This window comes from Pimephales promelas, chromosome 15 (genome assembly GCF_988280905.1).
Source record: "Pimephales promelas chromosome 15, fPimPro1.hap1.1, whole genome shotgun sequence".
NCBI lineage: Eukaryota > Metazoa > Chordata > Actinopteri > Cypriniformes > Leuciscidae > Pimephales > Pimephales promelas.
In genome coordinates this window covers 239,917-312,005 of record NC_142783.1, presented here as the reverse complement: position 1 = coordinate 312,005, position 72,089 = coordinate 239,917, and the positions used below count along the sequence as shown (strand labels likewise).

Genomic DNA, 72,089 nt, shown 5'->3' with positions numbered 1-72,089 from the left:
AAAATAATAATAATCAAGTCAAGTCACATTTATTTATATAGCGCTTTTCACAATACAGATTGTATCAAAGCAGCTTCACAGTGATAACATGAAAGTAGTACAACACAGATCAACAATATTGTTAAATATTAAATATTAAATAACCCCCCCAACTAAGCAAGCCAAAAGCAAGGCGACAGTGGCAAGGAACCAAAACTCCATCAGATTGGATGGAGAACCCAGGCTCAGTCGGGGGCCAGTTCTCCTCTGGCTTACATTCATATTGTTTATAAATAAATATTAAATATAAATATTGTTTACAGTGGCGGCTGGTGAAAAATATCTTAGATGGGGCTGTGTCATATTTGGCATTTTCAATAGTCTGGTAACCATTGTGGCATGCTCTTCCTCAAGACATCCGTCAAGCATCCACCCTTCCCAAAACCTCTTAAAAACACTTACAAATCTGAATATTACTCTTTACCTCACAATCTTTAAAGGTTCCATGACATGCTTACTTTTGTACGCTTTGATGTAGACCTCTGCCTTGTTATGGATATTGTAAGAGATTAATGTAAGTAACCTCTGAATATTACTTTCTGTCATCTTTGATGTTGAGGGTTTTTTTTTTTATTTTTTTATTTTTTTTTATTTCTTAACCTATATTGTAAAGCGACCTGGGGTGTTGGAAAGCCTATATAATGAACAATTCTTATTATAATTCATTTTAATAACCACCCAAATACAATTTAAAGTGTGTATGTCAGGTTACAATTTTTTTTAGATATATTAAATAATGTTTAGATGTCCGAGTGAAAATGTCATTAAAATTATTACTGTAATTGCCCTACATTAAGCTTTATAGCCATTTCTGTCAAGATCATATTTGTAAAACACAGTGGATGTCATAAGAGGGAGATGTGACAAAAACGTTATATTTAAGTATGGAGAGTTTTGAGGAGATCCAAAATCCCCCTCAAACCTCCGATGGGCCACAACCTTACAATTTTGAGCCTCCCAGGCGTGAGACAGATGAGGAACCAAACAGAAATTTAAATAATTCCTATCGAAGAAACATAAATATCTGGTGTGAAGAGAACCAGCGGAGAGTTGGTCAGGTGTCTTGGTAAGTATAGGCATAACTTAGAGGTGGAACGGTACATGTATTCGTATTGAACCGAAACGTACGGCCGTCACGGTTCGGTGCATGAATATACACGGAGAATACAGGGTTAAAATAAATAAAACTCGCGTGCAAATTAATTAATGCGGAACTACTGTTAGAACTACTGTTACTGAGTCGAATGAACGAGAGCTTATGTCCTTTTGATGTCTTACAGGAACACGCTAGCATTCTGCTATTGTGTGACGTCATCACAGTTTTGAACGGGTTTTTAGAACAGATAAGTGAACTTAAAAATGCAATTTTCTGCTGAGTGTATTATCTTAGCCCTCCCCTTTGAATGCAACTTTCAAATTACTTGACAAAAAATTACATCCTGAGAAAAGTGGATTTATGGGGGTGAAACCCCATTGACTCCCATTCATTCTGCACTTGACCGCGAGCGCCCCCGCATGGACAGAGACGCGTTACTGCAGCCAGTCCAGAACCCGGAAGTAACCAGCCAGTGCCAATGGTCTATATGCACGCATAAGTTCCGCATTTGACGTAAGGATGTTCGTCCATTTCCGGTTGTGTAGATTAAAGCGGAGGAAAACCGGAGAAAACGGGATTATGGCAGAGTCTTCAATATTTACTGTCCTCCCGTCTTTGAAACGAAACGTACATACGTTTAGATGTAATTTTATATATAGTTATGTTTATTTAATATAATTTTAAAAAGAAGCATAAACACAACGAGGGGTGCCTGTTTTATCTGTTTTTGTGACTAACGTTTCATTATTATAACCATGGAGTATAAAATTCAATATAAATTCTCGGTATTGCATTGGACTCTACGATCGGCGGAAGTTATCGAGCATCCCTAATCCTTCACCGGAAATACCGCCGTGCATAGAGCCCATTCTCTTCAATTAGACATTCTCTGGCGGTAGCCTATCAGAATCAAGCGTGCTGCACAAGCCCTCAAAAGTAAAGCCAAAACGTCTCGATCGCCCCCCTGTGGTCAGTCCTAGTATAGGTCATAACCCCCGCCTCCCCGTGTTATTCAATGGGACGCGAGAAAAACTAAACTATTAAATTACACTTCACATATCCTTTTTCCAAAGATAGTTTCCATCATTTACTGTAGTTTCTATCACGTTGATGTAATTTTTAGTTAGTTATGTGATGATAAAATAACGGTGCTCTGACATCATGATTGACAGCTGTGATTGACAGGTTCTCTGTGTGAGGTAGTCACTGAAAGCACCAGCGGACTTTTTTTCATAATGTTGATTATGTGGTTATTTTAACGAGGTTCTGCAATCAGCGGACATTATTAGAGAAGAGCGAAGCAGACAGAGGACACTTAATGAAAGTGCGGGGCGTGTGCTTGCGTTTGATTCAGCGCGAAGGAGGGCGCGGCCTTGATTTCGCGGCTTTACTTCCTGCTCACGACTGGTCCCGAAACACGAAGTGCATTTAATTTATTTATTTTTGTCCCTGCGTGCCGATCGGAGACGGAGTTCACTGCTGAGATATTCTGAGAGCTTTCTAGTCTCGTGGCTGTCATCAAAAAGTGGACCCTGTGATCGGTTTTAACGGTGTTTTTGCACCCAGTACAAACACAGTAATTCACCATCGTGATAATATGCCTGCATACATTTCTTCATTTTCTTCTTCTTCTTCTTCAGGGTTCAATTGCGGTTGGCAAACCTGTTTCCTGCGTATACCTAACTAACTACCTAACTTAAATAACTAAATAAATAAATGTCCTAATCAAATAATTCTCTCGCTCTATCATTCGTACAATTATCCACACTGACTCACTCTCAGCGACCTGGGGAGACGTCTCCCTCTTATGACGTCAAGTGATTCGATTGGGGGGAGGAGCAGTTTTAAGTGAGTACTGAAAATAACAAACTTTTTCATCTTATATTCTGCCTTTAGGTATCGAAACACATACAAAACAATACACCAACTTGACAAACGTGTTTTCCCCCTAACTATTTTGTGTTAATCATAATTACAAATTTAACATGACATACACACTTTAAGGATATATCGGGACCGTATCGGGAAGGCCATTCCAGAGTTTTGGATCTAAATGCGAGAACGCCCTCCCTCCTTTACTGGACTTCGATATCCTAGGAATGACCAGAAGCCTTGAATTTAGTGATCTTAAGGAACGCGGTGGATTGTAGGGCGAAAGAAGGTCCGTTAAGTACATAGGTGCTAAACCATTTAGGGCTTTATAGGTCAGTAGTAGTATTTTGTAGTTGATGCGGAACTTAATAGGTAACCAGTGTAGAGATGATAAAATCGGTGTTATATGATCATATTTTCTTGACCTAGTAAGAACTCTAGCAGCTGCATTTTGTACTAACTGTAGCTTGTTTATTGAGGATGCAGGACAGCCGGCTAATAAAGCATTACAGTAATCTAGTCTCGAGGTCATGAATGCGTGAACTAATTTTTCAGCATCAGAAACAGATAGCATGTTACGCAGCTTAGCAATGTTTCTAAGGTGGAAAAAGGCTGTTCTTGTAACATATGAAATATGATCTTCGAAAGACAAGTTGCGGTCTAGTATAACACCCAGGTCTTTTACTGTAGTGGATAAAGTAACAGGACATCCGTCTATATTAAAGTTGTATTGTAAGAGGTTTTGTGAGTAGTTTTTTGGACCAATAAGTAATACCTCCGTTTTATCTGAATTTAATAGCAGGAAATTACACATCATCCAGCATTTTATATCTTTGAGACACTCTGTCATTTTAGATGAGTTAGTGTTTTCATCTGGTCGTGATGAAATATATAATTGAGTGTCGTCAGCGTAACAGTGGAAATTAATTCCATGTTTTCTTATAATATTACCAAGTGGCAGCATATATATTGAGAATAGCAGAGGGCCTAAAACCGATCCTTGCGGTACTCCATAGTCTACTGACGTTATCTTTGATTTTTTCCCATTTAAACAGACAAAATGAGAACGGTCCGATAAGTACGATCTAAACCAGCTTAATGCCTGTCCCTGGACACCGGTGAAGTTTTGTAGTCGATCCAAGAGTATTTTATGATCTATAGTGTCGAACGCAGCGCTAAGATCAAGTAGGACTAGTATTGAAATACAGCCTTGGTCAGAAGCTAAAAGTAAATCATTTGTAATTTTAACTAGCGCAGTTTCTGTACTATGATGCGGTCTGAATCCTGACTGGAATTTTTCATAGATATCATTTTCTCGCAAAAAAGAGCACAATTGAGCGGACACTACTTTTTCAAGTATTTTGGACATAAATGGAAGATTTGAAATGGGTCTGTAATTTGCCAAGTTATTTGGATCTAATTGCGGTTTCTTAATGAGCGGTTTTATTACTGCCAGCTTGAATATTTTTGGGACATGACCTAAAGATAAAGACGAGTTAATAATATTGATGTCACGCTGTGGTGCAAGCAGAAGAACAGGAGGAGTCCAGGTTCAAAACAAATATAGCTTTTACTCATATAATAACGGGCACAGATACAAACAGACGGGAGCAAACACAGGTAGCATAAACATTGACCGACAAAGACTGACTGAATGAGGGAGAACTAAATACAAGCAGGAATCAAACATAATGAGGTGAGAACAGGTGACACAGATGATCAAGACGAGGAACAGGTGGCTGATGAGGGAGTGAGTTCAGGAGTGGAGACAAGAGGATCCTGGGAAGTGTAGTGCTGATGACAAGACAGACTGGTGCAGACGAGGACTGTGACAATTGAGGAGAGGCTCTTCCACTGCAGGTAATAGTTCTTTCAGTAGTTTAGTGGGTATTGGATCTAATAAACATGTTGTTGGTTTAGATGCAATGATAAGTTTATTTAGCTCCTCCTGTCCTATCGTTGTAAAGCGGTTTAGTTGTTCTAGAGGGGCCATAATTGAAGCTGAATCATAAGACACCATGGAGGATTGTACATTTATAATTGTGTTTCGGATGCTTTCTATTTTCGCATTGAAGTAATTCATAAAATCATTACTACTAAACTGTAACGTATATTTTGCTCTGGTGATGTCTGTTTATTTGTTAGTTTAGCCACGGTGTTAAATAAAAACCTTGGATTATTTTGGTTATTTTCGATTAGTTTGCGGAGATGCTCAGCCCTGGCTGTTTTTAGGGCCTTTTTATAACGTGACAAACTGTCGTTCCACGCGATTCTAAAGACCTCTAAATTAGTTTGTTTCCATTTACGCTCTAAGTTGCGAGTTTCTCTCTTGATAGCATGCGTAGCACTGTTGTACCATGGTGCTTTAATTTTCTCTCTAACCTTTTTTAATCTAATTGGTGCAACAATATCTAATGTACTAGTAAGAATGGTGCTTAAACTGCTAGTCATTTCCTCTAATTCATCTGTTTGTTTAATCAAAGAAAGCTGATGATCTTCTCAGTCAGTCATTGTTATTGATAGATAATATACATCATTACTAATTGTGGCAGCCTTATTTTCTTCAGTTCTGCAACTATCTCAGTATTAACAACAATTACATTTTATAATTTTTTTTTACAACATAAAATGTAAAAACAACATATATGATTCTTAAAGCTGAAACACAATTTAAAACATGTCCTTCTAAAAAAGTATCAGGTATAAAAAAAAGATATATAATGTTGGTTGAAATATCTTAAAACTGCAGTATGGGAGATTAGGCTCTCTAGCTGTTTAGGTGTAAAACTGGCTTAAAAAATGTTCAAAATTTAATTTCAGTTCACGTTTATTTGCATATAACTTTTCACAATACACATCATTTCAAAGCAGCTTTACAGAAAGTCCATGAGTCTATATTACAATTTAGAGTGTTCTGTTATCAAACATAACTGTCTAAGTTGAGGGGATACTTCACCCCAAAATTACAATTCTGTCAGTAAAATGTCTGTCAGCATCATTAAAATAGTCCAAGTGATTATAGCTCAAACATATGTTTATCAAGCGATGAGTATTCTTTTTGTGTGCAAAAAACAAACAAAAATTAAAGCTGCAAGCAGCAATGGGCGGGCTCTCGCACCTGTAGCGCGTCGGGGTGTGAGGCGGCTGTGTTGCATATTCTGGAGCTCAGCCGGTGCGGCTGTCAATTTGCTACGCACTTCATTTACGACATGATCCATGTGCCACAGAAATTCTGTACATGTAGGTCTTTGTAGAAAAAAGAAAAATCTAATGACAATAATCCTAACAGTTTCAATAGGGGCCTCGCACCGTTAGTGCTCGGGCCCTAATTACAACTTTATTCAACTATTCATTTACTTCTGCATAGGCCTAAGTGAGTTCACATAGTGTAATGGCGCAGCAGTTCTGTGTTGTACATCACCACGCAGGCTCAAGCATCACACACATGACCAGAGTCGGCCAATAGTGAGCTGGTAGCGGATGTTCGGAAAGTTGGATTCAAATAGCCATATCAAAGCAATCCCATTGTTTTCGATATAGAATATTATCTGGGATATGTTCACCCGCTGTAAAAGCAGAAAACCCGGAAAGTACTGCGTAATTAAAGCTATCTAACCGTGTAACTTTCTTTAATTATAATGTACCTAATATGTAAAGATTGTGTCACACTAAAGAATGACGTTAACAGGTTTTATTTAGACACTGTATGCAGCTCCAGAATACAGGAAGAGCTTCACAAAGAAGAATACTGAGAGAAGATTGAATTTGATGGCGAACTGAGGATACTGGGATTGGATTATACCATAGGAGTATGCACAGAGTCGGTTTGGAGAATCCTGGAGAACCACCGCACACAGAGGCTGCTTGAAATACACACAGAGAGGTAAGTGCAGTAGAACAATCCTTGCTTAGAGAATACAGAGAATACTGGAACCAGACAGAAGTGCTATGAACCGGGGAGTTCCTATCGCGGGCGTCAAAAGACGAGACCTGACAGTGAGCCGTAGACTGACTGGGGAAGAATGTTTTAATCAAACAGATCTCATTCCCCATTGATTACCATAATAGGAAAAAATACATACTATGGTAGTCAATGGGGATTGAGATCTGTTTGATTAAAACATTCTTCTAAATATCTTCCTTTGTGTTCAGCAGAACAAATAAACACATAGAGGTTTGAACAACATGAGGGTTAGTAAATACTGACAGAATCTTCATTTTTAGGTAAACTAACCCTTTAAGGATATTTTGATACATTTATTTTAAAACAAGACAAGACTACTGAATGATTTTAGCAATGTAATGGGATGGCACAAATGATTTTATATGATTTTGTGCACAGTAAAACTAGGCATTGTAAGATCCATACATGGCTATTTCAGGGAAGGAGATGGGATGGAGACACATGTACAGTATGCTCAATCGTTTGCTGACTGGTCTTTATAGAGGGACTTTTGTGCAGTTCTGGGATACACGCATGGTTTTGAAACTTAAATATCTTGAATCTCTTGAGCATAAGCTAAATCAAGCTTTCGTACACAAACTTTTAGGATGAGTTCTACGGATTCGAGTTTTATACACGAGGGCCTATCTAGGTCTGTGCTCCTTAAAACTAGGAAGGCTGAAGCATTCAGGGTTGTCATGTTTTGTGTAGCCGCTTTGGTGCTACTAGTTGGTTGTGATGTAAGGCACTATGAAGAATGATGTCATTGTGTCATTCAATGTGAATATGAATGAACTCAAAAATGTATGGGCCATCACTGAAAACTCATATTTCAGTAGATAAACGGTCAAAGTGATTCTTAGGCCCCATCATGCACCCGACGCAAGGCAGCGCCATGTGCGACGCAAGTGTTTTTTGCTAGTTTCAGCCCGACGCAGTTATCATTTTCACGTCCTGCGCCACGTTGTCTTAATAGCAAATGCATCTGCACCTATTTATGTGCCCATGGGCGTGCTGGTCTCCTAAAAGAGGTGTGTTCAGGCGCATTGTTGGCGCAATGCTATTTTGAGGCAGCTGAAAAATGAAAATCGATTTACTCACCCTCAGGCCATTTAAGTCTCAAGCAAACGAAAGTCTGGAGGACACGTTTTTTTGTCGCATGATTACAAATGCATGGCATCAAAACCACATTTCAACTCATGCCAATGTACACATGTCATCGTGTGTGCGACAGAAAGCTCGAGCCCTGTAATGTTGAGATCACATACAGGACTGCCTAAGGCTATGAATTACAGGTAAAAATAAAATAATGTTAATAATGTTACTTTTCTTGCACATAATGGTCATTTTGATTCATAAGACCTCAATGCATCGTCATTGCCGGCGCTATGGGGGGGGGGGGGCATTAGGGGGCAATGCCCCCCCAAATGTATTTTGTGCCCCCCCAAACTGAATTATGATATAATTTACAAAATAATATCAGTTTAATTTAATTCACATTTCAGTGAGAAATAGTACAAATATATGTCTACAAACGGCTCATTAGCTGAAAATACAATAAAGCCAACATAAAAACCAGTGTGACGCTGTGAGGAAACCCCCCTGCCGCCCCCCCAATCACGCACGTTAATACTTGAATGAAATGATTTTCAGTTGGCGCGACCGCGCGAGCTTCCTGCATTCAAAACAAAGCAAACAGATGAAAACTCTCCAAAAATGGAAATTAGAAAATGGTTCAATACCACAGTTTCTCCTTACACATCGATTACCCCATACAGCAAGACAACGACAGCCCGGCTTTGGTATTTGGTGCTTCTACCGTGCAGTGTTGTAGTCGAGACCGAGACGTAAGTGTATTTATCTAACTGGCATGTACTGTAATGTTCACTATGTGTTGTCACGTGATGAAACTAATAGTTTAGTTGGCCTAGTTTTTGCGCTGCCCATTGTCCTGAAATGTCACTCACTCCCGCCGTGGAGAAACAGGTGTTTAAGCCTATATTTTCTTGTAAATGGAAATTGTAGAATAATATCTGTGTATGTTGTGGGTGTTTTTTATTTGTTAAAGGTGTTAAAGGTTTTATTTGATAAAGGTAACTACATGATGCTTTTTTAAGGCCACGAATGTAAATGCTTATGTTAGAACATAGCAGAATAAAGATGAGTAACTTAGCTTTTTTTTTCTCACTTCCGCCATTGAGATAGCATAAAAACGGCTATTTTGTCAGTGAGAGACTGTGTACATGTTTGTTAGCTTTGCTATAAAGCTGTGGTCAGAGTCGGTCTTGAATTTTTTTTTTTTGTATAGGCCTATTTAACCCTTGATCAAATTTCTTAAGAGTCGCTCGTCTTGCAACAATGTGTAATGTTTTATGTGTTTATTGTGTGGGTTGCATTACTTCATGTTAATAGCTAACAGAAAAGGCAGTAGCAATAATAAATATAGGATATCTAATATCGGAAAAAAAGTCCCCATACCTACCTAGTGCCCACCCATTGAAAATAAATGCCCCCCTGCTAAAAGCGGTCTGAAGCCGGCTCTTGCCACTGGTATTCATTTTGTGATAAGCGGCACGAATTGACTTAAATTACGTGAATCACCAAGGACCGTGGGTGCAGCCAACAATTATCTTTATTGTTCTACTGAAGAAAGAAAGTCACCAACGGTACATCTTGGATGGTCTGTGTGTGAAATTAACAACACATTTTCTTTTTGGGTGAACTATTTATTTAACTACAATGAGGGAACAAATCAAACGTATCAAAAACATGGGAACCAGCAAAGCAAATCCTTCTGTCTTATTTGAAACCTACATGTATGTGTGTTAGAGCAGGGTTGGAACTAAACTCTGTAAGACCTTGGCCCTCCAGGAGCTGTTTGTTTGTGAGGTTCCCTGTGTCTTTTGACTCAGTACAGCAATATCTTATAAGATCCCTGCAGTTCTCACTTTAACAGTGGATTTTGACCATGCAACTATATGAAAAATTTACAAAGCTTTTTCAGATTTTCTACACATTTCTTGCACATGTCGTTATAAGTAAAAACAAATTTTTAATTAATGATTACAAAGAAACTTTTAAAAACTTGGACCTCTCACAAAGTTCACATGTTTTTTTTCCATACAAGCTGAGACAAATGTGTTATTTATTTTAAATAAAAACTCTTCTGAGAAATAATTAACATTAAACTCTAAAGATCAATCACAAGTGGTATAGTTTGTTATTGAGTAAATGTATACCTGAGGGTGCTATCAACACCTGTGCTGAATGTAGAGATCAAGCATTCATTACAGGTGTGAACACAAACACAGGTAAACACACACAGAGAGAATACACTGATGCTCATTACTCAGGGGTCAGTTAAATGGTGTTTTGTTTTAATGTATTTTAGAAGTTGGAACTTTAATTCATCAAGTAGCTACACAAACTAGCATGTGATACTTTTTCAAATACATACGTAAAAATGAATGAATATTTCAAATAAATATTTACTTACGTTTTTGTCATCAACAATTTATATCTATGGACTCATCATTTGAATGAAGCAGATTATTTACACTAAAATGAGTTTACTATACAAGCACAAACCTTCTGTAATATCCTGCGAGCCCCGGAACTGTCTAACCTCCTTTTCGGTCTTAGGTCTTGGACAGGTTGCAACCGCTGCTGTCTTATAAATTTGGGGACGCACCTGTCCTGTCCATGACCCAAGTGAAAGCCCAGATACCTGACTTCCACGTGCCCAATTGCACACTTCTTTGGCAACATGACATCATGACTTTGGCGTAAACATACACGCCACTTTCGAGTCAAGTGGCGTGTTATCTCTACGGATTTTGAGCTATCCGCGTGTATCCGCGTGTATGTCTGCGCCATTAACGTCCGAGTGATTCTGCGTGTCTGTACACGCCGTCAAATGTCCAGTCATAAATGCCTTTAACCCCAGTGACGGTTAGGTTTAGGGACGGGGTTGAGGTAAGTCATATATTTATATATACAGTAATAATGTTAAGTCAACAGCGTTCATAAACACGCTGAAAAGTGATTATGCGTCTTGATCGCACGCCAAAAATGGAAATATGAATTGGCGTGTCATACACACACTACTTCATGAGATCAGTCTGTCTTTGGGTTGGCCGTGAGCCTCGCTGCTCGCAGCTACTTCCAAGTACGCCGCGGCATATGCAGCATGCAGCCGGAGGATTCTGTCCATCCAGCGCTGAAAGGTGGTGGGTGCCCCGAAAAAAACGAAAGGAAGGGTGACAAATTGGTGTAATCCAAACGGCGTCGTGAAAGCAGTTTTTTCTTTAGACATTGGAGATAAGGGGATCTGCCAATAGCCCTTTTGTCAAATCCAGTGTCGAATAAAAACGAGCAGTACCGAGCCGATCAAGCAATTTGTCAACCCTTGGCATTGGATATGCATCGAACTTCGATACTGCGTTCACCCGGCAGTAATCCACACAGAACAGTCCGGTTTTTGGCACTAAAACTATAGGGCCCGCTCAGTCACTGTTGGATTCCTCTATTACTCCCATATCCAGCATAGCTTCTAATTCATCCTGAACTATTTTCTTTTTATGCTCAGGCAACCTACCCCAGACAGCAAACTGACATTGAATCAACGTGGAAACGACGTCTCTCATGACATTGAAACAACGTTGATTTTGCTCATCGAATTAACGTTGAACCAACGTCAGACGCGGCATTCTTCAAAGGTAAATGAAAATCGAAAATTGGTTTGCTTTCATAACGTTGAAACAACGCGTTGATTTCAAGTTGATTTTCCGTTAGTTTTGAAAGAATGACGCGTCTGACGTTGGTTCAACGTTAATTCGATGAGCAAAACAATGTCAGATCAACGTTGTTTCGATGTCATATTTCCACGTTGATTCAATGTCTTTTTGCTATCTGGGACATGGCCGGCTGCATGCTACCACGCCCGGCTCGGTCTCAATGTGGTGCTGGATGAGGTTTGTTCGACCTGGTAGGGGCAAGAACACATCAGCAATCTCTGTTTGTAAACTCCGAATGTCAGCGATCTTGGCACGGTGAGAGGTGGTCTCCGCAAATGGCCAGAGCAGAAGATTGAGACTTTAAGTTCGGTCACTAACGTCACCAGCATCGCTGACTCCGCCTCATTCCACTGTTTTAGTAAGTTGAGGTGGTAAATCTGATGTGTTCCGTCCCTGTCTGATCGAAGAACCTCATAGTTGAGATCCCCTATTCGCCGTGTGACCACAAAAGGTCCTTGACACTTGACGAGTAATTTGGAGCTGGATGTGGGAAGCAATACAAGCGCTTTATCTCCCGGTGAAAATTTGCGTAGTCTAGCCTCCCTGTTGTACAGCCGACTTTGTTTGTCCTGAGCCTGTAACAAATTCTCCATAGAGAGCAGCCCCAAAGTGTGGAGATTTGTTCTCAGGTCCAGGATGTATTGAATTTCGTTTTTGCTATTCGAAAGTCCGTCCTCCCAAGCCTCTCTAAGAACATCCAGGACCCTGCGGGGCTGACATCCATAGAGCAGCTCGAAAGGGGAAAACCCTGTGGAGGCTTGGGGGACCTCGTGTACAGTGAACAAGAGGGGTTCTAACCACTTATCCCAATTTCTGGCGTCTTCCCGCACGAAATTCCGAATCATGGATTTCAACGTGCGCTTAAATTGTTCCACCAAGCCATCTGTTTGTGTGTGATAGACGCTGGTACGAGTAAGGGTTAATGCCCGACGAGGTGTCCATTGTCAGGTTTTAATGGACGACGGCGAGGCGTGAACCGGCCGACGCGCAGCGGAGGACGGTTGCCTCCGCCAAAGTCCGTTAAAACCTGACAATGGACACCTCGGAGGGCATTAACCCGCTTATACCATGGTCACTTGCCAAATAAAACATTTTTAAAATGTTAGTTTATTTTTTATATCTTTAGTTTATATTTTAATTAGGCTAAATCTAGATTTACAAATAATAACTTGCCTGACAGTTTATTTAGCAACCAGAGATATTTATAGTCCGCTCAGCTTGTAGAACCCTTCAGTTTCAAAAATGCATTTTTTTTCATGAAACACAAAGGTAGGCATAGTTATTTTTTTTTATTACACATAAAACAATTAATCAAACAAAAATAAAAAAAACACCAAAAAAAACCAATTAGTTCTGAGCACCAGTGATTTGTGCTTGTAGAGGGCAATAAATTAATCAGATCAAAGAGAGGGTCATTTGCCTGCTAGCTTTTTTATTTACAATTAATTTCAACGTTTCCATTTATAGTGCAATTTGAAAAAGTCGACCAGTCAGGAGGATCCACAAAAGCTGGGTAACGTTACTGCTCCAGCCTGAACAACCGCTCCCCTCTCCAGCCTCTTCTCTAACCCAGAAGCACCCATACATAAATGAGCCAATTGGTTCCCAAAATTAACGGGTGCTGGAGGTGCGGGTTAACTGCTACCTCCACACTGTGTTTTTGCCCCCGAAATTGGATAATGACTGGCACTACCTAACCCTAACCCACCACCTCTCCATGCACACACCGAACCTTAACCGTGCGGCTCTTATCCAATGCCACCGGATGAATCAAACTTTGATGGATGGAGGTCTGGTTACAACCTGAATCCACCAAAGCTTGGTATACCCCCCTTAAGACTTACTGGAATTTGGCACAGCTCAGTTTGATTGGGGGCGGTCTGTGGCGCGTCGGGGACCCTGACTAATGTTCCCACTTCCATCATTGGGCACCGGTCCACAAAGTGCCCAGGGTCCCCGCAACACCAACAGGCCGGCCCAGGCCTCCCCGCCACCCCAGTGGCAGGAAGTGGGTCAAGCGTTTGGCGTGAGGAGAGCGCAGGGGCCAGTGTTGGAAGGCTGATGCCGGATGACGAGGGTCCCTTGGGTGGTGTGCGCCGGGCGCGGTGGAAAGCCGCCTCTGGACCTGGGAGCAGGGATAGGACGAGAGGAAAGAGAAGGGGGAGTGAGAGAGAGAGAGAGGATGTTGGGAGGGGTTCGCCGACCCCAGGGCACGCCACCCACTGGTCCTCTGCCAACTGGTATGTGTACAAGTATGGCGCACTTGAGGTCTGTGTAGACCAGGAGGTTCTGGACTGGCAGCTGTTGGGTGGAGATCTGGGCTTCACCCGACAACAGTGGGATCAGCCGCATGGGCCAGTCCGAGGATGGCCAGTCCAAGGCCACGGCCGACCTCTCAAAGCGGTCCAGGAAGGCCTCCGGGTCATCCTGGGGTCCCATCTTGTGAAGGGGTAGGGCTGCGGCCACGGCCAGGACCGATGATGACGACGCCCGAACCTCCCGGTCCATCAGCTCCGAAACTGCTCGCGGTCCTCCTGTTGTCCCTGGAGCAGTCTTTCTGCTTCTCCATCTTCAACAGGGCCTCCTGATGTTGCTGATGGAGTCCCGCGAGCGTGTGGATGATGTCCGCAAATGGTGATGACATGGATGTTCTGGTGGCGGCCTCTCCTTTCATCCGGGTCACGGCACCAGTGTGATAAGTTCGAGGTTCGTGGATGGGTGAAGAAAGGAGATACAGGGTCGGCTAATACTGGGGCTCGTGCACTTTATTGACAATGTTCTCTCCCCACAGCGCGTCTGCGCTCTCACACAATAAACTCAGGTAGTTAAAAAATAATTCAGATCAAAGAGTACTCTTTCCGCTGGGTACAGCTTCCCTGTCACAGATTCGGTAACACTCTTCTCGCTGAACACAGCTTTCTCAGGACACCGAACAGCAACAACACTCTTTCCACTGAACACAGCTTTTCACAGGACGGCAAATCCTCAGACCGGCGTGCACGAGCTCCCAGTTCCTCTCTCGATCCTCTGTCCGCATGGCCCGCTTATATGCGGTCTCCTTACGCCAATTACCGGAATTACAAATAGGTGTTCCTCATTTGCACTTGACCCACTTACTCCCCCCTCGGCTATGTCCTCGCTCTCCCGCTACAGACTTCGCTGAACCACGCCCCCCTCGCCACAGCATCAGTGACACCACAGTTAAAATTAGGGGTGCGTCGATCCGATATTCAGTATAGGTATTAGTCGGATACTGGCCAAAATCACTGGATATTGTATGAATCGCGGGAGTGTAATCCGATGCGATCCGATCACGGACCTTAGTCCTAAACTGTCATACACATGCTTAACGACACCTGAGAAACCAGCCAATTGCTTCTTAAAAAATAGCAACGCGTTTAGGGGTGGGAGAGGGACCGTGGACTTGGCAACCCTGGCGTCACGTGAACGGAAGCTAGAACGTGACTGGCTGAGGTGAGACCTGTCAGCAATTATCATGTCAGCTGTGTGGAGTTATTTTTTATCTCCGCAATGGCGATAGATTAAAGAGGATGTTACTGGCCCCTCTTGGGTTTGTTCATATTATAAGTTCTTTTGTATTAGTCAGGTTAATTTCCAGTTTAACATTCTGACACCAGTCCTGCAGTAAAGTGACTAAAGTAAGCTTCCTCATGTGCTGCATGTTATTTTCTGTGAGAAGTCCTACCAAGGCCAGGTCAATACTAGTTGTCTGACAATATGTCCGGCTCTTGTGCGTTCCGGGCGTCACGCCCTCTTTTCCACATCTTGAGGAGGCTCGATTGGAGCAGGTTTTGAAACAGTCATTGTCAAATATACTTCTTATGTCTGCACATTTAAAATGGCTTGATCATCAGTGGAAGATAGTCTGTCCAGCGAGGACTGTAAAGTAAATATCTGTAAGTCGGCAGGTACAGTAGCACACAGAGATTTACCTATAACTAACAGTTATACTGTAGGTAACGAACAGTCTATAATTATTGTAGCTTGTATGAATTGCTCAAGCAACCTGGATAGTATTCAAACCAAACTGACTGTGTGGTGTAAATTTAAAGAAAAATGTGAATTCATAATTTTTGTTAGGCCATGACCTATAGACTTAACATCCCCATGCTTATGAATATTTAACTTATGGGTGTGTGTAAAACCAAAGCATCAACCCTCCTGTGTATGACGTGGCCAGTTGCATTTAATATAAATGAATCCACAAAACTGACACCAAACCAACAAGCGTGAAAATCCTCCCACAGCTATAAAATGTCTTATTTTTGAAACTTGCGGTACTCCTAATACATTTTTAAAATGCTAAACAGGGTAATGACAGATGCAGATAATCAAGAAACTGACTACTGCTTTTTAAACAACAATCTGTCATGCATCAAAGAAATCAAACCTCAAGTGGAGTACTTTGTTTTGTACGTTTTCATATCTTTAGCGACTTTTTTCACTGTGTTTCTGAACCTGCTGGTGATCATCTCCATCTCTCACTTCAAGCAGCTTCACACTCCAACTAACCTGCTCATCCTTTCTCTGGCTGTGGCCGACCTGCTTGTGGGACTGATTGTTATACCACTGATGGGCATCAGATATATTGAGACATGTTGGTACTTTGGAGAGACATTTTGTTCTTTGTTTCCATTTATTCTTTATACTGTTGTTTCGGCATCTCTTGGTAATTTAGTTTGTATATCTATAGATCGTTACATTGCTGTGAAAGATCCTCTGCAATATTCAACAAGGGTCACCACCAACAAAGCTGTTTTTTGTATCATTTTAATCTGGCTGTGTTCAAGCATATATTCGGTTATCATGTTACACAATGCTATTTTTCATACAGAGAACCCAATGAGATGTTACGGGGACTGTATTGTTACGGTCAAGTTTGAGTATGTTCTCACAGACCTCGTCGTTTCATTAGTAGCCCCTTGTTCAGTAATAATATCTTTATATGGGCAGATCTTCTGTGTAGCAAAATATCAAGCTCGGCTCATAAACTCTGTCACTAATGCCAGCAGGTCGGAAAAAAAGGCAGCAAAAACACTGGGGATTGTTATAGCAATTTATCTTCTCTGTTGGATACCATATTACATAGCCTCTCTTTTTCCAGGATATGATTCAAATGAATCAACTGTAATGAACATTATGTGTTGGATTATGTATATGAATTCTTGTATGAACCCCCTCATCTATGCACTATTTTATAGATGGTTTAGAATATCAATTAAACACATTCTGTCCCTGAAAATATTCGAACCATCATCAGAATACTTAACTCTGTTCCCTGAGGTAAATGATCAGTGATAATCTATTATGTCAATGGCATTAAAATCAAAAACTAATGGATTTTTATGATGACTTTTTCCATTTTTTTGTGACTTTGTTTTCAACATCTATGCTGTTTAATAACACTTTTAAAACAATACACTGTAAACCTGCAGCAGATACAATTGTATGTCCAAAAATAAATAACTAGGAGAAAACAATATATGTTTATATATGAAGAGTTCAGATGCAAAAGCCTCTAAATGCCATTTGAAATTTTCTTCTTTAATGATGATTTTTATCAAACTTGTATATTTAAGTTCAGTAATTTCACTTAAATAACAATTAGTGAAATTACTGAACTTAAATATACAAGTTTGATAAAAATCATCATTAAAGAAGAAAATTTCAAATGGCATTTAGAGGCTTTTGCATCTGAACTCTTCATATATATATATATATTACTTGTGTCTCCTTTCCCCCCAATGATATTTATTCCTCTGAATCACAAAAAAGCACAAAGGTTCAACATTTAGACCTTTCAACATCTTTACTATGACAAAATGTATATTACGAAAAAGAAAATTCAGCAATGCACAATTGAATCCAAGGAACAGAATACTGAGGAAATATTTATAGAAAACATAACATTTATATTAGAGTCTATATCGTGTTCTGCCTGAACCTTTTGTACTATTTTTTTTTAATGATTATCTATATATAATCATCAAAATTTAGAAAATTGCTTTACTCTATCAAAATAATATAATACTGCAAGTTTATTTATATAGCACATTTCATACACAGTGGCAATTCAAAGTGCTTTACATAGAGGAAATTAAAATAGGAAATCAGAATAATTAAAACAGTTTAGAATAAAAAAGTCATAATAATACAAATAAAATACAGTAAATAATTAAAACAATTTAGAATCAAAAGTGCAGTAACAGTCGGACAAACAGTGGCACAGTGCTCATTCAGTAAATGCACAGCTAAACAGAAGTGTTTTGAGTCTGGATTTGAATGTGACTACTGTAGGAGCACACCTGATCTCTTCTGGAAGCTGATCCAGCATAATAGCTAAAAGCAGACTCTCCATGCTTAGAGTGAACCCTTAGTATTTCTAGCTGATGTGATCCTAATGATCTGAGTGATCTGTTGGGTTTATATTCAGTGAGCATATCTGCAATATATTGAGGTCCTAACCCATTAAATGATTTATATACCAGTAATAATACTTTAAAATCAATCCTAAATGTAACTGGCAGCCAGTGTAAAGACCTGAGGACTGGTGTGATGTGTTCATATGTTCTGGTTCTGTATGAGCTGCAACTGTCTTATGGTGTGTTTAGGAAGGCCAGTGAGGAGGCCATTACAGTAATCCACTGCTGGTGATGAAAGCATGCACAAGTTTCTCTAAGTCTTGACTGGAAACAAAGCATCTAATTCTTGAAATATTTTTCAGATGATAGTATGCTGATTTAGTTATTGCTTTGACATGACTATTGAAACTAAGGTCTGACTCTAGAGACACACCAAGATTCCTGACTTGATTTTTAGTTGTTAGACCCCTAGTGTCGAGGTATGCATTCACCTTAAGAACTTCATCTTTGTTTCCAAACGCAATAACTTCAGTTTTGTCTTTGTTTAACTGCAGAAAGTTTTGACACATCCAACCGTTTACTTCATCAATGCATTGGCACAGGGAGTTAATGGGGCTGTAGTCGTTAGGCGATAGGGCTAAGTAGAGCTGTGTGTCGTCTGCGTAGCTGTGGTATGCGATTTGGTTCTTTTTCATTATTTGGCTCATTGGGAGCATAAGCATATACAGGTTGAACAGGAGTGGTGCAAGAATCGAGCCTTGAGGGACTCCGCAAGTCATGGATGTCCACTCAGACTTATGTTCTCCCATACTCACAAAATAACCTCTCCCTTCTAAGTATGACCTGAACCATTTTAGGACTATCCCAGAAAGCCCCACCCAGTTCTCCAGCCTGTCAAGAAGTATGTTGTGATCGACAGTGTCAAATGCAGCACTGAGGTCGAGTAGTACCAACACGGATAATTTGCCTGTATCAGTATTTAAGCGAATGTCGTTTATTATCTTTATGAGCGCTGTCTCCGTGCTGTGATGCGATCGGAAACCAGATTAAAAATTGTCAAAGTATCCATTTGAGCTTAAGAATTTAAGTCAAGTCAAGTCACATTTATTTATATAGCACTTTTCACAAGTATCAAAGCAGCTTCACAGTGATAACATGAAAGTAGTACAACACAGATCAATAATATTGTTAATATTAAATAATAAATAAATAACCCCGACTAAGCAAGGCGACAGTGGCAAGGAACCAAAACTCCATCTGATTGGATGGAGAAAAAACCTTGGGAGAACCCAGGCTCAGTCGGGGGCCAGTTCTCCTCTGGCTTACATTCATATTGTTTATATATAAATATTAAATATAAATATTGTTTATGTATAAAACGGGGCCATAACATATCGCAGGCGTTGAGTCGTCTCTTCACAGGCGTTGGGGCATCCGAAATCCCCGTGAGAGGCTGGACACAAAACTGGACCTGACGAACGCCATTTTTCGAGATAACAGCAGAAAGGCAGATGGGAAATAATTAGCATAGCTGATGTTCATAATGATTTCTGTTATATGGGAGTCGGTGTTAGAAAACCACTATCTCACAAACTCTCCGCAACCTGAACTCTCCGCAACCCAACCATACGCGCCGACCCGTTTGTCTAAAAGGCTGTCGAGCCCCACTGGTGCGTTAAGCAGTTTCAGTGGCAAACGGTTCCGTATGGCATAACAGAGGACTAGAAGGTAAGCTTTATGTGAATGCTTGACTAAAGAGATGCGTCTTTAATCTAGTTTTAAACTGTGTCAGCGAGTCAGAGCCTCGGACCGTATCGGGAAGGCCAGGGGCGTAATTTGCGGGTGGGACATGTCCCCACCACTTTTTGCCAGGTCGATATTGTCCCCACCACTTTTTAAAAGCTCTCGCGGCACGGATAGCTAACAGTAGAAATAAATAAAACATCTCCAACTGGCAGACCATTCGTTTCATTCGTTTGTAAAATAAAAGAAGCGATCTAGCCCTGAAATATGTTGTTTTTTAAATCAAGTGATCAAAGTGCTCCTTGCCGCCTGCGATCGGTGGCGCGGTTAAGGCGGGCATACACTGTGCGATTTTCGTCCGATTTTGAGCCGAATTCTGACTCGTGCGACTCATTTTCGTGTCGGACCGATTTTCAGCTTTGCCGTGCGTCGTTTGTCGTGCAGTGTTCGTGCAGTGTACAGGGAGAAACGAGAGGTGATTAACCTCTCACGATCGACAATCGGATGAATTTCTGGCATGTCAGAAATTTTGGTCGCTCCTCGTGACTATATCGCACAGTTGAAGCAAAGCTACGAACCGATTGCCCTAAACTCAGTGTTTTTTCCCTCACTGCACCTGCGCGAAAACAGAAGTTTAACCATTTCATCTGCAGCAAAAATAAAATTAAAATAAAAACGAGCTACAAATTACTGTTGCTTAACCTCCAGTTCGTGTTGCAAAATGGATAATTTTACCCACCGTCTTCAAGCCACCTGATATGTAACACCTCTTTTATTATTTTCTCAAACAATGTTTTTGAAATAAACCTGTTTTTAATTTTCATTGATGATTAATAATGGCAATGTTCGGACATATTATAGACGGTTAATAGTTATTTTATATGCCTATAATTCATTGTAATCGACCTAAATATTTTAGACAATTTTTAATGAGGAGTAAGATTATGTAATATTTTATTACAGCACGTTGGTTATGTGCTGTGAAAATATTGCGTGGCAAATTAATTATAATAGCAGATCAATTTAATAATAAAATTAGCCTATAGGCCTCCCCTAATAATGATAATATAATACTAATAATAATTAAATGCATAAATTGAAAATACTAAATCATCTTGATAGCAGATGCTTGTTTTGACAATATCTCTGGATACATACACGTCTATAGGCGCAATCCAGGGGGTTATGGCAGATATTACACGTATAGTGTGAGCAGTGAAGTCGCAGCTCGACGATCGGACCGTACAGTGTGAGCACATAAATCCTGAACTTTGGCTTTGCATCGCATGCGATTTACTCGTTCAGTGTGAGTCGGTACCTTGCTGAAATCGCACAGACATCGCACAGTGTGTGCCCGCCGTTAAGTACATAGGTGCTAAACCATTTAGGGCGTTATAGGTCAGTAGTAGTATTTTGTAGTTGATGCGGAACTTAATAGGTAACCAGTGTAGAGATGATAAAATCGGTGTTATATGATCATATTTTCTTGACCTAGTAAGAACTTTAGCAGCTGCATTTTGTACTAACTGTAGCTTGTTTATTGAGGATGCAGGACAGCCGGCTAATAAAGCATTACAGTAATCTAGTCTCGAGGTCATGAATGCATGAACTAATTTTTCTGCATCAGAAACAGATAGCATGTTACGTAGCTTAGCAATGTTTCTAAGGTGGAAAAAGGCTGTTCTTGTAACATATGAAATATGATTTTTGAAAGACAAGTTGCGGTCTAGTATAACACCCAGGTCTTTTACTGTAGTGGATAAAGTAACAGGACATCCGTCTATATTAAAGTTGTATTGTCAGAGGTTTTGTGAGTAGTTTTTTGGACCAATAAGTAATACCTCCGTTTTATCTGAATTTAATAGCAGGAAATTACGCGTCATCCAGCATTTTATATCTTTGAGACACTCTGTCATTTTAGATGAGTTAGTGTTTTCATCTGGTCGTGATGAAATATATAATTGAGTGTCGTCAGCGTAACAGTGGAAATTAATTCCATGTTTTCTTATAATATTACCAAGTGGCAGCATATATATTGAGAATAGCAGAGGGCCTAAAACCGATCCTTGCGGTACTCCATAGTCTACTGACGTTATCTTTGATTTTTTCAAATGAAGGTATTATTGCGCCAAGTTGAAGCGCTCTAAAGCACTTTTTTATGGTATTCCGCCATACAATATAGTCATCAATTTTAAACGCTTAGAAAAACACAACGTTTTATTTTGTGTCACCAGCCTAGGTCGAGTTACACTAATCGAGTAACTGTGTTTAAATAGGGAAAACGAGGAAGTGTTTGGTCGCTTCTCTTTCTGGCCCATATTTAATGCACTGGGCTAAGCTAAGTGCTAACATAGTTTTGCGGCAATACAGAGCGATATAGTGCACGCACTGAGACGAGAGAGGTATGCATCAGCTCGTCTTAATTAAGGGAATAACATAGTTTAATATGAAAACCCGGTGGAGTATCCCTTTAACTTTTGAGTTAAAAGAATCAAGGAGAAAATCAACAGAGTCGGCAGATATGCTTGGTTTTAAAGATATAGCCTTCATAAATGGCACACCAGTGTTTTCATTTAAGCATCTCTTCTTGACAGACACAGCTCTAGCTTCAACGGCAGGAGAGATCAATATATCAAAGAAAATACAGAAATGATCAGACAGTGCTACATCCTTAATAACAGTCGATGAGATGTTTAAACCCGTACTGATAAATGTAGAGTGTGTCCACGATTGTGTGTGGGACCGTGTACATGCTGAGTCAGATCAAAAGTTTTTAAAACAGTATTGATTTCTTTTGCCATATTGTTTTCTGCATTATCTAAAATCTCCAGCAATGGCAAAACAGTCAAACTCAGAGGCAATTGTTGATAGCAGTTCTGTAAAGTCCTCAGCAAAGGCTGGAGAGTATTTTGGAGGCCTGTAAACAATGATAAGTAAAATACGTGGAGCACCTTTTAACACAATACCCAGATATTCGAAAGAGGGGTAAATCCCAAATGATATTTGCTTACATTGATAAACATCTTTAAAAAGAACAGCTAAACCCCGCCTCTCTTACCCGCTCTGCAGACGCTCATATAAGTAAAGTTAGGAGGGGATGTTTCGTTTAGGACCGTTGCACTACAGCTGTCTTCTAGCCAAGTTTCAGTTAGAAACATGAAGTCCAGGTTGTATGTGGTTATTAAATCACTAGAAGTGATTTATTTTTAAGTGAGCGGATGTTTAAAAGTGCTAACTTAATAGTCTTACTTTTTGTCCCCACAGCAGTCTCAGTTTGGCGTGTAATAGGCACCAGATTAGATAGGTTTGCTGTACGGCTGTTGAAGACCTTAGATTTCATGTAAATGAACAGCAATAGAGGAAGTGTTACATTGGAGGCTCCCGCTCCGTCTCCTCTCCGCCACCAGAGGGAGCCTTCCCCGGAATATTGATCATTGGCCTTAAACTCAAATTCCCATCATGCCTCATACCTGGGACTGATTGCGCCTCACACCTGCACTGCATCTACACACACCCATAAAAGCCACCTTCACACACCACACCAGGGCGAAGTCTTGATTTGCCTCGGTGGTCATTTCTGAGTGTTTATACCCTGATTCTGGTTTTCTGGTTTTGGACTTTCGACTGTTTGACTCTTCTTCGATTGATATCTGCCTCACTCGGACTGTTTACGGATTACGATTATTGCTGCCTGCCCTGGGGCCTCATTTATAAACGTTGCGTACGCACAAAAGAAGGCGTACGCCGCTCTCTACGCAATAGTTGGTATTTATAAAAAACAAACTTGACGGTAAAATGTGCGGTCCTTCACGCCAGCTCTGACCCAGGCGTACGCACAAAAACGGGTGAAATGAGAAATGGCGACACTGTCGGCAGTTGGAAAAAACACGTGAAAGCGTGTGAAACTGTAGACGGTTGTGTAAAATAAATTGCAATACTGCCTCTCATAAATAACACGAATACTTCACAAAGCAAGTCTTAACAGCTTACAATTAACAGCCTACACGAACACCCGTTTGATCGATCTGTAACAGAAATGCAAATTAACACATATTTCCAAAAAGAAAGTGAAATATTTTCTGCTATAATATTGGTATGCAATTCATCCTCATAAATAAGATGGTAAACAGAACGAAATAATGTAAACTAATATTCTCGCCAATATGTCCATCTAACGGAGCAGATATAGCAATTAGATAGTCAGTCAGATAGATAGATAATTAGGGAGATATAGAGATAGATCGATAAACATTATTTGTCCACTGGGAAAAGTTGTTTTCATAGAAAAAATGTCTTGGTATATGCATTTAGTTTGTTTTATTTTTGATACAATAACGTATGACGTGTCTCAACCATTCAGAAAGCTGCAAGAAATTACATTTGCGTTGAACTATTTCCCATTTCCAAGTAGATTATAACCGACATCCATGTCAGATGCAGAATTAAATGGATGTAAATAAAATGCCCCATCACAATGCGTATAATGACGCACAGTGGCTGATCTTGAGCTCTTAGAAGATGTGGCGATTAAATGGAAGGATTCGGAGTGAACGCATCATCTTCACAACAAAAGGTGTGGAAAAATATATTATTTATTCAAGAATTATGCAGTTTATTATGCAGTTTATTTCAGTTAGGACAGTCTTGACTCCTTGGCCACCTCTTGAATTAATGACTAGACGCTTTTTTTGCCTCGACTTTGATGTCCGACCATTTCTTGTTTATTTCGGCCACAGTCCGAGGTTGTGAGGCTGCAGCATTTACGGCGTCTGCAACCTTTTGCCACTCAAGTGCCTTTTTGGCATAGTAATGCCCACACTGTGCCCTCCAAACAACATTTCTCTCCTCTTTTCCACCTCACCAACGATAACTTCTACTTCACATTGAGTGAAGTTACGTTTTTTTATTTCCTCTCTGTGTTTAACATGATTTTGCAATTGATGAATATTAACTTTTGGGCATTTCACAGACTATTTATGGGCAACTATGGGCCTGACATGAAGCCGCAAAAGCTGCGCAACATTTAGAACTGATTGTGATTTATTAAGGGAAAAATGCGTAGGATGTGCGTGCGCACGGTTTTATAAATCCGAATATTTCTGTGCGTACGCACGTCCTATGTTTCATCCGTACGCCACTTCTGACGCAAATCTTACGCAAAGTTTTATAAATGAGGCCCCTGATCTCTGCCTGTCTCCTGGATTATCCTGTTGTCTTATCTGCAGTGCTCTGTCTGCCTCGTCTTGACCCTGCCTGTACGGCTCTGTTTAATAAAGCTGCATATGGATTCCTCTGTTCCCTGTGGTTCGTTACAGGAAGATTCAGGCACACTGGGTTCAACGCTTGTTCTGTAAACATTTGATTAAGATATTGTTTTCATAGCGAGGACCTGAAGTATTTCACTTAGAGCTGGTATCAGTTGATTTTGGTTCACCTCGAGCCGATGGGGGAGGCTGTGAGCGCTGGTGCTGTCTCTCGGAGGAGGAGGGCGAGCTGGCCCCGCAGGCTTTGGTGGTTTTGGGGCCTGCCGTTTTTTGGTTGGTATCTGGGGGCTTGCAGCAAAAGAGTGTGATAGTTTGGTTCCAGCAGACACCAGTGGTTCCATTTTCTCTGAGAAGAACAGAAGTGGAGATACTGGAGAGACGGATAACGAGTCAGTGTTATCGGAGTTTAAAAAAAATGCGCCACACATTAAGCCTTTCACATGATTTATTTTATTTTCACCAACAAGCGTGACTCGCTTAGATTTATTTTTGCTTTGGAGTTCATTTTTATTGACATAGCTATGAATAGAAATAAAATGCATTAAGAGGGACTACTGTATCCTTTCAAATGGCCACACTGTTGTCCACATTTCTGGGGCTCAGATAGGTGTAGGGAAGCTCCAACTTCTTGTTCCGCTCCTCGATGAGATCGGCCAACTTCCCCAGATCCTTTTGGAAATCTTCAATGAGCTTGCAGGGGACCTCTTCATCATACAGATGTTCTGGGAAATTTCCCAGAGGGTACTACGGACAGGGCATCAAGATTGCAATCGTAAATAACGTTGATAAGAAACAAGTTCATAACAATGTTTAACACACTTCTAATGACAGCACTAATATTCTGCAAGAGCCCACTATGCTTACAGTTTGCTAAATCTCCTTTGTATTGTAACAGTCAGGTAATGCAAACTTGAGGAATGAAAGCAGTGTAAGCAAGCCAATGTCATCCAGAGTCAGGGGCGCAACTACCCAGTTTCGGAGGGGTATGCAGCAACAATTTTAGCGCCCCCCCCAAAAAAAATAATAAAATAAAATAAAAATAAAATAAATGTAATGTAAGTGTGCTGTGTAATAAGTGAGTAGGAAGAAATGAGAGCTAACAGAAAAAAATAAGTGCAAAATTGTCGTTTATTAACACAATTAAACTATAGCTACTCCACCTTGATGAACCCCCCCTAAGAAAACTATAAGCTCCATTGGAACAGCAATACCAGTGTTTCTCACAGGATTTTAGGTAAAACTGTGGTAGGTGGACCTCTGTTTCTCTAGGGGGGTTCGGGGGCATGCTCCCCCGTAAGAAAATTTTGTGTTCTGTAATGTTAAATTCAGCAGACTGGTGCACTTTGAGAGTTCAAAATAAAAAGCTCCAACCCATATTCAGGGTGCAAATTAAACAGAGAAAATTTTGATCCTCTTTTAGTTAGTGTCTGTATAAATTACACTACTACAAAATAATAGTTATAATATTAATCCCATGATAGTAATTGCCATAAAGGCTATTGTAAAACAAATGCACAGAAAAATAAAGGAAACTTTCATAATTAGTTTTGCACTAATTTCTATACTTGAAAGATATAAGCGCATAATGACATATTTCATGGGCCAGTGTGTCAGAAAAAAAAACTAAAGCTGACTTTTTTTGACCAATGCATTACACCAGCACAGCGCCGCCAATTAAGCAAAAAACAAAACAAAAACAAACAACAAACAAACAAATGGGCCGCCAATGTATGAGTTTTGTGGGCCGTTAAGACAAATAAATTAAAAAAGGATGAAATGTATTGTCTGAAAAGCACGTCGTCGGCCCAGCGGGAATCTCCCGGTAGTCCCGATGGCCACCGAGATACAGATAGCCTATGCCTGGACGTCACATTTTAAATCCTACCTGTTGGCTTTCAGCAATGCATGCAGTTATTTAGCTGCTGTCGCATCAATTGACATGCCATCTCCTTTTCTCTCTTTCTTTTTCTATTTTTAGCCCCACAGCATTTTGTTTTATCCATCTTTTTCGACGACAACTCACTACTCGTACCTGCTCGCTCAGCGCTCACGGCGCCCCCGCCCGCTCGCGATATTACCCGCTCCCCTTCTCCATGAGGGTGCCTACTCTAGTCTGGCTGTTAGTCCTCTAAAATTTTATATAACATTGAAGGAATGCAGAAATGATTTAGATACGCACAACAGCAGCTACATATAGAAATAGCTGCCGTTGTAGCCTATATATAATTTTTAATTTTATTTTTTACCATCGCTTTGGCGCCCCCCATTGTGCTGCGCCCCTATGCGCCGCATATAGCGCATACCCACTTTTTGCGCCACTGTCCAGAGTAATATGATGGCATACGCAAGAACAATATTCCCATTTTTCACAGCAAAATTGAATTTCAGTCTTTCAACATGCCCTGATGGTGTGAAAACTCACATGGTCTGTAGAGTCCTTGCTCAGCAGTGCCAGCACAGCCATCCCGTTCACCGTCGTGCCCACATCAGGTAGGGTCTCCATGATGGTGCGCTCAGTGGTCTGGCCTTTCTCTTTGGGAGGGGGCTGTCTGAGGGCAGCGGGGTAGTTAGGCATCCAGCCGCCGAAGTCAAACTGGGGGGAACGAATGGGTGAGAATTGTGATATATACGCCAAACAGGGCTCATAATTAACATTACTTAGGCCATAGAACGTGTTTTTCTTGTCGTCATGGGCTACTTGCTCTATGGCAGTGGTTCTCAAACTTTTTTTAGTCAAGCCCCCCTTAAACACTTGACAAGTCAACGGTCTTAAGGAGAACGATTCAGTGGAATTGACGATCGTGGCTGATAAATCAAGGTTTATGGAGATGGAGCTAGGAATCCAGAGACAGAAGCAACAGGATTGGGGTGCTGATACCAGATAAAGGAACAGGAATCAATAGCAGAACATCTAATAAATTAGGGGTTTATACAGTGGAATTGCTGGCAATATTAATTGCATTACAATGGGTAGAAAGGACGGGACAGAACAAAGTATTGCTATGCTCAGATTCATCATCAGTTTTAACAAGCCTAAGGTCATTCAAATCCAAAAGTCGTCAAGATATTCTGTTTGAAGAACACCAGTCAGTAACAAGAATAGTTAACCAAGGTAAAGTTTACATGGGTGACAGGACATGTAGGGATAAGGGGGAATGAAATGGCAGATCAATTAAAAAAAAGACATTAACAAAAGGAAATATAAAAATGCAAGTTAGTATTAGCAAAGCAGAAGTGTGATATGGGAGAAATCAAATCAAAAGTGGCAAGAAAGGTGGGATAGAGAGGGGAAAGGGAGACAATTATTTCAAATTCAGATGAAAGTTAAAGAGACGAGGGTTGGAAGTGGAAATAGGAGAGAAGAAGTTGTGATATCTAGGTTAAGATTGGGACATTGTTTATGAGATAAAACACTTAAAGAGCATATTGCAGGTTAAAAAAAATCTGAATTAATAGATAACCTTGTATGAAAATACCATATGAAAAGTTCATGCAGGATTTAAAATGTTTTAAAATAACTTAAGGGCACTAATTTAGTAGATAAAGTGAGTGTTTCTAGGACTGCTCGTAAAAAAGGCTTTTTTTTCAACATCACGTCATTTTACGTCACGCTAGGGAGCCTCAGCTTCGGCTCAGCGCGGAGTCGTCTGGTGTTCATTCAGAGCGGTCGTCAGTTGGCTAAAACACACGTAAGCAGGCCTTAATACTGTATGTAGCGAATTAACACCCAATCTGGCAACTCCAGCGAGCAGCGAGCGAGGAGGCTTGAGGCGTCGTATGATCTTTAAATGGATTTTATGACGAGGTCGGTGAGGATCTTACATTTCTGTGCAAACTGCCCGTCGATAAAATAATTGTTGTCTGTGATTGTATAGCTATGGGCTGCGGCAATAATAATAAAAAAAGCCATATGGAAAAAAAGAACTGTAAATGAACTAGTTCATTTTTTGAAGTATGAACTGAACTAGTTCATTTTAAAATGTGTGAACTGAACTTTGAACTAGTTCATGTAGAAAGTGAACTTTCCCAACATTGGCTTTCAGCAGTTTTTGTATTGTAATTTATCATCGTCATGGTAAATGATTGTGTTTGTGGAGGTTGCAAAAACTCTGGGCTGTCAGGACTTCAAGATCCAGTCCACGAGTTTCCATTACAAGAAAAGGGACGGTGCTGTAGCCTATCTTTCGTTCCTGGTGCGGTTTGTGCAGGTGAAGAGACGGGATTTCTCTTCCGCATCGGTCGTGTGTAGCGTTCACTTCAGATCAAATGATTATCGTCCCGGCGATATGATGGAGTTCAACATGGGATGCCCATGCAAGAATATTGGTGTTCATATACTGTACCAATGGCATCAAATATTGTGATATACTGTAGGTAACTTAGTCATGCCCTAAATAAAGGCAACTTGTAATTGAAAAGCAAAACTGGTTGTTTAAATACTCAAATGTTTTCTTTTCAATTTTCTGTTTATGTCAAAACCCGGATGTAAAATATGTAGTAAAAATGTACCCGAGTATGTTTTTAGTACAATAGAAATATACTCAAGTATAGTTTTTATACATTTAATAGTATAAATCTACCCTTAACATAGTAATGTCTGCTGGCCTGTTATAGGATCATAATAATCTGTACAATATTGTGAGTGTGACCGGTCTTCGTTTAGCTCTGCGTTGTGTTGATGGATGAACGAGACCAGGTAACAGGAATAACTCTGGACAGATTCTATTCTGCATCAATAAAATAGGCTTAAAAGTATAATCATATAATGTTGTTAAAACAATAATAATAATAATTATTATTATTATTTTGTAGAATGAATGGGATGAGGTGTGTGTGTATGAGAGAGTGAGGGAGGAGGATTTAGTCTGTAAACCTATTTTCTGATCCACACTCCAGAGCAGAAGGCGGCAGAAATGCACTAATAATTTGGATGCCAACCACCGTAAAATAGCAAGAAGAAGAAGAAGTTCCTTGTCAGGTGTTGTGAATGTCAATCATCAGGGCAATCCTAGTGTCTGGCCGCATGTGCGCTCGTTCATGCCCGAGCATCACGTGTCCTTTGACGACTCTCACCCAGACAAAGGCGGAAGGGCATGAGCAGGTTAGCGACTGGGACAGGATGGCCGGCTCGTGGTTCGAGGATGAGGAAAAGAGAGCGGGGGAGAGGAAGACGGCACAAAGACTGTACAACAGTCGAGACGTGTTAAAACGGACAAATGCCAGAAAATTCGTACATCATCAATCAGTGACACGTTCTGTGCCCGTGATCTGCATTACACCCAGGATTGAAATGGTGGCTACAAAGAAATATCTAATGTTGATTTTGGTCAATCTGACGGTCGTCGTTGACGTCATACTGCAGGACTGAGAGTCAAGTCTCGTGACGCCGCCAGAATTTCAAAGGAGGTAAACTGCGATCGCAGCGGTCATTAATCGGCTGTCGGTGAACATGTCAAACTAACGATCAAAGACTTCACAATTTGGCCAAAGATCAGAAGAATGTTTTAGGATTTGCTAAATTTGTCCCAGACGTCCGAATCGTGGCCAGAATCCCACAGTGTGCGGTCGGTTTAACACACAGGCTGCAAAACACTGGAACAAAACTAGAACTAGAACAAAACGTACAGCTATGCGTGGAGCAATTCGCTGGATTTGAGGAAAAGTGTATGAGATTAGGACTGAGGCTTTAATGGCTCTGTGTGATTGGAATTGAATTGATTTAACTGACCTGTCCATTGTTCACAGCGGCATGTTGGGCTGATACAGTGAAGATCACCATGGTGACGAACTTGATCAGCTCTTTCAATGTCTGAAAAGATGATGGTATTCCTGGGAAGAAGAGTGTAAGGCGGTTTCTCAGTGAGAAACTCAGTTCGGGATGTTTCTACACACACACGCACACACACACACACACACACACACGCACGGAAAATGGAGTCATAAACTAAACTAATTTTGACTATTGACCGGGTTCAATTATTTTGCATAAAACAGTGAATTACAGTGGGGTTTATAAAAGAGGTTGTTCTTCAAAGCAAATATGTCTATCTTATGCTGTGCAAATACTGAGTTGAACACACACACACACACACACACAAAGAAAATAAACCTTTGTTGGATTATATGTCCTAATATGGCGACAATTCTGTTGGAAATGCATTCTCATTGGTCTAGACACATTTGTATTCCACCAGAAATCACTCGTGCAGCATTTCCACCTGCAACAGCCCCGACAACGGATTGATAACAGACCTGAGGAATCTCTTCCCAGGAAGCCTTTGGTGAATATCTCACTGATCCAGCTCTGCAGCTCTGTGTCCTTCTGCACGTTTACATCATGTTGATAGTAGTGGGACAAGAGCGCTGCAACAAACCTGTAGGCAACCTCACCGTCAGATGTTTCCCAGGTTCACATATTAACAGCTTTAAGGCCTGTTCACACCGGGACGAATTTCGCCCGCGTTATTCGTCGACGTTTAACGCCTCTTGACTAAACAATGGGCGCCAATGTGAGTGTTCACACCGACGCGAAAAACACCACGCGTAAAAGCGTCATTTTGAAAAAAACGCCTCGGGTTCGTTTTTTTGGTTTGACACGCCGCGTCAAAACCTATCCGACCAACAAGATCGCCGGGTTTGCTCACATGTCTGGTACTTCTGAAGTTACAGTAAAACACAACTTGGGGGCGCTCAAACACAAAACGGTCTGGCCGAGCACACATACGGCGAAGAAGAGATAAGATACCTATGGGCAAGATGATGAGCTGCTGGTCTCGGAGCACAAAGAGCTGTATGATAATATTTATATTTGTATTTCTGTAATAATAGTATAGTATGGGGTGACCAACAGTCCTGTTTTTCCCGGGACATGTGTAAAACGGTCACTTTGTGCTTTACAGAAATCTGAGTTGAGATGAGAACTGCGCATATAGTGTACGTGTGTCAGTTAGATTTTGACAAGTGAGGATAGAAGAACCGCTCTGCCGACTCTTTGTATTCTTTCTTTTATTTTATTTTTCTATTGTGACCATATGTTTGTTTGTGTGTTTTTTCTCGCTCGATCCCCATGTATGATGAGGAGGACGAGTGTGACGTTTGAGTGGTTTTATTAAACGCGGGGAAATACGACAACTCTCGTCTCTCGTGCATCTGTTCATCCGACAGCTAGTGCTATGTTTTTATCTCTGGCCAACATCTCAACTTTGCGTTACACATGTCCTGTTTCCACGCCCTGTCCTGACTGTTTTTAAGTGATGAAAATGTCCTGGTTTTCAAACAAAAACTGCTGGGAAAGATCAGTTCTACAGCAAAATATAGATGGGCAAACAAGGTGGACGAGGAAGAAAAACAGGATAAAGAGGATGAAAACTAAAGATATAAATAGATTTTGTTAGTTCGTTTTTGTAAGTTTGTAAGAGCTATTTTTTGTTACATTTGGAGGCATTTCTTTTAGTTATTTATTATTTATATATTTATTTTTCGAATACAGAAGACATTATTTCTATCATTATTTCATTCGTTTTTTTCTATCTGTCATAATAAAACATTGAGACATGAATATGATCACCCTAGTATAGTATTCTGTTATTATTTCTGTTTTACATTAAGCGCCATCTAATGTCAGGGAATGAATTTGCATGTTCACTCGGCTCATCGTCAGCGAAAAACGCTTGGGTGTGAACACAAAAAAACGCGCTGAAAAACGCTGACGAAAAACGCGTGCTGATATTCGTCCCGGTGTGTATGGGCCTTTACTTGTTTGCTTTTATTTCTTAAGCCGGAATTCATTCAAAGCAACACAGTACATGTACAGCATGTGCTTACTGACCCATGAACCTGTATAATTGACTCTGTATTTGTTGAAATATGAATCAGAAATTGCACCAGGATGTATTAATTCAGCCCTAAAAACTAGATGTATTGTGTAATACACACACACACACACACACACAGAGAGAGAGAGAGAGAGAGAGAGAGAGAGAGAGAGTAGAAAGCACACACTCACCTGAAGGATTTTAGTTACACCTGTTCAATTTCTCATTAGTGCAATTATCTAATCACCCAATCACATGGCAGTTGCTTCAGTGCATTTAGGGGTGTGGTTCTGGTCAAGACGATCTCCTGAACTCCAAACTGAATGTCAGAATGGGAAAGAAAGGTGATTTAAGCAGTTTTGAGCGTGGCATGGCTGTTGGTGTCTGAGTATTTCACAATCTGCCCAGTTACTGGGATTTTCACACACAACCATTTCTAGGGTTTACAAAGAATGGAGTGAAAAGGGAAACACCCAGTATGGGTCAGTCCTGTGGGCCAAAATGCCTTGTTGATGCGAGAGGTCAGAGGAGAACGGGCCGACTGATTCAAGCTGATAGAAGAGCAACTTTGACTGAAATAACCACTCGTTACAACCGAGGTATGCAGCAAAGCATTTGTGAAGAAGACACAACACACACAACCTTGAGGCGGATGGGCTACAACAGCAGAAGACCCCACCGGGTACCACTCATCTCCACTACACATAGGAGAAAGAGGCCACAATTTGCAAGAGCTCACCAAAACTGGACAGTTGAAGACTGGAAAAATGTTGCCTGGTCTGATGAGTCTGGATTTCTGTTGTTCATTCAGATGGTAGAGGCAGAATTTGGCGTAAACAGAATGAGAACATGGATCATCATGCCTTGTTCCCACTGTTGGGCTGGTGGTGGTGGTGTAATGGTGTGGGGATGTTTTCTTGGCACACTTTAGGTCCCTAATGGCTCTGAGTTTCCCCTAATTTCCACTGAGTGGTACGGTACGGTACAGTTCGGTTCGGTCCACAACTATTTGCTTTTCCACTATCAAAAGTTGTGAATGGTACCAAAAGGCCGAACCGTACCGTACCACTTTTTGGGTACCCTTCCGTTGGGGTTCCTAGCGCAGTGAAAGGGTACTAAAAGGTGGAGCTAGACTCACTGCAGAACGCTGATTGGTGGACGGAGTATCGTCACTCGCGCGCGCTACATTAGAAGCATACAGTTGAAATATAATACTACTGTTATTGTGTCACGAAATGTGGTTTTAATAGTTTTTCAGGCGAGAAAGTAGTTTTTTAAAGCTCAAATCTGTGGTTTATTTATAGATTTATGATAATTTGACTGAGATCCATTCCAAGCGATCACCGGACGCTCGCGCTCGTGTCCCCCGCCGGGAACAGCCTTTCCTCGGCTAGTCGTTCTGATGTTTGCCGCTGACTCGGATGTCTCTGTAGTGGTTAAATATGAGATATTCGTCTTGTATAAACCTAACAGGTGATCTTTGGTCTCGTGAATCTATAATTAGTAGCCTTGCCAATAGTTTTGGCAGAAGGATAAGTGAAGTTTCATATATTTGAGCGCTGAATTTGTATATTTGACTGAATTGTTTGCTTTATGTTATTAAAGCTTTACTGTATATCTTTATTACTGTATATATTTTTTACCAGATCATCTGTAATGTTTAATGCAAGGCAGGGTTGTTTTATATTTAGTTTTGTTATAAATATAACGTTACATCCATCATTGAATAATCAATAGGTTATGCGTTGCCTGAACCACATTTGTGTGATTATAATCTTTAAAATGTACTGAAATGAAATTTGAAAAGAAGCAGAGTGGTGTTTTATAACATATTAAGTTTATTGTTGCCTCAAATGTACATACAGAGATAAGCGGAGTAGCAGCGCGAGCTGAGAAGTGCATTCAAGAACTCGCAGTTCCATTAGCAGAATTAACGTTACTGGACTCGCATCCTCGGGAGTCATTCTCCTGAGTCGGGCTTAGCGTAGGCTACTTGGTATTGAGAAACGCCTAATGCCAGCGCTTGTTTCCTGTGACAAGCATGCTGAGAAGCAAGAACAAGATCAGCTGTCTGTCATCCATTGTTGTTTGCTATGTTGCTTTCTTCACGCGAGAATAACGTCGATCGCTTCTTTCCAGCAAACACCACGCCTATCAAGTAATGGTACTGTTGGCGGTGGAAACGCAAGCCTGAGGACACACATTACACCAATTTTGTCCTCCTTACACTGGCTCCCCATCAAATTACGTATTGATTTTAAAATATTAGTCTTAACTTTTAGAGCTTTACACGGTCAGGCCCCTCATTACATTGCTGATATGTTATGCACATACTCCCCAGGCCGTGCACTTCGTTCCTCAGACCTCAGGTCTGTTAATGGTCCCAAAGACTCGCTATAAAACCCGGGGAGACCTGTCCTTTCAGGTTGTAGCCCCCAGTTTGTGGAACGCCTTGCCTTTGCCCCTCCGTGTGACCGACTCGATCGATTATTTTAAAAGGCATCTTAAGACACTTTTATTTAGACAAGCATTTAGTTGACTGGGTTTTACTTTGGGCTTTTTAAATGTTTGAAATGTTGAAATTTTACTGATTATATACTGTTTTATTTTTGTGGCTGCACTTTGTAAAGCACTTTGTGATTTTTATCTGTGAAAAGTGCTCTATAAATTAACTTTACTTACTTACTTACTTACTGATCATGGTGTACCGACCCGACCCGAACTGTACTGTACCGTACCGTACCCCTCAGTGGAAATGAGCCATTAGTGCCAACTGGGCATCGTTTAAATGCCACGGCCTACCTGAGCATTGTTTCTGACCATGTCCATCCCTTTATGGCCACCATGTCCCCATCCTCTGATGGCTACTTCCAGCAGGATAATGCACCATGTCACAAAGCTGGAATCATTTCAAATTGGTTTCTTGAACATGTCAATGAGTTGACCGTACTAAAATGGCCGCCACAGTCACCAGATCTCAACCCAATAGAGCATCTTTGGGATGTGGTGGAACGGGAGCTTCATGCCCTGGATGTGCATCCCACAAATCTCCATCAACTGCGAGATGCTATCTTATCAATATGGGCCAACATTTCTAAAGAATGCTTTCAGCACCTTGTTGAATCAATGCCACGGAGAATTAAGGCAGTTCTGAAGGCCAAAGGGGGTCAAACACAGGATTAGTCTGGTGTTCCTAATAATCCTTCAGGTGAGTGTAATGCCTATCAATAAAACACTAGACTAAACTCCACTGGTAGTCATACTTGTTGATGATATCCCACAGTTTCATCCCATCATCTCTGTAGTAGTAGTTTGGCACAGTCTCCAGGCCTCTCTCGGAGATGTTATCAGGAAGACAGAGGGCGCTGTAGGTCAGGGAGGCAGTGGCACGCTTCAGCAACTTCTCCAATGACTCTCCACCTACTCCTGCATACTACGAGTGGTAGAACGGAGAGAAGACATGACATAAAGTTAGGTTAAAGGCTACTGTATAAGCAAAGTTCTCTAATCACAAATCCCATTATAATTTCTTCAACATTTAAATAAAAAATATTAGTAAAAGCAATCTAGCAATGCATTGTTCAAGACGTCAGTCATCACAGAAGACATTAAAGAGCCATTCATGTATTTTTTTTTTTTACCAATCTTACAAGATATTTTTGCAGGTACATAGGATAGTGAACTGAATTCAACAAAAAGTGTATTGGATTATAATTGAAGACTGATCCTTTAGTGCCTCTTTAACCATTGAATATGCATACTGTTGTAATGGCCCCATCCTTGGATATCAGCTGATTCCGGGCCATGATGTTGATCTGGAGCGTGTATCGGATATGGGGAAAGAGGAGCTGCAGAAGGAAAAGTAAGAAAGAGATTTGTATTCACTGCCTTCACATTCTTTGAAGATAAAAAATATATTCATAAAGAATGAATTTTAATTTCTTGTCTGTGAGTGCGTGCGCTATTGCACCTGTGTGTATTTGTAACTGAACCCGCAAGCCTTCTTTTGTATGCGACTCCCTGAATTCCACTCCAGTTATTTTTACACAAATTACAGAACGATTACATTTTTGGAGAGAATTGTTAGAGGGAGGTGACTGGGTTTGAGTGAGACATTACTTGTGTGCCTAATGTCTGTGTAGTCTGTGTCCACAGGCTATAGATGAGTAGGTCCCTCTCTCCAAAAGGCCAATAATGAAGGACGGGCTTTTTCACTTGGTAACAATAGATACAAAAGGTCAAATAGACACAGCTGTGACCACACACTACACCTGAAAACTCCCCTGCCGTCAAATAGTATAGAAGTGCCATACATTATTGAACTCGCTATCATTCTCTCTCACTCTGTGGATGTGGATGTGGATGTGGCATCTCTGGAGCACGCCACTGTTGATCTATGAGCCCTCATCCTTCACACACGTCAAACCGCCTCATGCGCGGCAGATTCAATACCTTGTGGAGAGGGTGTGGCGAGGGGAGATTGCGCAGCGTGGCCATGGTGAACACCTCCGCCAGCAGGTGAGTCCTCAGCAGGTGAAAGTCCACCTCGTGAACGCCAAACTCTGCGTTTCGGACGAAGATCTTGGCCAGTTTCCAGTCAGCCTTTGAATCCGTCGGGAGGAAGATGGGATTGTCTTCGCCGGGCTTCTGCCGTAACTGTGGAGATTACATTTGAACATCCGTGAAAATGGTACAAATGGTTTCTGAGGGAATCTCTGCAATTATTTTTCTCCCTTTTTATGAAATGAGAAAGGATTTCCACGACATCTGTCGTAATTACTCTATAAAGACATTGACATCTTAAAAGGTTTGTTTACGTTTGCCTACTCTTCAGTTGTACATTATACAGTATATCACATTTAATTCTTTGTAATAATTTGGTTATTTACCTCATCTTTCGAGATTTATTCATCTGTGTTTAATTTAATAAAGACTGAGCAGGTAGTTGTGTTTCAGTCTGGGATATATCGCTTCTTGAGCATTTCCCAGCTGAAGCCAATTCGAATCTCTCTACAAGCTCAAGGAGCGACGTCCCATACAGCGTGATGTCTTGTGTTCTCCCTCAAAGAGCCGAGGTTTTATTTGTAATGTATTTCTGATTGTAGATCCGCACCTGAATGGCGATGGGCAGCATCAAGCCTTGAGGGTTGCAGTACAGCAGGACCAGGGGAGCCGTGAGATACTGCTGTCTGCCACTGACCACATTGCCCACCAGCTCATCCAGCATCTTATAGTCAGACAGGAAGATGTTCCCTTTCTGGGTGTGGGTGCAGATCACACCAAATATGAAGACACACACGAAATTAGACAAAACCAAAGCAAACCAGACCCAGTCTTTCCAAATCATTGCCAGTAGCAAGAAAGCGTACCTCCATCTCCTGCTCCAAGCTGCTGCCTCCTAGGGAGCCTTTGACCATGTCGTCTGTGACGGGGAAGTTCTCGGGCAGAGTTGAGCAGAGCTGGATCATCATGGGATTGAGGCCATTCAGAAACTGGTAGCCAAAGAACTCGTCCTCATCCCAGTGCTCCTGACAGTATTCTGCAAAGCATGCCGTGTCAGAACATATCCCTTACAGAACCGAAATATATTTCCCATATGTGAATGGTTTAACAGTATATTTGAAAAAATTCAGAAAAATATATTGTGTTTATATGTTACAATGAATTGAATTATACATAAGGTGTCACAGACTAGAAGGACACAGATGGATGAGTATAAACCAGGTTTATTGAGACAGGTGATATGGTCAGACAGCTGGTGAGTATATATAGAGAGAGTTCGGTAATGGAGCGGGAAACAGTCTGATAATATATCTCTTATCTTGAGCAGGACTGGAAGACAGAGAGCTGGGGCAGCGGACGGATGACCAGAGGAAGACCGGGGACCAGGAGCGGATGAGGAGCAGACAGGACTGAAGCAAGCGGGTAAGTATTCCTTGTAGCAAGTGGTATTGTAGCGGGAGTCTGTAGCCGATGTGTCGACGAGACCAGACGGTGAGTGACTGTGAGGAGTGAGTTTATAAAGGGAGGATGATTGGGACGGTGATTGAAGCGGACAGGTGACAGTGATTAGAATGCTGGGGAGCTGGAACGAGTGGGCGGAGTGAAGGTGTCTGGTGCTGACGCAGATGGATCCGTGACAGTACCCCCCCCCCACGGCCAGCTCCAGCTGGCGGACGGGACCGACGACGGGGACGACCACGGCTCCGGGGCGCTGGACGATCTGGATGGGTGGTGTGAAAGTCCTGGAGTAATGAGGGGTCCAGAATGTCCTCCCGGTTGACCCAGCATCTCTCCTCAGCACCGAATCCCTCCCAGTCCACGAGATATTCCAAGCGGCCGCCCCGTCGTCGGGAGTCGAGGATTTCATGGACTCGGTAGATGTTGTCATCTTCTGGATCCGCACCAGACCCTGGGGAAGAAGGAGTGAGAGGGTTAGTGTACGGCTTGAGCAAGGAGACATGGAAGGTGGGTGCGATGCGGTAGTGAGCGGGGAGTGCCAGCCGGTAGGTGACGGGATTGATCTGCCTCTGTATCGCGAAAGAACCGATATATCTGGGACTCAGCTTCCGACAGGGCTGTCGGAGACGGATGTCCCGGGTGGAGAGCCAGACCAGTTGTCCGGGAAGGTAGTGAGGGGCGTCGGTACGGCGAAGGTTGGCCTGGTTCTGGTGTCTCCGAACAGCCCGCTGGAGGTGAGTATGAGCTGAGTCCCAGACTCTCTCGCTCGTCTGGAACCAATGGTGGACTGCTGGGACGTCAGATGGTTCTCCTGACCAGGGGAATATTGGAGGCTGGTAGCCGAGTATGCACTGGAATGGGGTGAGTCCGGTGGTGGTTTGTCGGAGGGAGTTCTGTGCATACTCGGCCCAGGGCAGGTAACGGCTCCAGCAGTCCTGGTGGTCGTGGCAGTATGACCGTAGATATCTCCCAATCTCCTGGATCTTCCGCTCAGTCTGGCCGTTTGACTGGGGATGGTATCCTGAAGTGAGGCTGACGGTCACTCCCAGAAGGTTGAAGAACGCCTTCCACACTCGGGAGATGAATTGGGGCCCTCGATCGGAGACGACGTCCTCGGAGATTCCAAAGTTACGGAATATGTGTTGGAACAGCGCCTCTGCTGTTTCAAGGGCTGTTGGCAAACCTGGAAGGGGAAATAATTTGCACGCCTTGGAGAAGCGGTCCACTACTACCAGAATGCAGGTGTGGTTGTTAGACACGGGCAGGTCGGTGACGAAGTCCACCCCGAGATGAGACCAAGGTCGAGTGGGTATAGGGAGAGGGACCAGCTTGCCTTCTGGGAGATGACGGGGAACCTTGGCCATGGCACAGACTGAGCATCCTTTGACGAACCGGGAGACATCCCGGGCCATACCCGGCCACCAATAGCGCTGTTGGACGAGCGAGAGAGTGGATTGGCTGCCTGGGTGTCCAGAGCCCGGAGAGGTGTGTACTGAGTCCATGAGGGACAGGCGTAGACGGGTTGGGACATAGACCCGTCCCTCTGGACCTCCCGGCGGAGCTGGTTCGTGTTGTGTGGCTTCGGCGATGTGGTCATCTAGACTCTATTGGATGGGGCTGACAACCACGGCTGGAGGGAGAATGGATTCAGGCTCGGAAGGAGGCGTCTCGGGTTGGAACTGACGGGAGAGAGCATCCGCTTTTATGTTCTTTTCTCCGGGGCGATAGGTGACTGAGAAATTGAAGTGAGTGAAGAACAGGGCCCAACGGGCTTGACGGGGATTGAGTCTCTTAGCATCTCGGAGATACTCGAGGTTGCGGTGGTCAGTGATCACAGTGAGCGGGTGTTGGGCTCCCTCCAGCCAGTGCCTCCATTCCTCCAACGCCAGTTTAATGGCCAGTAACTCCCGGTTGCCGATGTCATAATTCTGCTCCGCCGGGGACAGTTTCTTGGAGTAGAAGGCGCATGGATGGAGTTGAGGTGGATTCCCCTGCCGCTGAGAGAGCACCGCTCCTTCCCCCGAGATGGAGGCATCCACCTCGACGAGGAAGGGTACGGCGGGGTCTGGAAGGGCGAGGGTAGGAGCTGAGCTAAAGGCTGACTTCTGGTCTTGGAAGGCTTGGGTGGCTCGGGTGTTCCAGGATAGAGACTTGGCCCCGCTCTTGAGAAGGTCGGTGAGTGGGGAACTGATGGGACTGAAGTTCTGGATGAAACGGCGGTAGAAGTTTGCAAATCCCAGAAAACGCTGAAGTTCCTTACGGGTGGTGGGTTGTGGCCAGTGGAGTACCGATTCCAACTTCCTCTGGTCCATGGTGATTCCGTGTGGGGTGATGACGTAACCGAGGAAGTGGATGGTGCTTTGGTGGAATTCGCACTTCTCCAGTTTGAGATAAAGATGGTAATCTCGAAGACGTTGGAGCACTGTCTGAACGTGGTGGATATGGGAGGTCAGATCGGGAGAGTAGATGAGGATATCGTCAATGTATATGACGACGAACTGATTGAGGAGATCGCGGAATATTTCATTCATGAAGCCTTGAAAGATGGCGGGTGAGTTGGACAATCCGAAGGGCATCACGAGATATTCGTAGTGCCCTGCGGGGGTGATAAAGGCGGTCTTCCACTCATCACCTTCCCGGATTCGGATGAGGTTGTAGGCACTACGAAGATCTAGCTTGGTGTAAACGGATGCCCCTCGGAGTTGTTCCAGGGCTGCTGGGACCAGAGGAAGAGGATAGCGGAATTTAACTGTAGCTTGGTTGAGCATACGGTAGTCGATGCAAGGGCGCAAGCCTACATCCTTTTTGCCCACGAAGAAAAAACTCGAAGCGGCAGGGGACACTGATGGTCGAATGAATCCGTGATCGAGAGCCTCTTGGATGTACTCCTCCATGGCCTTCTGTTTCGGGATGGACAGAGGGTAGATCTTACCTCGCGGTAGGACCGCCCCAGGCAGCAGGTCGATCGCGCAGTCCCATGGCCGATGTGGAGGTAGGATGGTAGCGTGACGTTTATCGAAGACATCCTGGAACGCCCGGTAGGGAGAGGGGATCTCGGGAGAAGGTTCCACTGGTGGGCTCTCCACGGAGGTGGTGGAGAGCGGAACTGGCGGAGTGGTGGAAGGAACCGGGGTTTTCGTCACGGATGACAGACAACGCTGGAAACAGTCCTGACCCCACCGTAGAACCGCCGGTGGACCATTGGATATGCGGCGAATGGGTCTCCAACCAGGGGCGTCCCAGGATGATCTCAGCCGTCGAGCCCTCCAGCACCAGAAAGGATATCTCTTCCCTGTGGAGCCAGCCGATCTCCAACCCCAGGTCGGGGCTACGATGTCCAACCCGGCCGCGTCCTAGTGGTTGTCCCAGAATGGTTTGGACTTGAAGTTTATGAGGGATGGTTCGTTGCTTGGTTTGTAGCCGGTTTAACGTGGACAGAGCGATGAAGTTGGCCGCTGATCCGGAGTCGATCAGCGCCTGGACTGAAATGGAACGGTTCAGATAAGTGATAGTGGCCGCAGTGAATTTCAAGGAGGAGATGGGCAATGGTAATTGGACCGTACTCACAGCGGGTCGGGGAGGGCGGACGGGACAGGAGGCGAGCAGATGGCCGGAGGCTCCACAGTACAGACACAGCCCGTTGGTGATGCGACGATTTCTCTTGGACACTGGCAGGTGAGTGGTACTGACTTCCATAGGCTCTGGTGCTGGAGGACTGTGGTGGCGGGGCACTGGACGAGGAGTTGGAGGTGCAGGGCTGTCGAGCTGGCATGCAGTGCGTCGCTGATCGATGCGAATGGATCGCTGGATGATGCTCTCAATACCGACGTTGTCGTCATAAATCGCGAGCTGGAGGCGGATATCAGGATTTAGACCATGACGGTAGGCGGTGATGAGTGCAGACTCATTCCAACCGAGAGTAGCGGCGAGGGTGCGGAATTGCAGCGCATATGAGGCGACGGACGATCTCCCTTGCCTCAGACGGTACAGCTGATCCTGGACCGAGATGGAATGTGCAGACTGCGAGAACACCTCGGTGAAGTGGCCGGAGAAAGCGGTGAATGTCCGGGTAACTGGACCGCGATCTTTCCAAAGGGCATGAGCCCAATTGAGCGCTCGGCCTCGCAGGAGTGAGATGAAGAAGGCTACTTTCGATCGTTCAGTGGGGAAGGATAACGGGTTCATCTCCATGTAGAGCTCGCACTGCAAGAGTAAGCCGCTGCACTCCTCCTCCTCGCCAGAGAAGGGCGCTGGTTGGGCCATGGGACTGGCAGAGGCAGATGAGGAAGAAGTGGTTACGGTGGATGTGGCGAGTGCTGGAGCGCTGGTCCGGGGAATGGTAGGAGAAGGTGGGTCCGGTGTAGCGCTGGTGCTCGGGGTAGATTCCTGCATATTGTTGGTCTGGTCTTCTGTCACAGACTAGAAGGACACAGATGGATGAGTATAAACCAGGTTTATTGAGACAGGTGATATGGTCAGACAGCTGGTGAGTATATATAGAGAGAGTTCGGTAATGGAGCGGGAAACAGTCTGATAATGTATCTCTTGTCTTGAGCAGGACTGGAAGACGGAGAGCTGGGGCAGCGGACGGATGACCAGAGGAAGACCGGGGACCAGGAGCGGATGAGGAGCAGACAGGACTGAAGCAAGCGGGTAAGTATTCCTTGTAGCAAGTGGTATTGTAGCGGGAGTCTGTAGCCGATGTGTCGACGAGACCAGACGGTGAGTGACTGTGAGGAGTGAGTTTATAAAGGGAGGATGATTGGGACGGTGATTGAAGCGGACAGGTGACAGTGATTAGAATGCTGGGGAGCTGGAACGAGTGGGCGGAGTGAAGGTGTCTGGTGCTGACGCAGATGGAGCCGTGACATGAGGTATTTGCCACTTTTCATGTATTGAAAAATATGTGGTAGTATATTTACCAATATATCATAATGTCTGTAACTTTATATTCAGTAATACACTTCATAATATATAGAAGTATACATGATTAGCCATGGCACTGCTGAGATTTTTTTTAATTACTCAACATATATAGAGATACCCAGATATACCAGAAAACCTTTTAAATTAAAAAAAGGAAACACTAGCATATCTCGGCCCTATATTAACAATGAGCAAAATCGATTTAAATAACACTAAATTTTAACATTTGCTCTCTGTTAACAGTCAGAAGCAAAGCATGCTGGGAACTAGAAATCTGATGTAACTCATTCCGTGACTGTGTGTGTGTGTGTGTGTGTGCGCCATTCACATTGAACATCCATTCACATTTTATTGGGAACATGTATGTGCAGCACATGTACACATAAAGGCTAAAACTTTGTGAATGTCATTGTTGTTTTTGTCTCTATTTATAAATATTTTATATTCATTAATAGCCGTAAATGGTCAATGTATATATTGCAGTATATTGGAAAAGATGAGCACTAGTTTCCCATATATGGAAATGTGTTATGTAATTTATCGCATTAAATTGTGCAGTATATTCCCATATATTTTTGCTCTAAGGGATTATAAGGTATAGACTACTTTATTTGCCATACAGTAATTTTGAGCAGTTTTTTCATTTAAGAGGAGTACCAATGGTTTCCGATCTTTTGTCACAAAGGATTGGTTCCAGTTGGCTGATGCTTTCCCATGAATCTCTGCAGTCAGCTAATCCAGTTAGCTTCAGATATGCTAACCTGCACACACAGAATACACATGTACACAGTGCAAACATTCATAGTGTAACAGCCTTGACATACAACTATAGTTGTGAGCATCTTTGTAGTTACTATTAGAAATTATACATTACTGCCATCCACTTCCATTATACCAGCGGTCGGGAAGCTATGGCTCTTTTCAGGATTTTATATGCTCTCCCAATTTTCAAATGTTGACTGAAAAAGTCGCTTAAAAATTAAAATATTAAGAGACAGTTGAGATGCACCATGCAGCACTTGTTAATCACTTGTTTATGATGCCCGTTTCCCAATTTGTGTGGGGTCATAAGGGTGCCGCGTCTAGGACAGAGGTATCGCACACCGGAGTGTGCGGAGCCCGATCTCATGAAGATGCGTATCTATACCAAAATGTTTTTTGGCGTATAAATGCCACGAGAAATGACATTCGTGCTATAGATACGAGCTTTCATGAGATCGGGCTCCGCACACCGGACGCGCACTTTCTCAGTTTACAGTGGTGGAATGTAACGAAGTACAAATACTTCGTTACTTTACTTAAGTACATTTTTCACGTATCTTTACTTTACTTAAGTACAATAAATAGTGCCTACTTTTTACTTTTACTTCGTTACATTTTGCAGCAATTATTATACTTTCTACTCCACTACATTTCTACAACTTCTGTTACATTTTCGTTACATTTTCTGATCAGTTTTTCCCCTGCCAAAACGTAATCTGACCGTCCGTTCGTTGCACGTTTGTCTCACCAGTGACGTTTGGTTGCCATAGATACAGTATATTAACCCGGTCACACATGCGTCTCACACGCAGTGTGTTTATCATGCAACTCATACGCGAAAATTTGTTTTTACGTGCATAGGAAACACACCGTGTGTAATATATGTTTGGTTTGGTTAGGATTATGGCAAGCCAAGAGGTTCAGAATTACACCATAAATGAATCGCGTTTACTGCCAAACATAGTTATTAACATATAGTAAGGATAAGCATGATATTGCCTAATTGCAAGCTTGTTTCAGAAATGGTGACATTTTTTTTTCCATCATTATTGAACATCATTATAGGAGTAGGCTATTAGGTTGAATGAGTTAGAATTAAATGTTTTATTAATCATTAGAAAATAGACATTAAGATAATAAATTGTTATGCAAGTACTTTTACTTTTAATACTTAAAGTACATTTAAAATAAAGTACTTTTTACTTAAGTATGGTTGTCATTGTGTTACTTCTACTTTTACTAAAGTAAATATTTATCTGGGTATTTGTACTTTTACTTAAGTACTGAGATTCAGTACTTCCTCCACCACTGTCAGTTTATGGCCAGCAATATTGTTATTGTTGTTTAAGGACATTATGGAATTAAAATCATGTCAGTACTATGTAATAATTGTACTGTACAATTAAATACAATCCTTGCTAAGTCTGCAGAACCCTTTACCTCAGAGTGTCCGTCAACAGAATGAATTGCGAATATCATCTGAAAATCTGATAACATCAGCAATTTTCATTTAGACAGCTGATTTCTGAAAATGAATGTCAAAGTAAATATAAATAGCTGCTAGGGATGGGACGATACTGGTTTCACGATAAACCACGATAAAATATACTGATGGTTAGTATTAACATGTAATGATCATTAAAACCGTGTTTGATTATAGAGATTTTAATAACTCACTGTAAATCCTGTCGGGCAGTCTGACGCAGGCTCGCTGCACGCAATGGGTTTCTTAAATTACTATTGGAGAAGGAATGGCGGAAGGCAGAGACCGCGCTCGGGAGATTTTTCAGCCTTTTAAGAGGACCAAATCTGGTGTGGTGTGGTAGAGGTCTTCACAGTGCACCCGAGACCTGTCGGCCCGGGACCTGTACGGGTTCGGGTCTATATTTTAAATGATCAGCCAGGTCCGAGTCGGGTCCGAATCTATTACTTCGGGTCTCGGGTCTGTTTAATATTGTGTGATATCCGTGCAATCAGAGTGCAATCTCAAACGTGTGTCATGTTTCTATGGCGAACAGACTGTAGCAAATGCAACATATAATAATATACATAAAATGTATTAAAGGGGGCCGAAGGCCAATTTAGCTCAAAGGGAAATGATTCATTGATTTGCAATGAATCTATGGAACCGAATCACTGAACCGAGCAAATGACTCGTTTGGAGTTCATTTGAACGGGCCGTAATTTGCAAGGATATAAATACCAAATCTATAGTGAAACACTATGTCTTAGCAAGGTAACTTTAGATCGAACAGTACAAAACATTAAATGTGCAAACACGACACAAGGCAATTATCTAATTTCTAAACATAATCACGCACACACACACACACATTCATACAGTCGCGAAAGGGAAAGAGTGAGTGGGAAAGAGTGAGAGAAAGTTTCAACTTTCAATATGCACGTAAGACATGACCTGAAAGGACCACCAAGCGTTAATTTAAACCTTCGTTTCTTAGAGAGGTTATTCAATTTACATTAAAGCACCAGTTCAGTTAGAGTCTGAAGGGTTACTTGCAAGTTCATGTGTGGCTTTGGGAGTTCCCTTTGTCTGCTGTCTCTTGTCTTTGAAGTGCAGGGACGGAAGTTTCCTGAGTTTGCCGGTCACGTGTGACTAGCAGCCGAATGAAAAGTCTTTACGATTTCGCAGCGCGTTGCGGAGAGCCGTTTAAAAAGAAGCTTTGCAGCAAACTTAACTTTGAAACGAGACTTTTACGAAAAAGGAAGTAAAGGAAAGAAATGAAAGGAAGACGAGTCGGATGGCTTGACTGAGCTGAATTGTAACCCTGATCTTGATGGGTTATTCGTCTGCTGGTTGAATTTGGTCTAGTCGATGTAGAAGCATGTGGACATGTTCTTTGTTTCAGAGATAAGCACGAACAGAACACTCTCTTGCTGGTTTTAGAGAGAGGCACTTAACAGTTACAGAACTGTAAAACACGAACAAAAATCAAACAGGCACGGAACATTGAACGGAACATGAGGACTTGTTCCTTTGTTTGGATCTTTAACTTAAACTCTAGTCCAACCTCCTAGAAACTTCTGGCCAATGAGGTAATGGCATGACTTTAGGAGGTGGATCTACTTCTTGCTTATCATAATTTATGCATGGTCTGTGAGCTGGTCTCCAGCACTTAGCCGAGAGACAAAAGACCATAGTTTAAACCTTATGATTATTATAATCATAAAACAAAATCTTTTACGCAGATTTCAATCAAGCCATCTTTTGAATTACGAGAATACGATTCGTTTAAGAGTAAACGAGGCATTCACACTTCTAATGGTTGTATAACAATTACAAGAGTTAATAGTTAACAACAATTACATGATTAATATGTGATCTAAGCATAATAACACATGAAGTGTAGGAACAACAAGAATTATGATTGGTTATAAGTCCAAGAATTGTTCTGTGGTGAGTTTATATGATTTTATGTGTGAGATCTCAGAGAAATCTCAACAGTGAGGTCGTGGTATGTTCAAGGAGTAGGGGTCTGTGTTACGTCTCTGTCCCGCTTAACAGAGATGATGTTGAGGGAGGTCAAAGGTGGTCAGGCCTCTTGTTCCACCATTTCTGAGCCGATTTGTCTTGGTAAAACATTAACATATTGACACGTTTCTTCCTGTGGCATTCTGTTGCTATCTGCAGGACCATAAAAAGTCTTCGGAGGGGGGAAGATTGGCCATCCTGTTTTCAATGGAATGTGTTTTAAGATAAATGCCTTTTATTCGCGATGTCTTGGATAATACTTCATTACCCACAATCCTAAACAATCCCACAGTGATGCATCTGATTGGTGGAAGTCGTGTAACGTGTTGAAACCCCGCGAAGGCACGCGAAGACTGAAGATCGCGTAATGACGTAGGGCTAAGTTCATTGGTCGCACCTCTGAGACGCCCCCACGCCATTGGATCCGCTGCACAGCCAATGAGGAGCGAGATGCTCAATGTTTTAGCATGTGCAGCTGCAAATGCGTTTGCTTCAGTAAATCGAGGAAAAGGAGTTTCCCTGCACATTCACTATATAAGATTTGGAAGTCACTCAAAAGACTCTTTCACGGTGGCTTCAGTGGACTTCAGTGAGGCGCAGTGGTTTATGGGAGGAGTAGTTCCTTTGCTCGGAAATGAACATATGTACATAGGCTTGTACCCTCGACTTTATTTGGATTTTCTCTTAGTTTTTTCACTCGAAATGATGTGTTGTATACTTATGAGTTCAGCCGTAGCTGGTTATCCTCAGACATGCTCTAATACTCTTTAGATATGGATTTTACAGAATGTCAGTGGGAGAAACGAATGGGAAATGTACTTCCGGCACCAGCGCTCTCTCGGGCTGTGGGCGGGACTGTGATGCTCTATAGACGACGAGCATTATAAAGAAGGAAATGCCATAGATTACAATCTTTCTCAAAAGACTGCATATTTTATTTGTTGTTTATTGATTTTCAATTATTAAACTTGTTGAAATGTGTTCAATGTGAGCATCATTTCTTTTTGAACACTTTCATCTAATTTTAACTAATTTTAATCTAATTTTAACGTGATTATATTGATAATCCCAATAATTTTGGACTCTATAATCATGATATGAAATTTTCATATCGTCCCATCCCTAATAACAGCACACGGTGAAGTCAGTATGTACATTAACGCAATTTTGAGACAAATAGATGTACATTTTATATAAAACTGTATAAATGGCAGGATCACCGGTGTCCACTCCTAGAGAATAAAGTGTTCGAATTTGAAATACTGTACGTGGCGCTGAGCTTCTCGTCCGGTGTGCTAGAAACCAGCATGTCAGTGAATAAAAAGTAAAATATAATAAAAAGTCGCCAATACTTCTAATGCACGAGTGTAAACTTTGGCTCTTTTGAAAAAGTTGAAAAAGCACCAGAATCTGTCAAGAAGCTGAGTGAAACTACACTGCTGGAAGAGGAAGCCAATATGGCAAAACCATGAATAGGCCTACTGACTATATTGCTTGTAATTCAAATAAGAATAGAGTTGAGATCAGTTTAGTTGTTTCCCTAAATTCTTAAGGTTGTGTTGTTGTAAAAACCCAATATTGGGTCCAGCAGACCCGTGAACTCTGAACAGTGTGTAACAAAGAGATGAACACTACAGGAGGGAGTAAAAATGACTTGGTCACTTACGGCTTTCCTGCGGAGAAGTAAAACTCTAATTGCTTTGTGAAAGAGAATCGGACTTCAGGCGGCAGAGAGCAGGCACTGTCGCAATCGATAACTTGAGGCGTGCCCTCAGCATACACGCGCCACCTAGGAGTAAAGTATTTCAACACAAGGAATTTCATTTCTCTTTATCTTAATATAACGCAGACACTTGGCTGTCACGCTCGACTTGTATAGGCGTGCTGTCCACCAACCTAAATAACTTCTGTTGCTCGTCTAACTCCCCCATCCTTAGTTTTTGGGCTGTTGGGTTGGTGTCCTGGAACACAAGTGAAGCTGAAATACAAATGCCAACATTAATTCACAATAAAAAAATAAACAAAACAAACAAAAAAAAACACATAAAAAATGTAGTCTATATCGTGTCTTGACCCAGGATGACTTCTTAAATGTACTTTATTGGTAGCATAATAAGTAATAGTAGCATTAGCCTATAGCTAATGTAGCACAGTCTTCTGAGATACATAAAAAATTAAAGCTGCAAGCAGCGATGGGCGGGCCCTCGCACCTGTAGCACGTCGAAGTCTGAGGCGTCCGCGTTGCACATTCTGGAGCTCAGCTGTGTACATGCGGCCGGGCTGCTTTTTTAAAGGTCACTTCCTGTTGCCAGCAGGTGGCGCTATGACTGTGGGCTAATATCGGCATGTACGTGTGTTCAGGGAGGGACTGTTGTATAACGTATAAAATTTCTGCGCAGGTCTGAGGATGTACACTGAAGTTACAACAACTTCCTGTTTCATGGACGAAGCATCGACGCCACAGACATGCCCATCGACGAAATCGCGCAGATAGCACAACTTTACATCATCAATGCCTTTAGAAGGCACAGCAGAAATTTGAAGTCGATCCGACTAAATCCCCAGGAGGAGTTAGTTAAAGTACATAATGAGTAAATCATCCAAAAATGGCGGTAAAATTAGAAATGGCCGATTTCCTGTTGAGTTTAAAGCATCGCTCCAAGAGACTTTTCTGTGCGCCTGGACATGGTAGTTGTACCACAGAAATTTCGTACATGTCGGTCAAACATGCGACGGGGGCTGCTTCGTTAAAAGTCACTTCCTGTTGCTACTAGGTGGCGCTATGACTGAGGGTGAATGTCGGCATGTAGATTTGTTCAGGGTGGGACTCTTGTCAAATGTGTCAAATTTCGTGCAGATCTGGGCATTTACAGCCAAGTTACTACAACTTCCTGTTTCATGGCGAATCTTCGACGCCACGGGCACGCCCATTGACGAAAACGTGCAGATAGCACAACTTTACATTGTCAATGCCTTTAGAAGGCACAGACGAAATTTGAAGTCGATCCGACTAAATCCCTAGGAGGAGTTCGTTAAAGTACGGAGTGTGTAAATCGTCCCAAAATGGGGGCCAAATTCAAAATGGCGGACTTCCTGTCGAGTTTAGGGTATGGGTTCTTGAGGCTTTTTTGTACGTCTGGACATGGTAGATGTACCACAGAAATTTCGTACATGTCGGTCAAACAAGCGGCGGGGGCTGCTTCGTTAAAGGTCACTTCCTGTTGCCAGCAGGTGGCGCTATGACTGTGGGTGAATGTCGGCATTTAGATTTGTTCAGGGCGGGACTCTTGTCAAATGTGTCAAATTTCGTGCAGATCTGGGCATTTAAAGCCAAGTTACTACAACTTCCTGTTTCATGGCGAATCATCGACGCCACGGACACGCCCATCGACGAAAACGCGCAGATAGCACAACTTTACATCGTCAATGCCTTTAGAAGGTACAGCAGAAATTTGAAGTTGATCCGACTAAATCCCTAGGAGGAGTTCGTTAAAGTACGGAGTGTGTAAATCGTCCCAAATCGGTCGCCGAATTCAAAATGGCGGACTTCCTGTCGAGTTTAGGGTATGGGTTCTTGAGGCTTTTTTGTGCGTCTGGTCATGGTAGATGTACCACAGAAATTTCGTACATGTCGGTCAAACAAGCGGCGGGGGCTGCTTCGTTAAAGGTCACTTCCTGTTGTCAGCAGGTGGCGCTATGACTGTGGGTGAATTTCGGCATGAATATTTGTTCAGGGTGGGACTCTTGTCAAATGTGTAAAATTTCGTGCAGATCTGGGCATTTACAGCCAAGTTACTACAACTTCCTGTTTCATGGCGAATCTTTGACGCCACGGACACGCCCATCCACGAAAACGCGCAGATAGCACAACTTTACATCGTCAATGCCTTTAGAAGGCACAGCAGAAATTTTAAGTCGATCCGACTAAATCCCTAGGAGGAGTTCGTTAAAGTACGGAGTCTGTAAATCGTCCAAAAATGGCCGCCAAATTCAAAATGGCGGACCTCCTGTCAAGTTTAGGGTATGGGTTCTTGAGGCTTTTTTGTGCGTCTTGATATGTTACACGTCCCCACCAAATTTCGTGCATGTAGGTTGAACGTGGACGAGGGGCTAATTTTTTCCAATTTTCTAGGTGGCGCTAGCGTGCCATTTTGCCCCGCCCATCTGCGAAACCCACAAAATACGAAATTTTTCACCAGTCCTGACATGCGTGCCAAATTTGGTGAGTTTTTGAGCATGTTGCGGCCCCGAAAATGGCACTTACTTTGCAGAAAAAATAAAAATAAAAAAATAATCCTAACAGTTTCAATAGGGTCCTCGCACTGTTAGTGCTCGGGCCCTAATAATAATCCTAACAGTTTCAATAGGGTCCTCGCACTGTTAGTGCTCGGGCCCTAAATATGTCTGTAAAAAAAACATATGAATGACAACTACATACACAGTCCATCTTCAAGCCATCAGCCAATGAACATCCCAACAATAACAGCCATGTAATCTCTAGTCCTGACCCTGTGCAGGAGTTATACTGTATTTGAGCATCTGACACTCTGCAATATTCAAAAGTGTGTGTGTGTGTGTGTGTGTGTGTACGCACATGTAGTATATTTGCAAGACATCACCACTGAACTTTCCATTACTTCAGTAAATGTGAATGGGGGCCATGACTTGAAATGGGAGTGCCTACCTTTAGCAGGTCTTAAAGCGAGCCTCTCGTTCCAGTCCAGCCAGTTGTAGCACGGAAACAAAATCTTGTCTCCTTCTGGCGTGTTGATGGTGATCTTATCGCAGAACCACTGGTCGTAAAGAAGACCCATGAACGGCTTGGAGTGGAGCTGGACATCTATGAGCTCTCCCAGGGGCGCTTTACAGTCTATCTGAAAGTCTTGCACCTAAACAGACAAATGTACAATGGCGTATTAGGGCCACTGTGTGCAAAACTATTAACTAATATGCAGTCGGGGGAGGGGGTTCAAATTCAGAGAAGAAACTCCAGAATTTCCATCAAAAAAGCTTTTATTTTTAAATGAAAATTTTTTTTTAATTTTTTTTTTATCATTACAACTTTTATACTCACTCATTCAATTATCGTAAAAGGGACCCTCCACCCATTTGCATTAAGATTTCCATTGTTAAAAACCCAGTTATACTATTGAATGGTCGTGCAACACTTTCTCGTTTTCGACTGAGACGAGAGAAATCCTTCTTCCTCCTACAATGACGCAAAAATCGTCATTTTACGCCACTGTAAGAGGGGGGTTTCTGTAAAGACTAAAGGCACTAGATCCCACCCTTTCAAACCCGCCCATAGGGGGCTGGGCCTAATGCGCTAACCGACCAATCACAGATCAGTGCCAGTGCGTTTGATTTCACTGGCAGAAACTATTTAATAATATGGAAGAAGATGCTGAATGTGCAGACGGATGCATTATGGGTAGGATTGGGTACCGAAACGCGGAGCCAATAGGGAACCGGTTCCGACGTATAGGGTCATAACCAGAACGAATAAGAACAAAAATTTCGGTGTCATGAGGCGCACACACGCAAAGTCTCTCGTTCTCTCCCTCTCCCTCGTGCGTGCACTATACGGTGTGGAGCACAGTCTGATCTGTCTCGCATGTGTGCTCTCGCTCGCTCGCTCTAGATTCGGGAGATTTGAACTCATTTGCGGCATCAGGGAGCCGAGATCAATATGCGGGAGACTTCGCGGATAGTCTGATAAGGAGGGGATTAATGAAGATGCCGAAGACAAAAAGCTCCAAGGGTTGTCTGCATTTCATGTGTAGAGTTACGTATCAGAATCACGCCCGTATAGAATCACGCCAGTCCATTGGTCGATGGCGTCTATTAGCGCGCATTATAAAGTGCGCAAATGTCATATTAGCTCGCATTATCTGATTTCATTGTGCGAAATGATTTCCTGGTGGTGGCGTAGAGTGGTGCTCAACTCTAGTCTACAGTGATGGGCGGAGTAGTGGGAGTGGCCTGTGGAGCAGAGCATTGCAATGCACTATGGGGATTGTGGTCTACAATCCACAAGCACTAAAAAGTCATTTTCTGCGTTTTATCAGGCAAGAAAAACCCGAATTAGAAATTTATGATACTATTCTACTATGACCCACTTTCAATACATATTCATGTCTCCACCCGTTGAATTAGCCTTTAACACTTTAGAATACAGTTTCTTACTTACATTAACACTTAAGTCACTACTGTTAACTACTAAGGAAGATATGTTAGCTAATCGTTTTGTAATACAATTTTATGTTAAGTAACAGTTAGTTAAACAATATGAATTCTGTCATACCTCCTGAATAACTATTAATTATTTATTAATTAAGGTTCAAGAAAAATTACTATGAATTAACAACTAATGAACAGTCATACACAGTAGTCACTACATTAATCCGTTTTTTTTGTTTTTTTTTTATTTTTAATTTTTTTGCAGTGGAGTGGTATATATATATATATATATATAACTTCCAATAAAATATAACTCCAGTAAAATGATAATTAGGCCTGAAGTCAGTGCCAGCATGTTTGGGCTCTGAGTGAAACGCAGGGCGGCGGTCTGAAGTTAGCAGTTTCCCCGCCGAACACGAGATCCAGCACCACTACCGTGGACACGGGAGGACAGACGCCGTCTGCTTTAAACCAGATTAAAATTAGGCAGTGTTGTACATGTTATTAAGAAATGTTCTGATTTGAAATATAGGAAGATATCATGTAAACGAGTCATTGTCGTGTATTTTAAGGTTTAGATGATTACGTTAATAGGGATTTTTGACAATAAGTTTGATTTGAGTCAGAAGTATGTGGCAATTTTTTATTAATTACTAATAAGGTTAAATAATTCCTGCAGAATTGATTTATTACTTACTAATAAGTTCCCTATTTTTTTGCCTCAAATAAATGAATTTACTGATACGTGGCATTCAATATAAAACACAGCACTGAATATAAAATATAAAAATTAATCTGAGGTTAGTTATGGCAAGGCTCTTGAGTGGGGTTCCTTTCTGAAGTCGATTTCTTGCAGAACACACAAAACCACACCGGCAAAAACCTCTTTGACAGTTATATGTATTGGTTAAAATTGTATTTTCATAATACTACTTATATTAATATATATACTATATATTAATAACTTTAGTAAATACAGAAAGGGCCACAATGTAGTTTTTAAGACTGTTCAGTGGTCACTTCTTGTTTCTCTTGATCCTTTGTTAGTAGATAATTAATAGTCATTGTTCAGGTGGTATGACAGTATTAGTTATTGATTAACTAACTGTTACTTAACAAGATCATACAATTCTATTAAATACCGATTAGTTAACACATCTTTCTGAGTAGTGAAGAAGTAGTTAATGAAGAATTACCTATTAGTTCTTCAGTAGTTCCTTATTAGTTTTGCAGTAAGTAAGAAACAGTATTGTAAAGTGTTACCCAATTATCTTTTATTAAATGTAGCATTGACTGATAGTTTTTAGTCCAAAACACACTCCACACCACTGGTTTAATTGGGTGCACTTACCGATCCCTGACAAAACCCACGAAAGCATTGTTCGTCACTCTCATCCTCAGTCCCACGCAGCTGGATGTAGATATAGCTGTTGGTTCCTGCCATAGCCCTATCTCCTGTGTTCACCGTTACTGTGTAGATCACCATGGCTGCTCTGCAAAGGAACGGATAACGAAGAGAAAATACAAACATAATGAGACCACCAAAGAATATCCCAGCATACAGAGAGGAAGAGAGAGAGAAAGAAAGAGTCTCATCTCTTACTGTAAGAAATGTTACTGCTGTAAGAATTGCAACAACCGCTGTAACTAGATTGACTGTAAAGAGAGAGCAGTTTATGGCATTGAAATACAACAAAAATGAAAGCCATTTTAATTGAACACTCCATTGCAAAGATCTTTAAAGTTTAATTACCAGGTTTCTGCCAAAACAAGGACCTTATCCCTTTGATAATGACCTGAACAAGAAGTGGCCAAGCATTTTATACCTTCCTTGTAATGTATGCGTTTTTGTCAGGGTCATGACATCCAATCAAAAGAGTAATACCTTTTTCTTTGTAAAAATAAGGAAAAGTTTATCCTTCTGTAGTGTCAGTGTTTTTCAAGGCGTTCTGACGTGCTCTGGCATTTCTGCTTCTCTCTTTTCGTTACGCTGAATAGGGTGGGATCTTTGTCAGATTTATGTGGAAAAACCCTGAGGCAAATTACAGTCAATTTCCAGAAACACCAGGATATACAGGATATACATATACAGGAATTGATGAACTTTATTTATCACTTCCTGTATATGTGTGTGGGGGGGTTCAAAACATAGTCTTACTATTATATGTTATTGAACTCAAACATAGCTAGCTTGATCAATTTTGACAGAGCATTAGAGAGCATTTGTACGGTTCACTCGTTCACACTCCTCCAGATACAGACTGAAACACCGTTATCCTTCAACATCATGCACAACACAGAGAAGACTGACTAGCTGCATTGGGGAAAACTATTATATGTGTCAAATTAAATATAGGCTATTATATAGATTTATGCTGTATTTTTTCTGAGGTAATGTTTCCTCTTTTCCACAGTATCACACAAGAGTGGGTCAACTAATCTTCAAAGATTATAAACAGAAACAGAAGTTCAGAAGGTTGTTGCAATCTTTTAATTTTGTATTGTTTTACCTATCCAATGAAATATTTTCTGTTACTGAACATATTTGACGTATCCTGCTAGATTTATATTGAGCGCATGAAGAAATATTTGTAGATTCCACCTGGGAAGGCTCAGCTAAAATACTAAAAAAACAGTGGATTAGTAAACTGACATGATGCAACTCTTCTTAAAGAGGCCATTATTTTGTTGTATTTTCAGTGGTTTCATTATGTTGTTTAGCAGTTCCCTTTCAAGGAACCCTGCAGAGTTTAGCTTCAACCCTAATTAGCACAACGGACCAGCTAATCAAGTCCTTCAGGCTCATTTGAAAAGTGTGAGTGTGCTGAAGCAGGGTATAAACTAAACTCTGTAGTGCTGTGGCCCTCCAGGAACTGAGATCAGCCGGGTCCGGGTCCGAATCTATGACTTCGGGTCCTGGGTCTGTTTAACATTGTGTGTAATACCGTGCGATCGGAGTCATCAGACTTGATCAGAGTCAGAATGAGTCAGTCAGCACTGCTTGTGTTTTTTTGCAACTTGTAAAATTAGGTACAGAAAAGTGTGAGCCAAAAAAAGAGCGATCTCTCTCTCTCTCTCTCTGTCCGTGCGTGCAGTGTCAAGCATGTGTCATGTTTCTTCCGCCAAACCGCGCTTTACATTTTCTCCCATTTTTATATTAATATAAATGAACCGTCTTGTTTAATCTCAGTTTTAGTGGTCAGATTCAGACTCGATGCAGAGCAGAGAGCCGATATTATAGCAAATAAATAACGTCAGCGATGGCACTGAACGAGCAATCGTTTTTATAGTTCAGAAGGGCAAACAGTTAAAGTTATTATGCTAACTCGAGTCAAAATTTACATGTGCAAAAAGTTGCATTTGTCATCATCACCGTGACATCAAGTGGACTTTTAAAGCTGAAGTAATCAATGGATTAAAGGTAGTGGTGCACGATATATCGGCCGCCGATATAATATCGGCCGATTTGGTCAATTTTTTACACATCGGTATCGTTCCGATGTCAAAATAGGGCCGATGTGAACAGGCCGATGATCATCCCTGTGTATTTGACGTGTGTGTAGGTGTGAGTGTGGGGGCGGGGATGTTTGTTTTTGCACGCGTATTAAAAGCGCAAGTGCGTTTAAATATCAAGCCACGAAGACTGGAACTGGTGAGCTGTTTTCTGCCAGCCTTCCTAATGCATATTTTTGTCCCGCCAAAGCCATATTTGACCGGTAAGTGATGTAGATGAGTGACTGCTGCGCTTGTTTAACTGAGGGAACAAGAGAGAGTGAAAGCACCGGTCCCGCGCGCCGTCTTCAAAATGTCTTGCTTTCTCTCTCTCTCTCTCTCTCTCTCTCTCTCTCCCTCCCTCCCTCCCTCCCGCATGTTTATGAATTGAGTTGGCTGAATACACGACGGTAAAAGGTCGGAAGACCGAAGTTTTTTTCTTCTGAACTACTGGTTGTGAATTGTGAAACCACACTTTCAATAAACCAAAAAAATCTATCTGTTGATGAAATGTTTTCTGTGTCGACTGTCGAGACCATAGACTGTAAAAATAGGTCGAGACAAATCTCGTGCGATGTCCTAAACTGCCTGGATAATCACAACGTGTGCCGTGGTTCCGTTAATGACACGTCCGATTCGCGAACTAATGACTCCTTTGAACCGATTCACTTTAATGAATGGTTAAAACAACTGATCTGTCCAACACTGAGCTCAAGAGACATAAATCGGAAACACTTTACAATAAGGTTCCATTTATTAAAGTGCACATTAAATGTACACTTTAATAAATGGAACCTTATTGTAAAGTGTAAGGTTAATAGATTAATAGAATGTTAACAAATTTTGTTAACATTCTATTAATATTAGTTTCTATGCAGATTTACTCCATGACAAAACTACCCCAGTCATTCTAGAATGATTCATTCTTTCCAAATAGAGCAATTCAAGTAATCTGGTGAAATTGTTTTTATATCACAATATATATCGCAGAAAAATAAAATATCACAATGTCATTTTTTACCAATATCGTGCAGCCCTAATCCTCGCTATGTGTTTTCTATACAGGGATATCGACATCGGTAAATATCGGTATCGGCCATAACAGCAATGTTAATATCGGTTATCGATATCGGCCACAAATTTTCACATCGGTGCATCACTAATTAAAGGACAACTCTAATTACACATTGTCACCTAGTCAACCGTTATCTGAGATTTGTTTTCATGATTGCTGAATGTAAATAGTTTTATCTCTAAAAACAGTTTAGCCTATAACGCTAGTATAACACTAGTATATAGGGCATAGAGTAATGACAAATAAAAATCGCTTGTTATTACCACTAACACGGTTCAAAATAGCCCCACAGTAACACGACAGCATAACAAGGGTCCCTACATTCAAACCGAAGCATTGAGAACTTTGTCAGTGTCCATACAGTTTAATAAGAAGATATTTTATACACACAGTCAACTTCGCGAATACAGGAAGAAGCCATCTTGGAAAAATAGTCTCTACCAGTCGATTGACGAATGCCGATCCAAGTGCGCTGAACTGTGGAGAATCTCATATGATCCGTTCTTTCCAGTAGAAACACAAACACGAACCGTTTACTTCTCCTCAATATGTACACGTAGCCTACTGTTCACGCTCACCTTATCACCTTATTCACATCTCACCAGCGCACTTGGATCGGCGCTCGTCAATCGACTGGTAGAGACTATTTTTCAAAGATGGCTTCTTCCTGTATTCGCGAAGTTGACTGTGTAATTAGACTAAAGGTTCATTTTGCGCTGGAGTTGTCCTTTAAGCTTGGAATAACGAGAGAAATAACATGGATAGAACTTTCAGTAACATTTCAGAATACGGTTCCTTCGTTAATGATTAACTACACAAGAACCAATGAGTAACACAATATTAACAATCTAGTAACTATTATTAACTAACAAGAAACTCTGATTGATCAACTAGCAAGTAATAGTGCAGATGAAAGTGGTAGTTCACTATTAACTAATCAATAACTACTATTTTTTAATACTTCCTAGAGAACTATTAACTAAAAAGAAACTCTGATTAATGAATTAATAATTAATAGTGCACTGACTCAAGTGTTACTTTATACTTCTGTGGGAATTACTAATCATTTGAAACTGTGTTATAAAGTGAAGATCATGGGAACTGACTGGTAATGACAATGAAAGTGTTACAACATGATCTAGTCATGATTTGTGCAACAAAGCACAAGTCATTTCAAGCGTTTGAGATTTCTGGTAAACTTTAGTATACTTTTAGAAACTTTCTTTAGAAGTATGTCGTAACACTCGAGTCATTACCAGTTTGTTCCCATGATTCTTCAGTTACTAAGGAAAAGCCAATAAAGTGTAGAATCTTCTCACTCACAAGATTTACACACACACACACACACACAAGCACACACACACACACACACACACACACGCGCTTCACATAGGCCTGCAATTACTGAACATAGACACAACCATATGTACAGTACATAGCCCCTCCCACAGAGTTCAGGCGCACATACATTGTCCTTGTGTTCTGAGTGCACAGACTTTGAATACTTTGAAAAATGTCAGAAAGTGTCTGTAACAGCAGTAAAATGTCTGTTTGGTACCTTGAAAGAAAGAAGAGCAAGAGACTAACTAAACTTTAGGAAAAATGACTGGACAATAATGCATCTGAGCAGTTAAGCTGGTTCGAGTCCCAAAAAGACAAGATAAAATCAAAAGCATTTCCAATTTTAGCAGCTTATTCCCCTCCATCCTCCCCATCACCACCACCAGGATGGTCCCTTCCTCACCTCCGGCTGCGCCCCCGCCTCGCCTTGCAGATTCGGCTAACCTCGCTTTGCTCGCTAAGGACGGGGCCTATGCCAAAGAACTCAAATTTATGCTAGCTGAGCTGTCAATAAATGTATACTGCTTTTCAATTATCTCCCGAGTCTTTCTAGTAGAACAAGAGGACTCTACTTTGTTTCAAGAGAAATAACAATGCTATTTCAGAATGCTGGACAAAATTACCTAAGACAATTATAAGAAAGTGGGAATTTCAGTGCTTTATGTTGCTTATGTTCACTGTTTTTGTGATAGGTCACTCTCAAAATATTATATCATGTGTAATGTCATTTTATTTAAAAGGCTTAGTACAAGAGGAATAATTTAAGAAAGTTTCTCATGTCAGTAACCATGTTTTGTCCACCAGATAGAGCCGTTCATTGGGTTCACTGTGACAGGTGCATGTTCAGACATTGATAACCATTGACATAGACTTATGAATCAAAGGCCCTTCTCATAATAAAGGACCTATAACCTTTATAAGTTCAGAGGTTATTTTATTTCTAGTGTCTTGAAAACATAATGCTATATATAACCACTTAAAATTTGATCATTAGTTTATGCTTTTTTTTTGCTTAAAAAGAAAATTTGTTTAAAGTCACCAAATCAACAATTTGTGTTTTAGTTTTTTTTTTTTTATAGAATATTGCAATAGGTATCAAAGTATTTATCTGTGCACATCATTATTATTATTTTTGCATTCATGTTCACTCTTCTCTTCTCTTCTCTTCTCTTCTCTTCTCTTCTCTGATAATATGCTTACTGGCATGAGGCAACCTGAAAGGTTACTTTAAGGCCTGCCTATTGATTTAACATGCTGTACATTTATGCATGGATTTTTACAGTCTGATTCATTTCTGCGAAGCTGATGTATTAGTCGGTGTGAGTGGCTCATGACCTAAAGGTAAGGAAGGGCTGACATTAATTTGACGTACAGGCCTAGGTAGATCAGAAGTTAATCTACATTTCCCAAATTCTTGCAGCCACTTAAGACTGGTTTAGGTCACCCAAAAATGATAATTCTGTCATTTACTCACCGTCATGTTGTTCCAATACCTGTACGAGTTTCTTTCTTCTGTTAAACACATTTTGGGAATAGTTTCATTTTTGGGTGAACTATTCCTTCAAAGAATAGCAGAGTTCCCACCACAACTAAAACAATAAGGGTACAGAGAAACAATAGGTTAAACAATAGGTTTTAATAAATCACTTTCATAAACGATATTTTATCCAGCTGATAAACAATACAAACTTTGATAGCCAATCAGAATCCATTCTGCTGTCACAAACTCATGCATTTAAGGCGGTAGATGGCAAAACTGCATCACGCGATCAAATAAACCGAACAATGTCGTCCGCCCTGGAGTGGATGCTATCGATACGGTTTACTCGTACTGCATCACTAGACGCATTGGACAAACTCTGCTTTTTCCGCTTTACTATATGCTTATAGAATCGAGCAGTGTAACTGCATTAGCCAATGGTCGTGCCATGAAGTTGGATGAAACAATGAGCAACGTAGCTGCACGAACGTGTTAACTTAAGTTTTTACAGAAAGAGTGATTTTTCGACAAATTGGTTTAGGCGATAATTTGGTTATGTTTCAAAGAATGGGGTTTAGTGTTTTAGCAATTCAGAGTTCATCGTTGTATTTTACTGTATATCCACCCTTCAATCTTTACAAATTGGTGTAGTTGTGATGTTGTGTTTTTAGTTGTGAGAAAATGATGAATTCTTTTCATGTGTTAGTAATTAAGAAATTTGTAATAACTGCATGTGTGAAGTTCATCTATTGTGAAATGAGTTCAGTTCAGTTCAGCTGTAAGCAGCTTTATAGAAGACAACAGTATCATTATTCACTGAGTCAGATCAGAATAAGCAAAAGCAGCTCTGCAGATGTCACCCAGGTCAATTCAATCATAGTTTCCTTCTTACTAATCTCAACTAAAGTGTACCATCAGTTTATTCTGACTACTGGCAAGGATTATATGATCATGAACTTGCAAAGTATTATCACTGTTTGATTAATGCGACTGCACTTCTTTACCACCGTGAGACCACAATCTTCTGAAACCAATCGATTTAATAGTCAATAAAATGGAAACGGCATGAAATATGGTAACAGAGAAAGATATGAGTGTTAAATAAATACAGTGTGACTATTTAAAAGAGAAGAGTCATCATGTGAATCTGAGGTCAAGAATGTAACACAATATTGATCATAATAGTCATGATAGATGATCTGAAAATGCGCTGAATGAAAAGGATTACCAAGAAGTTTTGTTTCAGGGCAGCAGATTCATTGTTCAGGATTGACAGACATTAACAATACAAAAGATGAATAATACATTTCTAGTTTGGCATGCTAAAGGAGTCTCGGCTAGAAGGCCGTGTTGCGTGTGAGGATGTGAGGTGGAGATTTATAGCCTTTTCTTACTGCAGTTGTTATAATTAAAGGGCATTAAATGTAGTCACGCAATGCTGATGTTGTTAACATTAACAATTTAAAAACAGAGTATAATTTGCACGGTTAGAAGTAATATGATAAGCGATCGTTAGATTTAATCAGCATGATGTACTGCAATGCTTTTTTCCCCCAGTCGGTCAGAACGTTAAAGGGATACTCCACTTTTTTTGGAAATAGGCTCATTTTACCACTCCCCCATAGTTAATCAGTTGAGTTTTACCGTTTTCAAATCCATTCAGCCGATTTTCTGATGTTTAGAAGAATATCAGTAACCAAACAGTTTCTGGTCTCATTGACTTGCATAGTAGGAAAAATATATATATATATATATATATACTATGGAAGTCAATGAGACCAGAAACTGTCTGGTTACTGATATTCTTCTAAACATCAGAAAATCGGCTGAATGGATTTGAAGACGGTGAAACTCAACTGATTAACTCCGAGGGAGTTGTAAAATGAAATTATTGGAATTATTTCCAAAAAAAGTGGAGTTGATTCTAACAGATGTTTCTTGCTCAGATGACATTTTCTGTGTTGACAAATCCTTGTGTTGGTCATACTTCCAAAAAGTATAATCTGTGATTCCGAATGACAGTCTCCTCACAGTGGCAGACAGCTGCACGCTTTCCTCAAAACATGGATTCATCCGCTCTGTGCCATGTCGAAGCACAACTCACGTGAAGTTGATAATTCCACAATTACAGATTTCCAACAGAGATGTCGAAAAAGAGGAAAAACTACGGACAGCAGACTGCAGCTTTAATAATGTTAACAATTTAAACCTTATTGTAAAGTGTTGCCATTTCATATTCAAGCTTTGCTCATGCTGTAATTATTGATTGATTGAATTATCGAGCCATTGACATATATTTATTCAGAAGCACAGTTTCAGCCTCTGTTTTCTACCCTTTTGATGGGAAGTGCCAATAAATTAAATATAAATGAAACATAAGGGATAATACTTGTTGATCCATCATTTAAGTTTATTTTAAGGTTGCAAAAGTAACCAGATGCATCAATCAACAGCAAATCACAACCACACAACAATACAATAAATTCCCCATGGCCACAATTATGTCCCACACACTACATTTGGTCACACTTTATTTTATTGTGACAAAGTAACACATTACTACATGTACTTACTATATTAATAAATTATGCATAGTTACAACGAACCCTAAACCAAACTCTAACTCTGTAGTACAAAGTTAATTAAAATTACTCACTGTATTTGAGTAATTTCAATGTAACTATGTCATCTTAAAATAAAGTGTAATCCTATAATTGCTTCTTGTCCGAGAACTTGCTTCACTCGGATGTGTCAAACAAAGAAACAAACGAAAACAAAATGTAGTACATGTAACGGTCACCAGGTGGAGTGCCCTTGAGAGTCACCAGAGGGCACTCCACACCAGATGTTCATGTCTCACTCACAACTACATTTCCCAGAAGTCATCATCACTGATCACATTCACCTGTACCTCATTCACTGATTGCATTCACCTGTGTCTCATCCTGTTAGTCTGTCTATATATAGCTTGTGTTCGCATTCACTGTTTGTGAAGTCTTGTTGTACTGTGTGTCTGCATTTCTGAGCAGTTTTCTGTGTTTGGTTTCTGGTTTTTGATTTTGGATTGTTCTTGGATTTTGATTAGTGCTGCCTGCCCTGACCTCTGCCTGTTTCTTGGATTCCCACTGTGTGTTCTCCATTGCTGGTTCTCGACCCTGCCGGTACGACTAATCTTAATAAAGCTGCATTTGGATCTTCATCGGAGCAGTTCATTACAGTACACTTCATCACATCACTGTATATTTTTTAAGGCTGCAGAATATAGAGCCCAGTCAGAGTGTCAGCAAAGCTAAACATACAGCATGATTGAGACAATTCTTTGAAAGGTAAAAATAAAAAACTACATATGCACAGCACTTGACAAAATTTACTTTTACACTTGTAATTTAATATACTTATTTATGCTTACTGTCTTTGTTATTTATCCACTTTTTATTAACACTACTATTAATAATACAAAATAACTAAGAAAGTATTGATGCCATTTTTGCAGGTGCAAAATGCAGTGTTTGGTGGAAAGACGAGGCTTGCAGGGCATGTACAGATGAGCAGCGCAGGTGGAATGCAGGTACAGAAAAAAACATCTTGAGCCTAAACGTCTGAGTCAGATCAACAACACAAGGCAGAACAGCAATACAGTGTTAACTGTTGGGCTGTCAGTAGCCAGAACCCACTTCCAAACACACCACATCATGTCACATTAAGGGCTCTATTTTGCACCCGGCGCAAATGACTTTATACAGAAACGCATGTGTCATTCCTATTTTGCGGGATTTTTCCCTCCACAGACGCACGACGGTAAACTAGGAAATGAACTTGCGCTCCCTGGGCGGATCGGCGTGTTTCGACGCAAACATTCCCTGGTGCTATTCTACACTAAAGTCAGTGGCGCGTTGTTCATGATGCTATTTTAAGCACGCATGCTTGGCCATAATTATAGCGGGTGCACATACACTGATTCTCTCATCAACACAGATGCAGCAGTTTTTATTTTTGTTAGTCATACATTATAACAAGGAAAACACATGAGGAAAATCATTGTGGTTTACATGAAGATGAAAAAACCGTATTACCAATTTTTTAAGGCTAATTGTACTCGTAGGCTACTAAAGGATCAGACCTGTTTGCCCAGTAGTGGAAAGAAACATATATAATGTTTAACCGACGCTGATGTGCGAGGGTCTCTCCATCCCCATATAACGTCACCTCTCTGTCGTTTAACTGCCCTCACAAGAACGTCGGTCTCCTCGGCTGTGAACGCTCCTGGTAAACCCGCCGTTATAATAACAATCCGTCATGCAACATGCGCACCTGCTCTTAAAGGGTATGTTGGATGGCGCTCTGATTGGTTGATTTCACGTTACGCCCAAACCACACCTATGAATAATGAAAAGCAAATGAATGTAGAGCTTACCAAGTGCATGAGCATTACTCACAGGGGCACTGTTACAAGTGTCCAAGAACCATGGCTCTCTGCCAGACCTGATGGGGTCATGGAAGTAAAATGTCCAGTGCCAACCCAGCCCTCACTTACAGCTTACTCAGAAATGCAGTGATATCAAACTAGTAGATGGAGGGCTGGAATTGCAGAAAACTGGCAGTAGTGGATATTATGCAAATAGAGCTTACAATGTTTTGCATAGATCTAAATTCTGCTATACTTTTGATCTGGACACCCAAATAGCATGTTTCCCTTTCAATGCAGTATGATGAGGCATTTGTGTCAAGCGATTGAGAGGTTTTTATTTCTCACGTATGCTACCTCGGCTTGTAGATGAATATGCTGAAGGACGGTTTAAGCTAAATAAAAGATACATTGAGGTAATGGACAAGGTTCAGTGAACATCTGCACATGTGGCATAACCATTAATGTGTGCCATCCATTAAGAGAATCTGAGTGAAAATTGTGATACCTTTAGACTGTGTAAAGTAAACATTCTTTCGGTGTTAAGAAAGAACATGTTGTTTTTTTAATTAAACGATATGCAGTTTGATTCCAAACATATATTTTCCTATAAAAGAAAAACATTCAAACATCATATTTGAAAAGTAAGATTGTAAGTAGTTTATATACAGTATAATACCAGTTTGTATTCAGATCAGACTCAGGTTGACACTTGTAGTTCTGAAAGTTAAGTTTGCACAACCTAAGGTAATGTTTATGTATGTTTAATATATGTCTTAGTTTGATTTTATTACTGCATTTTGGAAAATGTTTTCTTTAAAAACAATGCAATATGGCACTTAATATTAAAATGAAAAATAAACTCTTAATAAAACAAAAGTATTTCTTATCAGATAGACAAGAATAGGTAGAATCCTTAGCTGCAGCCCTAATTTCGAATAAAATCCTCCCTCAGATTAACAAGGGCAGCACACACTCTTAGAATCTGGTCAATTTTAGGAGCCATGGTGATCGGAACAACCTGGCACAGTATTTTGTAAACTTTTTCAACTCCTCGACTTTTTAAGGAGGTTGTTCCTACTATGGGGCCATCTATTCTTGCAGTTTTAAATAGTAGTCTTTCCTCATGGGTCTAAACATTTTAAACATAAAGTAGTGCAACCCTTAATTAAAAAATCTGGCCTGGATCCTACAGATCTCGCAAATTTTAGACCTATATCGAAACTACCTTTTCTGTCTAAAAGATAGTTTGCAGTCAATTAATGGCGTTTTTGGATGAGCACGATATTCTTGAAGTTTTCCAATCTGGTTTCAAAACCCGTCATAGCACAGAATCGGCTCTTCTAAAAGTTTTTAATGATATTTTTTTAGCTACTGACTCTGGGGATTGTGTTATTCTTGTGCTTCTTGATTTGACAGCCGCTTTCGATACAGTGGACCAGGAAATCCTGATCTCTCGTTTGGAGCGGTGGGTGGCTATTAAGGATATTGCACTGAAATGGTTCAGGTCAACTTTCTGTGTCAGCTGTGGAGACTATGTGTCTTCCTCTGCTCCTCTGTCTTGTGGGGAACCACAGGCATAGGCGGAAATCGCGGGGGGGTCGGGGGGGTCAGGACCCCCCCTATCTGAAGGTTGTCCCCCCCAAAAAAAACATTAAAATATGTGTATTGTAAATCATGTAATAATATATTCTTAAAAATAATTAAGAAATAAAATAACACAAATGCAAACGGGTCAATTACGAAAAAAGCGTTCTAAACATTTTGAGACCCCCCTCCCTTGCCTCACAGTGCGTTGGTCCACCGCCTCCGTCCCTTTTACCTCAGACACACACATTCCGGTGGCGGGAGAGAAAAACATAGTTTTTGAGTAGTTGTGGAACTCCAGTAAAGGGGTCGCACACCGGACGAGAAGCGTAGCGGCGCGTCGTGCAGCGCCATGTCTTTAAAATTCGAACACATTATTCTCTATGAGTGTACACACACCGGCGGCGCCGTACGGCGTCTGTCCGCGGCGCCCAGCGACGGCTCAGGACCGTGTTCAAAACCCTGCTGCGCCACAGAGCGCCATTTACATAGTTTTATATACAATTTAAATTATTTTTGTCTCAAATCGGTGCTGATGGATCCTGACTTCGCCCTATGCTGCAATATGCATTTAGTTTTGCATTTACAGAAATCAGCTGCTTGAATGACAATTGCTGATGTTATTGGATTTTTCAGGTGAGATTCTCAATTAATTCAGTGAACGGATGATCTGAGGTAAAGTTTTCAGACCGCAGACTCAGGAACGATTGTATTTAATTGTACAGTACAATAATAACAGACACTATCTTCATGTCATTAAACATGTATACAATATTGCTGGCCATACACTGATGAGAAAGTCCGGGTGCGCTGTGCATATAGATTCTAACGCTTTCACTGTGATTTATATCATTTAATATAGTTAAAGAATGAGTCAATGAATGAAATTAATCGCTGCGCTGCGTGAGGAGAGTATGTAAACAGATTCGCCGCTGGCTTAAACCAGAAAGAAATTTTAAGAAGTATAATGAAATGGTCTCCATGCTACACTAATAATAGTAGTAAGGCTTTCCTCTGTATTTTTTTGCCTGTATTATTGGTGTCCCCTTCAAAATTTGCTCTTGAGAATTGTTATGTTTATTGTCCCCCCCAACATTTTGATGAAATTTTCGCCCCTGACCACAGGGCTCAATCTTGGGCCCTCTTCTTTTCTCTCTTTATCTGCTCCCGCTGGGTTCCTTACTTAGGAAGCATAGTATGTCTTTCCACTGCTATGCTGACGATAGTCAGATCTATGTGCCTCTACAGAAGAATGAAACTGTTGGCCCATTACTTAAATGCCTTGATGACATAAAGGCCTGGATGGCTCTAAACTTTTTAAGTTTTAACGAAAGTAAGACAGAAGTGATGTTTTTTGGTGTCAATCTGGGTTCCTTGAGTCAATATATTAAGCCAACAGTCACTAATCTAGGGGTTAAAATTGACCCTGACCTGAAGCTGGACAGACAGATACGGTCAGTGGTTAAAACAGGTATTTTTTCAATTGAGGCAATTTGCCAAAATCAAACCATTTCTTTCAAAGCAGCATTTTGAGACAGTAATCCACGCCTTTGTTACCACACGGTTGGATTACTGTAATGCACTTTATGTGGGGGTCAGTGGGTCCTCTGTTGCTCGTCTTCAGATGGTGCAAAACGCTGCTGCACGTCTTTTAACTGGAACATGTAAATACGAGCACATTTCCCCTATTTTATCCTCACTCCATTGGCTGCCTATATATCATAGGATCCATTTTAAGATTCTGTTATTTGTGTTTAAAGGTCTAAATGGTCTTGCTCCACCTTACATCTGGGAGCTGCTACACCCCTATAGGCCCACTCGTTCTCTCAGGTCAGCTGACCAACTGCTCCTAAATGTGCCTAAAACAAAGTGCAAGCTAAAAGGGGACCTTAAAATCATTATTCTTTGGCTTGTGATAAGTGAAACTGAAAATCCAGGTTTGGTTATATTGATTTTATTGTTTCATTGTATGGTTGTGTAAGGCTTTTTATGTATGTATTGTTTTACTGTACATGTCAGTCATGAAACTGATAATCCAGGTTCGGTCATATTGATTTTATTGTTTTATTCTATGGTTATGTAGGGCTTTTATATAAGTATTGTTTTTACTGTACAGCACTTTGTGTCTACATAATTGGTTGAGTTTTAAAAAAAGCTTCAGTTTAAAAAGACCATGCGCTTTACACTCTTTTATGTCTGGTAGGGCATTCAACTGATTAGTGGCTCTCACGGCGAAAGATGATAGTCCTAAAGCGGAACGACGAAAGGGAACCAGACAGTTCTTCATGAGTGATAGTCTGGTAGATCTCACAGGTTTCACAATGAAGATCAATAAAATCACATAATACAGAAGGAGCCAAACCATTTAAGATTTTATGAACCATACACAAATTTGAATAAAGTCTAAAATTGTCAAAGGTTAGAAATTTATGTTTCTCTAGAATTCTACAAAAATGAAAATGGTTAGGTTTTTATCTAAAATGTTTAAGGTTTGCTTATATAGAGATTTTAAGGGTTTAATAACAGTTTCTCCCGCTTGACCCCAACATGTCAAGCAATAAGACATGTAAAACATAAAAGCCGTAGCTACATCAAAAGAAAGACATTGTCTTATTTTGTCTAAAGTTTGCCATATTATATTTAATATTCCTTACCATTTTCTTTACCTGTTTTTTAAAACTGAGATTTGAATCCAATATTATACCAAGATAATTTAGCTCATTTACTATTTCTAACTTTTCACCATTTATAATAATATTAACATCAGGAGATTTAACATTTGTTTTAGAGAAAAAAAATCCTTTTGTTTTACAGATGTTTAGGGTAAGACATGACTGTTTCAGCCGCTGTGGGATCTTTTCACTAGCAGCTTTTCACTTCTCAGCCGCCAAGTCTGCTGTTTTCGCATGTGTAAAAATAACAGTATCATCAGCATACATTTTTGTATCCCTTCACACTGTTGGGGAAGATCATTAATGTACAAACCATAGGCTGTAAAAAAATATGGACGTAGTGTCTGTGACGTCACCCATAGGTTTCTGAAGAGCGTTTTTGAAGCCTAAAGTGGGCGGGGCCGGCCGTCGCCATCTTGGCAGTGCGTCACCTCTCGTCACTACCGGATAAATTAAAATGGGCAAAGAGGCGGGACGCGGGTGGAGCTGAGGTGCTAATGCTATGCTACTGCCGCTGAATTGACAGCTGATTGAAAAAGTAAAGCCAATGGTTAAAGTTCATGTTTTGCCCTTCGAAATATTATGATAGTTAAGACGTAACTAAAAGTGAGACTATTTACTTTACTTTTTTATCAACTTTATTAATCTCACAAGGGGCAATTAAGACCATGTATACAAGTACATAACACAGATCACACACATTTCTCACAACAATCAAGCAGTCAACTATGTGCATCGTGATGCAGTATTATTCTGCTAGTTAAATGTATTAATTACTTACAATATTGCTCTAAGCTTGTGACAGTGATTCAAGGCAAGCACACGTCAGTCGGCATCTCACGTCAAGTTCGCAAAGAGCTTTAATTCAGTCCATTTATACTATCTGATTTTGGCCGCCAGCTCCTCAGATGGGTCAAACCAAAGATATTACCTCAGAACTTCAAGAAAATGAACTAGAAATCCGCGCTTATTCAACGGTGTGCATCTGAGAGACAGCACTGAAATCATCAGACATCCGTTAGTCCATGCGAGGGAAACCGCTGGAAACACGGCGCTGGTCGATCTCTCCATACTCGACACGACGGAATCCAACTACGTGCACGGGCGAAGGTATAATACATGTATTAAATTGTATGAAATAATCCCGGAAAAGCAGAAACACAGCTGAGGGTGACGCTAACAGACAGCAGACATTCGACTAGCAGTGAAAGCGGCCGCAAGAATCCACCTGTCACTCAAGTGGCCACGCCCTTAATTATGCAGAACTTTAAGGCTTAAATATAATTTAAACAGATGAGTTGTAAAAAAAAATCACCCCCCACAGTCGTCATGAAGGGAAAAATGAGCTCAATAGACCTAAGCCACTGTTTTTTTCTGCTGTAAAGTTGGGCATTTTAACATGGGGGAGATACAGATGTGACTCGTTTCTGCAGCCTGCCTCAAGCGGCCACTTGCAGTTTAATTCACTTCCGTGTTGGCTTCAAGAGAGAGACGGGGAGGTTGCCGCTTGATACAAACTAAATAGTAAGGGCCCTAGTACTGATCCTTGGGGTACACCCATTGTATAATGCAGATCACAGGACTTGACCACTTTAATTCTAACACATTGTTCTCTGTTTAATAAGTATGAGGATACCCATGTCAAAGCTTCAGGTGAAAATTGAAAAGAAGACAACTTAGAAAGAAGAACTGTATGATTAACAGTATCAAAGGCCTTACGTAGATCTAAAAATATAGCCCTAAATAAATCATCCTTTGTCAACTTTAG

The 72,089-nt window shown here is 41.2% G+C and overlaps 2 protein-coding genes across 2 annotated transcripts; one reads left to right on the top strand and one right to left on the bottom strand.

Moving 5' to 3' along the window:
• Positions 1-13,345: 13,345 nt before the first annotated feature.
• LOC120462413 (trace amine-associated receptor 9-like) lies at positions 13,346-17,137 on the top strand. Its single transcript, XM_089119990.1, has one exon. It carries the CDS (start codon positions 16,067-16,069, stop codon positions 17,063-17,065), a length of 999 nt encoding a protein of 332 aa, XP_088976116.1. The 5' UTR covers positions 13,346-16,066; the 3' UTR covers positions 17,066-17,137.
• Positions 17,138-25,567: 8,430 nt separating this feature from the next.
• On the bottom strand, positions 25,568-55,917 carry LOC120462449 (hydroperoxide isomerase ALOXE3). The gene is made up of 15 exons (XM_089119988.1): positions 55,873-55,917; positions 55,621-55,762; positions 52,774-52,978; positions 49,986-50,067; positions 49,756-49,878; positions 44,495-44,598; positions 38,320-38,489; positions 38,064-38,207; positions 37,403-37,606; positions 36,712-36,798; positions 36,214-36,383; positions 31,389-31,510; positions 30,865-30,965; positions 27,559-27,729; positions 25,568-25,880 (listed from the first exon to the last, which is right to left on the bottom strand). The coding sequence occupies exons 2-15, from the start codon at positions 55,753-55,755 to the stop codon at positions 25,701-25,703; spliced, it is 1,998 nt and encodes a 665-aa protein (XP_088976114.1). The 5' UTR covers positions 55,756-55,762; positions 55,873-55,917; the 3' UTR covers positions 25,568-25,700.
• Between the last annotated feature and the right edge of the window lie 16,172 nt (positions 55,918-72,089).

Excerpts from the sequence above, each read along its gene's own strand:
- LOC120462413 (XM_089119990.1), top strand. The coding sequence starts at position 16,067 with ATGCTAAACAGGGTAATGACAGATGCAGATAATCAAGAAACTGACTAC.
- LOC120462449 (XM_089119988.1), bottom strand. The coding sequence starts at position 55,755 with ATGGTGATCTACACAGTAACGGTGAACACAGGAGATAGGGCTATGGCA. Across the intron at positions 49,879-49,985 it reads GAGCAACAGAAGTTATTTAG|GTGGCGCGTGTATGCTGAGG; the intron begins GTTGGTGGACAG and ends CTTTACTCCTAG. Across the intron at positions 36,384-36,711 it reads AGGATGGGGCCATTACAACA|TATGCAGGAGTAGGTGGAGA; the intron begins GTATGCATATTC and ends TACCACTCGTAG.